The sequence below is a fragment of the Adiantum capillus-veneris genome, chromosome 27, assembly GCF_014529385.1.
Source record: "Adiantum capillus-veneris isolate H3 chromosome 27, ASM1452938v2, whole genome shotgun sequence".
NCBI classification, from domain to species: Eukaryota; Viridiplantae; Streptophyta; class Polypodiopsida; order Polypodiales; family Pteridaceae; genus Adiantum; species Adiantum capillus-veneris.
The window spans coordinates 106,467,760-106,539,848 of NC_140957.1; the positions used below are offsets into that span (position 1 = coordinate 106,467,760).

General features: G+C 45.6%; 5 non-coding genes and 6 pseudogenes across 5 annotated transcripts; all 11 read right to left on the reverse strand.

Moving 5' to 3' along the window:
* Positions 1–16,279: 16,279 nt before the first annotated feature.
* Positions 16,280–19,596, reverse strand: LOC147422508 (25S ribosomal RNA). The gene has a single exon (XR_015186902.1). It is a non-coding gene; the product is annotated as a 25S ribosomal RNA (ribosomal RNA).
* Positions 19,597–19,868: 272 nt separating this feature from the next.
* On the reverse strand, positions 19,869–20,020 carry LOC147422509 (5.8S ribosomal RNA). Its single transcript, XR_015186900.1, has one exon. It is a non-coding gene; the product is annotated as a 5.8S ribosomal RNA (ribosomal RNA).
* A 317-nt stretch (positions 20,021–20,337) lies between these two features.
* On the reverse strand, positions 20,338–22,136 carry LOC147422510 (18S ribosomal RNA; annotated as a pseudogene).
* Positions 22,137–24,571: 2,435 nt separating this feature from the next.
* LOC147422511 (5S ribosomal RNA) lies at positions 24,572–24,690 on the reverse strand (annotated as a pseudogene).
* Positions 24,691–25,049: 359 nt separating this feature from the next.
* Positions 25,050–28,411, reverse strand: LOC147422512 (25S ribosomal RNA). The gene has a single exon (XR_015186901.1). It is a non-coding gene; the product is annotated as a 25S ribosomal RNA (ribosomal RNA).
* Positions 28,412–28,699: 288 nt separating this feature from the next.
* On the reverse strand, positions 28,700–28,834 carry LOC147422513 (5.8S ribosomal RNA; annotated as a pseudogene).
* Positions 28,835–29,164: 330 nt separating this feature from the next.
* Positions 29,165–30,958, reverse strand: LOC147422514 (18S ribosomal RNA; annotated as a pseudogene).
* Positions 30,959–40,088: 9,130 nt separating this feature from the next.
* On the reverse strand, positions 40,089–40,207 carry LOC147422515 (5S ribosomal RNA; annotated as a pseudogene).
* A 384-nt stretch (positions 40,208–40,591) lies between these two features.
* LOC147422516 (25S ribosomal RNA) lies at positions 40,592–43,911 on the reverse strand. Its single transcript, XR_015186903.1, has one exon. It is a non-coding gene; the product is annotated as a 25S ribosomal RNA (ribosomal RNA).
* A 244-nt stretch (positions 43,912–44,155) lies between these two features.
* On the reverse strand, positions 44,156–44,310 carry LOC147422517 (5.8S ribosomal RNA). The gene has a single exon (XR_015186899.1). It is a non-coding gene; the product is annotated as a 5.8S ribosomal RNA (ribosomal RNA).
* A 331-nt stretch (positions 44,311–44,641) lies between these two features.
* LOC147422518 (18S ribosomal RNA) lies at positions 44,642–46,436 on the reverse strand (annotated as a pseudogene).
* Between the last annotated feature and the right edge of the window lie 25,653 nt (positions 46,437–72,089).

The window sequence follows — 72,089 nt, forward strand, 5'->3', positions numbered from 1 at the left end:
TTTTGCCTTAGTCTTTCATTCTTATAGGCCCAAATACCTAGAATTTTCTTCACAATGAGAAGTGCATCCCCTTTTACCATGAGACGTCGAATCTTTTGAGTAGCACACATCTGCAAACCATGGATTAGTATGTAGGCATACTCTGATTCATTGTTGCTCCTGGAACCGGGCAAATTCACATGCTCATTCAAAACAACCTCACCATTTGAATCAAGCAACACAAGCCCTCCCCCTGCTTTTCCTGTAGCCTTCTTAAATGCTCCATGAAAGAACAAGGTAAATGCCTTGGTGGTGGTAAGGGTAGGGTTTTCACTTGAGGCACCTTGATGTCCCTTTCATACACTCTATGGGTGAGAATCCTTGCTAATTGTGCATGTACACTATCTTCTTCTATGAAAGAGTATTGGAACTCTTGCAATTCCATGATCCATTTTGAAATCCTGGGACTTAGTGTCATTTGAGGTGACACCCAAGGAAACAAGTTTTCAGTTGTGATTATGATAAATAATTTTGGCAAGAGGTAGGATCTAAACTTTCTCACTGCAAAGACAAGAGAAAGCATCATAGATTCTGCTTCTGTGTAATTCTTTTCAAGTGCATTCATGACCCGACTAGCAAAGTAGACAGGCCGCATCCTAGTGTTATGAGGATCTTGTTGCAACAATACCGCACCCAATGTCTCTTTACCCACACTTGAGCTAACAAAGAATGTAAACTCCCAACGTGGAGACATGAGCGTCGGTAGTTCTGCCAAAACCATTTTTATACAAGAAAAGTACCCTTGAAGCTCATCAGACCATGCAAACTCTACATGTTGTGTCAACTTTTGGAGGGTTGAAGTAACTCCGATGCCAAGTGAATGAAGCGTGACATGTACTTCACCTTTTGAATAAATGAAATTACCTCCTTAAGACTCTTTGGTGATGGTAGCTCAATGAGAGCTTGTGCCTTTGCTGGATCTACCTCAATGCCTTTGGAAGAAACATTGTGACCAAGCAAGATCACTTCATCCTCACCTATGTGGCACTTGTCGGGATTGAGTTGACCTCCCATATCATATAGCTTCTTCAAGCCTTCTTCTACCTTTTGTAGATGCAATGATTTAGAGCTATAGATGCAAAAATCATCTATGAATACTCTAACAGACTTCCCAAACAATGCTTGAAACACCATATTCATGAATCGTTGAAACGTTGCTGGAGCATTTGTCAAACCAAACGGCATGACTCTAAAAGCAAAACAACCCCAAGGGGTGATGAAGGTTGTTTTTAATTGATCTTTCAATGCAATACCTACTTGAAAGTAACCAGAGTAGCCATCACATATCATGTGCTTTTCTTTACCTGCTACCTCATTAAGAATCTCATCTTGAAATGGGAGGGGAAAGTGATCCCTTTTTGTTGCCTCATTGAGTGGACGATAATCAAAACATACCCTTCACTTACCATTCTTTTTTGGTGTGACCACAACTGGAGATACCCATTCAGAATTCTCTACGGGGTAGATGAACCCTGCTGCTAGAAGCTTCCTTACCTCTTTGAGTAGTGCTTGCTCTTTGATGACTCCTAACCTTCGTAGCTTTTGTGCTTTATGTTTGGCCTCTAGCTTTAGCTCGATCTTATGTTGAATGGCATCCACTCCATGTACATATGTGTAATCTTTAGCAAAAAGCCTAGGAAACTTTCTTAGCACACTTTTGAATTCCTCTCTTTCCTCCCAAGTAAGAGTCTTTGACAACATACCATCTAGCATTTCTTCATCATGCAAACTTTGGTTTTCCTGGGGGCCTACCTCTTTTACACCTTGGCAAGATGTTTCTTCGTTATTTGGCCTAAAACTTACACCCATGACTTCAATGGATGACTCCTCCTCCGTAGTGCTACCACTTCTTTCTTCTTCCGAGGTGTCATCGGTCCAATCATTCCCGCTTTCACTTTGAGAAGATTCCTTGTGGAGATCCTCTTGACGTTGCTCCTTCATATCGAAGACAACCTTCTTGTGATTTTCATTCCTGCAAATCAACCTTCCACTTTCCCAATCCTGCAAAGCTCACATCCTCATTAGCCACAATCTACCTAGGATAAATGGATAGCCATTTCCCCTTGTAGACATAACATAGAAATCAACAGCCTTCTTAATGACGAAAGCTTCCACAGAAACATTCTTACAAACTCCCAAACCCCTAGCCTTGCTATTATTTTCCATTTTCACTTTGATTTCCGGTGTCTCATGAATGTGCATGCCTAGTCTCTGCATAAGGTCCTCTGTCATGATGCCCATCCACTAGACCCTTCCTAACTAGTTTTCCCATGATATAGCAATCTAGCACATGTGTAATATCCTCATTCATTTGGGCATGTGGAATTTTAACAACGGGAAAATTTTGTATTGTCCTTCTCCTAGTGCTAACTGCCTTTGTTAACTCCCTCCTAACTTGTGGGCACAATGCAAGAAATTGAGGCCATGATATGCTTGGACCTTTAACTCTCATGTCCTCCATAAGGTTGTAGGGAGCCATACCATGTCCAAGAGGGAAGTTTTGAAGGTTGATTCGGCACCGGGTCCTCTTGGCTTCCTTGGTTTCTTTTGCTTTCTTACCTCATCCGTGGTCACTTTGTGATGTTACTCCTTCCCTTTCCTTATCTTTTCCCCGCCCACGTTTGATGCCATTTTCTTCAATGTCACCCTCTTTGGATTGTGTGACTTCTACAACATTGACATTTGGGTCAAGCAACGGTGAAACTCCTTCCACCCCTTGTGGAGGTGGTCTTGGTCCATTTGGCCTTTGTAGAAGCCTCAGTTGTTGACCAGCTCCTTCACCTGCATTCATCATTGGGTAATTCAAGTTAGGTCTCCCTGGCTCCCCAAGGGGCCAAGAACAATTATACATCCCATGTCCAGACTCTCCCAATTCCAACATTACAAGACTCTCCTAGGTCGTGGATCTCGCTCTTCAGAGTTCTTTGTTTGTCCCTTTGGACCTATAGGTTGTGCAAGGTGAATTGACAGGCTACTTAAAGATTCATTTAACTTCTCAATCACTTCTGCCGTTACCTCAGGAAGCTCCCTAGATGTTGATGCTTGTGACTTAACTTTGGTTCTAAGACCTTCTATTGATACCTCTCTCCTTAAGCACTTGAGTTTCCTATATTTCTCAGCAGCCCTAGTTTCAACCGCATCAAAGGTAGTAGGTGCACCCGCCTCTACTTTTACCTTAAGGTCAGGAAAGAGTCCGGCTATGAACCTCTCCTCCTTTAGAAATTTTGCACCATCACTAGGGTTAGCAAAATTTCGTATCCATAGAGCCCAAAGACGTAGAAACTCTTGCTAAAGGTTGAACCTACACAAAAACATACACAAGCCTTCCTCCGTGGGGGCACCAAAATTGAGGTGGTCTGGGGTGGGCAACAAGAGAGGCGGCCTCTAAACACCCCTCAAGGCTCCCGTGCTGCTCAATTAGGGCTGGGGCAACCACAAACACAACACAACAACAAACCCACAACCAAACCCAAACAAGATAGGGGCACCACCTAGTTGTAGATGCGAACTAGGACGCACGTGATACCTCATTGTACTCAAACACACAAAGAGAGGGGAATGCAAGATAACCACACACACAAAACACAAACATTCACCACACCAAAGTGAGGTAAAGAGTACAAATCAACTTGAGCAACTCAGTCTTAGCCTTAAAGACTAGATGCACACAACGCTTGGTGAGAAACAGAGAGACAACACCAAACTTGATCTTGTTGCCAATACACCAATTGTCTTAGGGTCATGGGAGCCCTCTCACTGAGCACCCTCTTACAATTGAATTTTTAGGCAAACAATTCAACAAGCCCTCAAACCGCCAAGCATGAAATGGCACCACACACTTCAAAGACAATATACCTTCAACCACCTGATGAGCCAACTTATCAAGTCAATTTGAAGAGAAGAGTCGTAGTTGTTGCATACAATTACACCCAAAACTATAATTCTTATTTATGCACAAGAGTAGGCTACAAGTGTGATGAAGAGTATGGAATCACTCCACTCCTCTAGATGGCATAACTAACTTCAAGCTTCGCCATGCACCTATGTGTAGTGATGGAATAGAGTGCTCAAAATGCACACACTCTACCCAACTAGGCTTGAAGAGTGGTGTGTTATGTGTGGAGAATGGTGTGGTGTACCGTGATCATGTGATGATTTAAAAGGGAGAGAAGGGATCTATTTATAGGTTTTAGAAGCCCCGATTAGGATTAGACCTAATCAAGTTTATTTGAAGAAATAAAAGATTATACATATTTTATGTTTTAAATGAGGGTGGGTCTCTCTTATCCTTTGAGTCACATGGATGTGGGCTCAAGGGAAGAGAATTATTGAGGGTGAAAGGAGAGAGGATTGAGTGAATAATTTGGGAGTGCCTACTCTAATAGATAGTAGAGGGTGTATTTTTACAATAAGGTTAGTGGTAAGTAATAATCACTACCAAATATTTACAAAATCATTCACCAAATGGTGAGATATATGATGAGAAAAGTTAGAGAAGGGATAAGCTTGTAAACAGAGGTTGAAGCTTTAGAGAAGTTGACATTCACCTCTTTACAGCACCGGTAGAAGACGTGGTCAGCATGGCGAAGTTGCGCGTGTCGATGAAGCTATGTCCTCTTTGTTAAGTACGGAGCCTGATTTACCCTTTGTAATTTTCTGTGGTAAAAGCGCACATTTGTAAGGCCCCCATTATGAAGAGAAGCCATCGTGCGTGAAGGAAAATCACTCACCGGAAACCAAAATTTTCACGGAAAAGAATCAGGGGCAACTTTAAAGGCCTCGGGGGCCTCCGTTCCCGAGACTTTTTTTCGCCGGAATATTATGGCCGGCCGGCGGCCGGAAAGTGGTCGGAAAACAACCGGTTGGTTGGCCGGTGGCCGTTAGTCAATGGCCGATGGCCGGTGGTCGGAAGTCAATGGCCGGTGGCCGGTGGCCGAATTCAAAAGCGGACTTATCTTCTCAAGGGTGGCCACACATGGACGGATTGGAGGGTCCGATTTGGACTTATTCGCACAAGGGCGGCTACACATGGCTGTCTCTCATAAGAGAGGGCAGCCCTTTTGGCCTATAAAAGGAGGCCAGTTCTACACACATTTCATAGTGTGAAGTTGATGCAACAAGGTGAGTGTGAGGTGGTGAGAGTGAAGCAAGGCGGGAGCTCCATTAAGGGTATAATCCCTTTGTAAACTACTTCTTGTTTTGAAGTACTAAAGCCATTGAGTGGCTGCTTTCCCGTGGATGTAGCCCACATTGGGTGAACCACGTATATCGTGTGTACTCTCTCTCTCTCTCTCTCTCTCTCTCTCTTTCTCTCTATCTTCTCTATAATCTCGTGTATATAAATCTGTCTCTCTCCATTAAGTAATCTACTCAATTATCTATTTAGCTACGTCTTATTTCCTAACAACTGGTATCAGAGCAAGGTTTACTCGTAGCTAAATTATCTCAAGGAAAGGATTCCTTGAATTGAGTGGGAGTTATGGCGGAGGAAGGGAAGCTCAAGATTGAGAAGTTCAACGGCAAAAACTACCAACATTGGAAGATGCAGATTGAAGACTATCTCTACCAGAAGGACCTCTATTTGCCAGTAGGCGGACTTCCGAAGAAGCTCGCAACAATGGCAGATGAAGCATGGATTGTCCTTGATCGAAAGGCACTGGGAACAATCCAGTTAAGCTTGGCGTCAACGGTGGCCTTCAATGTTTCGGAGATGAAGACCACGGAGGACTTGATGAAGTCACTTGACGACTTCTACGAGAAACCATCGGCATCCAATAAGGTATTTCTTATGAAGCGCTTGTTCAATCTAAAGATGACAGAGAATGGTTCAGTTGCAGAACACCTAAATGACTTTAACACAAACATAAGTCAACTTCGATTAGTGAAAATCAATTTCGATGACGAAGTGCGAGCTCTCCTTATACTATCATCTCTACCGGATAGTTGGGACAGCCTTGTGATGGCTGTAAGTAATTCTATCTCTGGCACAAATACTCTTAAGTTTGATGATGTTGTGGGTGTTCTCCTAAGCGAGGAAATGCGAAGGAGAAGCACAGGAGAATCATCAAGTGCTGCACTATCAGTGGAAACAAGAGGAAGGCTTAAGGAGAGGTTCAAAAACCAAAAGGGTCGTGATCGCTCAAGGCGGAGCAAGTCACGCACAAAGTCAGTTCTTGAATGTTGGAACTGCGACAACAAGGGCCACATCAAGAAGGATTGCTGGTCCAAGAAGAAGAAGGAGACAAAGTCTCAAGACAACAAGCCAACATCGGAGGCCAATGTGGCAAGTAAAGTAGAGCAAGATGCTCTAATTCTCTCATTAGACAATGTGTCTAATTCTTGGATAGTAGATTCCGGGGCTTCATTCCATGTGACACCACACAAGCAACATTTCCAAGACTACACCAAAGGTAATTTTGGGTATGTATACTTGGGAGATGATGAAGCTTGTGAGATTGTCGGCAAAGGTACAGTTTCTGTCAAAACTGCTAACGAAAATGAATAGAAGCTTAAAGATGTTAGGCATGTTCCTTCTCTTCGCAAAAATTTGATCTCTATAGGACAATTGGACGATGAAGGTCACAACATTGCATTCGGAAACAAACGGGGGAAGATCTCAAAGGGATCTTTGGTGGTTGCCAAGGGTGAAAAAGTCGGTACACTTTACTTGTGTACTGTTAACACGCAACCTTCAGCTTGTGCAGCAACTACAAAAGTTGACAGTGCGGTGTGGCACTACCGACTTGGGCATATGAGTGCCAAAGGAATGCAAATCCTTCAAACAAAGAAGCTTCTACCAGGTTTGAAAGAAGTGGACTTAGAGTTCTGTGAAGATTCTGTTTATGGTAAACAAAAGAGGGTAAAATTTCAAAAATCAGAAAATGAAAGAAAAAATTAAAAACTTGAGTTGGTTCATTCTGATGTTTGGGGTCCTGCAAGTACACCATCACTTGGTGGCTCATTGTACTATGTAACATTCATAGACGATGTGACTAGAAAAACATGGGTTTATGTCATGAAGAATAAATCCGATGTATTTTCCGTATTTCAAAGGTGGAAAGCCTTTGTGGAGAATGAAACTGGTACCAAGGTTAAATGCCTCAGATCCGACAATGGAGGCGAATATTGCAGCCAAGCTTTTGAAAGATTTTGTGCTAGCAATGGCATTCGGAGACAAAGGACAACCCCAAGGACACCTCAACAAAATGGGATTTCGGAAAGGATGAACAGGACAATCATGGAACGAGCACGAAGCATGCGGCTACATGCAGGCCTACCGCTTGAGCTTTGGGCGGAAGCTGTAAGTACGTCTGTGTACTTAATCAATCGGTCACCCTCAACGCCATTGGATGGGGGAGTTCCAGAAGAGGCATGGACAGGTAAACCGGTGAATTATGCATTTCTCAAAGTGTTTGGGTGTGAGGCTTTCATGCACATAGATAGAAGCCTAAGATCAAAGTTAGATGCAAAGTCCAAAAAGTGTTTCTTTATTGGCTATGGAGAAGGAGACTTTGGGTATCGCCTATGGAATCCTGAAGATGGTAAAATCTTAAGGAGTAGGGATGTAATTTTTAACGAACAAAATATGTACAAAGATTACTTGGAAAGAAAACAAACAAAAGAAACAGGTGATGAGTACATGGAGCTTGAGGACGGTGAAGACTCAAGGACTGCAAACGGTGACAATGTGCAACAACGTCAACCAAATGAGGAGCCTCAACCTATTCCCCGAAGATCTACAAGAGCAAGTAGACCTCCAGAAAGGTTTGTTCCTTCCTTCAACCATCTCTTGATCTCAGATTCTCCTGTTGTAAAAATGAACTCAATTAGGCTTGTCTTAAGCCTTGTGGCTGCTCATGATCTAAATCTCGAGCAAATGGATGTAAATACGGCATTCCCTCACGGTGACTTAGAGGAGGAAATCTACATGCTTCAACCAAAGGGGTATGAAGTAAAAGGTAAGGAGAAAATGGTTTGCAGATTAAAGAAGAGACTGTATGGTTTAAAGCAAGCATCAAGACAATGGTACTTGAAGTTTGATCGATGGATGTTGGATCATGGATTCACAAGGTGCAACTCGGATCACTGCGTCTACACGGAGAATTTGGGAGATGGGAAATTCATCATCCTAATGTTGTATGTTGATGACATGTTGATTGCAAGTGCTAACATGCAGGACATCAAAGACCTAAAAGAGGAGCTGTCCAAATCTTTCTCAATGAAAGATTTAGGTGCTGCAAAGAGGATACTTGGTATGAAAATATCAAGGGACAGGACGAAGAAGACAATAAAGCTATCTCAAGAAGATTACATCAAGAAGGTACTAGAAAGGTTTGCAATGCAAAATGCAAAACCAGTTTCTACACCTTTGGCTGGTCATTTTAAACTAACGAAGGATATGTGTCCAAAGACACAACAGGAGATAGCCTATATGTCTAAAGTTCCATATGCTGCAGCGGTAGGTTCTCTAATGTATGCTATGGTCTGGACAAGGCCAGACATTGCACATGCAGTGGGAGTTGTGAGTAGGTTCATGGACAACCCAGGTAAAGAGCATTGGCAAGCTGTGAAGTGGATACTTAGGTATCTAAAAGGGACAACAACAAATGCTTTGTATTTTGGAGGAACTGATATTTTTCTAAAAGGGTATGCTAATGCAGATATGGCAGGTGACAAAGATACTCGAAGGAGCACTACTGGCTATGTGTTCACGATTGGAGGCACAACAGTAATCTGGGCTTCAAAGCTGCAGAAAGTGGTTTCACTTTCTACCATAGAAGCAGAGTATGTAGCAATGACGGAGGCAAGCAAAGAAATTCTGTGGCTTCACAGATTCTTAGAAGAGCTTGGATTCAAACAAGACAATTGTGTCTTGTACAGTGATAGCCAAAGCGCTTGCAAAGAACTCAGCCTTTCATTCAAGGACAAAGCACATTGAGGTGAGATATCACTTCATACGCACTCTTTTGAAAGAGGGACAACTAAAGCTAGGAAAGGTGCATACAAGTGAAAATCCTGCAGACATGTTTACAAAGGTGGTCAAGAAGGAGAAGTTGAGCTTTTCCTCATCTTCAATCGGCATTCAAGGATAAGAAGCCAGAATGGAAAGCAGTCACAGGTTTGGTTTGGAGATCAGTCTCCAAGTGGTAGATTGTTAAGTATGGAGCCTGATTTACCCTTTGTAATTTTCTGTGGTAAAAGCACACATTTGTAAGGCCCCCATTATGAAGAGAAGCCATCGTGCGTGAAGGAAAATCACTCACCGGAAACCAAAATTTTCACGGACAAGAATCAGGGGCAACTTTAAAGGCCTCGGGGGCCTCCGCCCCCGAGACTTTTTTTTTCGCCGGAATATTCTTTTTCGCCGGAATATTATGGCCGGACGGCGGCTAGAAAGTGGTTGGAAAACAACCGGTCGGTTGGCCGGTGGCCGGTAGTCAATGGCCGATGGCCGGTGGTCGGAAGTCAATGGCCGGTGGCCGGTGGCTGAATTCAATGGCCGGTGGCCAAATTCAAAAGCGGACTTGTCTTCTCAAGGGCGGCCACACATGGGCGGATTGGAGGGTCCGATTTGGACTTATTCGCACAAGGGCGGCTACACATGGCTGTCTCTCATAAGAGAGGGCAGCCCTTGTGGCCTATAAAAGGAGGCCAGTTCTACACACATTTCATAGTGTGAAGTTGATGCAACAAGGTGAGTGTGAGGTGGTGAGAGTGAAGCAAGGCCGGAGCTCCATTAAGGGTATAATCCCTTTGTAAACTACTTCTTGTTTTGAAGTACTAAAGCCATTGAGTGGATGCTTTCCCGTGGATGTAGCCCACATTGGGTGAACCACGTATATCGTGTGTAATTTCTCTCTCTCTCTCTCTCTCTCTCTCTCTCTCTCTCTACTCTATAATCTCGTGTATATAAATCTGTCTCTCTCCACTAAGTAATTTACTCAATTATCTATTTAGCTACGTTTTATTTCGTAACACTCTTGAAACCTTGGATAATTCTTGATAAAAGCCTTCATTTGCAGAGTTTAACCTTGGATTTTTGCTGATTTTTTGGAGTTCTTTAGAAAGCTGAAGAGGATATGGTAATATGGACATATATGTAGAGAGAAAGGGGAGCGCATAGGGATGTAGAAATGGAGGATGAAGGCTATGGAGCTGTGAGAGAAGTGGCAATGGTGAAGAGGTGAAATAGGACATGGGAGTTGCAGGTTTGGGAGTGGAAAGGAGAGGGAGGAGTGTGTAAGAGTGAATAGGTGTGTGAAAGGGTGAGAGAAAATAGGAAGATTTTTTGGTGTATGAGGTGGCGGTTTTGAAGTCGGCCATAAATTTCATGTAAAATTGCCCTTGACTTCAAAATTTCTGAAAACATTACGAGAAATACTTTAGCTCACGAGCTACATTTTGTCTTTTGGAAGTATCCGCAAATTCGGATCATAAGAAGGTGCCAAAATTCGAGCAAAAAGCTGTCCCTGCAGCACCTAATAAAGCTTGAAGTGGGCCACTATTTGATTCTTTTTCCTTTGTAGTTTTCCAAGTGAGCCCTCCATACATCAACCATGACCTAATATTGCCAAGGAGCTTCACACATGTATGGTATAGGATAAGTATCAAATATGATATATACTTGTGGGATAAAAAGATAGGCTAACTAGTCATGAAAAATGGACACATGGGATGCATGGTGGCAAAAAATATATAAAATGAAGAGAGGAAAATCATGAGGGAAGGGACACTCAATTATTCTCTACTTTGAGTGATTTATGTAATTTATTTGAAGATGAAATCTATTTACTTGTGAATATTTAGCTAAGAGGGATGGAAAAAAATATGACGGAGCCGATAAGGTTATTGGTGAATTTTTACGATGAAGTCACATAAAGGTTTTTCAAAGCTTGTGAGTAGATCTTAAGGGATAGAATGATAATAAAATATGTATAAGGAATGACACGCGATGGAAGCTAGCATACTTCGGGCTGATAACACACACCTAGGAATATATATTTATATAAATACAAAAAAATTGAAAAAAACCCTTTATACTTAGGTCCTTTATTTGATAGAAAATATTTATATATAAAGAGGACCGTAATATTATAAATTTATTTTTTTGTCTCCTAGCCCAATGACTTGCTCAATGATTTAATAAAAAGAATGTGATAAAAACCCTAAACGCACGCACACTATTTACAATGAAAAAGCGAGCCTAGTCAATGTGCTAGGGTGTTTTTTTTGGGATGAAATGGATTCTTAAAAGATTTTATGAGAGTCGAAAAAACGGCTATCACTACGAAGGGTAAGATTCCAATCAGAGCCAAGCAAGGGTTCTCGAATTGTGTTGAACGACCAAATGAGGGCATTCTTGTAGGTGTAGGGGACACTGCCCATCCATTGTTTGATGCCGAATCGAGTTGGAAGATCGAAGAAGGCGACTGCATCTAGATGGGATGATCAACAATGGAAAAGGAAGTGTGGAGGGGCGGACTTGAGCGGTACTGCGAAGAGAAAGAGAGAGGGACAGAGAGGAATGCTTTCTGCAAAGGCCCGGATCAGAACATGGAGCACAACACAGTCATGCTCGCTAGTACAAAGCCGGCCAGGTCGAATGCAGGCCATCATGTCTCTCCCGAGCAGCAAGCATACAGTATTTGCGGAAAGTGGCGAACGCAAAGGGCATGGAGTGGGAATGCACTACTTGAATCGAAGTTGGCTTTGGAACATGTCCCTAGCAGAGGAGGCGCGGGACTTAGGACTCCATGGCAGCCCGTTTGGGGGGACGGCGTTGCTGACGAGGCATCCGAGTTATGCCTTTGAGTTTTGAGTCCAAAAGGAATCTTCCCTTGAAATTAGTTAATGAAAATGAGTTTGGACCCAAATATGTCGAGTATATCCAATAAGCCCGATTATTGTAAACATGAAATTTTAATGCTGCAATGCATTGATTTTCAAATGCATCATATAGATCTCTACTACTACTCGGTCAAGATTGCTAAAACCCATTAATTTCTCGCCAACATTCCCAAGGAATCTCCCCATTCGAAGCCTCGAGCTATTGACACATCTCGTATGTGACTTGCCATACCTGCATTCGCTAGTCTGCAGTGTGTAATCCCTCCCCCCCAAAATCGCACAGTCCTCTAGCCCGTAAATTCCTCCCCCTGTGCATCATCACGCTCGACCTGACCTTTCCATGGGTTCCATTACCTCCTTGTCCACAAAATGGGTGTGTGCCCTGTTGTACAACAGGTGGCTCTCCCACCATCACTTCATTTCTTGCTCCCCATTGCAGTAGCACTTGGGGTACCTCGTGATGATAAGCTGCACCACAGCTATAGCATTCACAATGGAGATAGCCCACACACTCCGTCCTACCCTACCTCTCCTTATCACCATATGCTGATCGTTGGCTACCACCATGACGACCACCTAGCCTCTCTCTAACTATCAACACACATCAATACGTTACCATCTCGCATTTCATGGCTGCTTCACGACTCTTGGACTACTCACCTTGGTATTTTAAGCAAAAGGCAGTATGTGCCTTCACCCAAGGCTCCCTCCCTCTCTCTCTCTCCATTGCCTCGAGACATAACATTTCTCTCGTGCAGGCAATCCATTGAAAGCGAGAGAAGGTATGCATGCACCTCCACCCGAGGCCCTCTCTCTCCCCATTTCATCTCCCTGCACCATTGTGCAACAAAATTGCTCCCCAAGTCTTGCACAGCCTCTGCCCAGGCATCAAAGCCGACCTGCACATGCGCTCCATCACCCTACCGCCATTTGACAACACCCTATCAGCATCAGATCCGCCCTCCATGCAACTGATGTAGACAAACGAGAGAGAGAGAGAGAGAGAGAGAGAGAGCACAAGATCCTACAGGCGAGCATGAGAGAGAGAGGAGAGAGAAAGAGAGCATCAAATATCACGATAAAGTGACCCCCATCCACTTGCCTTGCCGCCCGACCTCGCACTACATTTCCTTCATCTATGCTGGCATCTCAAAATACGCGCAAACTCACGAAGAGAGAGATTTCCTTTTGCTTTTGAATTCTTTACCCTTTTCCTCTTGAACACAAACCAAGCATCCTCCAAGATTCTCTTTAATACTAATGGTTTCAAAAATTGGGCAGGCCTACGTGCCCTCATAATAATAGAGCATTATGACATGAGAAGAAAACTTGCAAAAAGTGTCAGGAATGGCATAACACAAGAGAATTTTACTAAGAATACGAAACATTTTTTGATGATTATTGGAAAGGTGACGGATGTCAAAACCACACCCAAGACGAGGAGGATCAAACAAAAGCTAGAGTCGATGCCGACGTCCAAATTCTTAAAGGATACAATGACCAAAGAAATACATGGTTGGAGAAACAGACTCTAGAGCTTGCGAGTACCATGCTGGCCATGTAATACATATACCAATGCTACCAAGAGAAACACATCTCTTGACAAGTCAAGGAGACATAGCAGACACCCGTGAGAAGATGGACCTACACAATTATTTTGAGCTGCCTCCGTGCTGAATAGACATGCAGAGATCTCATGCTGAAGAAAATAGTAGCCGCTTTGTATTCAAGCAACAAGGGAATTTTGACGAGAAAGAAAAGAAGGTGATTTGTAATTCACGTAGCTCTTTTTCAGTGGATAAATGCAAGAAGCTTAGTGCTAGATACTGTGGGCCTTTTGTAAAGATAATGAGTGCGTATGGCCGCGAGGCCTGAGGCAAAAACGTGTGTCGCCACAGAGAGTCCCCGTTCTCCAAGAGAACAACCTGTCGTCGCCCGAGTGCACACGGCCATCGCGTCCATCTCTATCGTCTTCGTCCCGAAAACATAGGGGGGATTAAGGTCCGAGGGCCTCACGACGACCGGGAGCCGGCTCACCTTCCCATGGACGCGGCTCCACCTCCCCGCAAGGAGCCACGGGGGCGACGCTTCTAGCGTCGTCCATGTCGTCTTGCATGCAACACCCCAAGGTCAAGCCAGGGTGAGGAACAAGGGCCGCACCCGTCCGATCGCTCCCCCGTCTCGCGTCGAGCACTGTCCCGTTGAGGGCAATGCACCTACTCACACACTGGGACGGGACAAAGCCCATCTCCGCCGTCGGCTTCAGGCCGTCGCACGCTTTCCATCTAAGGCACTCGGGTTTGGGACCTTCTGTATCGATACAAGCCGCGCACACATGCTCGCGGCGCCGGGGAGAGACCCGCCGCATACCTTGATCACGCCGTGGCCCAAGCGGGAGCTCACCAGCATCGATGCCCCGGCCCGGGACATGGCCCACCGTCACTCATCCCCTACCGAGCCCAACGGCAACCCCGAGCGCACCGAGTCTCATGAGACCCAAAAATGGCCAAAAGTAGCCAAGCCCATCCGCGGGGGGGGGGAGGGGGGTAGCCTTGGCACTCGTCCAAGGGGGGGGATTGCATCCGACATCACAAGAGGGGTGCGGGGGACTCATCACCTCAGCGCCCTCCGCCCCGTTCCACGTCTCCACCGAGCACCACTACCCTTATAGTTGCACACAATTCTGCGTGCCCCGGCATATGTCCCAAGCCGTGAACCCCCACGATAGGGGGAGGGGAGGGGAGGGGCGCCGTGAGCCCCGCGATGGGGGGAGCCACGAGCCCCACGGTCTTGAGAACGTGAACCCCACGATCCCGGGAGCGCCCCGTGAGCCATGAGCCTCACGACGCGGAGAGGAGGGAGGCCGCGGCAACAAGGGAGTGGATTCCCCTTCAAAGAGAGGCAAGTAGCCCTCCCATGCTCAACGTCCCGCCGTCCAAGCCGCGTTGCCATCGTTCACGACCGACGTCCCGATGCCCACGATCGTCGGTGCATGAGTGAGAGATGCCATCGGCGGAGGCCACGGGTGTAACTAGGGAAGAAGACAGCCACGCACGCCATCGACGCACCTAAGACGGGGACACCTTGGGTGCAAAATTAGGCAGTGAGTCCGTGGGAAGCCCACGGACGCCTCAAGGAAAGCCGATCAAAATGTGCAAACGTGACGGGTCGGGGCCGTGGAGGCAGAGTCCGAAAGACGATGACGACCCGCTGCCTCCGCATCCGTGGCCTCCAAACCCTCACCCACCTTCGCGGTGTCCGAGTGACGATGACGGCCCATCGACGAGAGGCCGCGAGCGCCACAGACATCACGGGGATGTGTCGTCACGGAGGCCATGGGTGCATCGGGAGAAGCCGACAATGACCATGGAGGACCCGAGCACAAATAGAGACGCCATGGAGGTGGGCCGGAGGGGGAGGCGTCCGAGTGACGGCGACCCGTCAACGGGAAGACGCGGGCACGAACAGAGACACCAGGAGGGTCGACGGAGGAGGCGTTCGAGTGACGACGATAGCCCATCAACGGGAGGATGCAGGCGCAAGTAGAGACACCGCGGAGGTGGGTCGACAGGTCAACCACAGGCGCATCAAGGGAGGCCGTCCAAAATGTCCATCCTTGACGGATCGCGGCCGCGAAGGACGGCCGGTCGATGGGAGGCCGTGGACGTAGGTAGAGAGGAGGTGTCGGACGCATCAAGAGAAGCAGATGAAAATTTGCCAACTTGATGGGTCGCAGCCACAAAGGGGTCGCACCCACCACTGACGCCCACCAAGGGCATGTCTAGGCTAAGATGACAAAAAAGTGCACCGTTGAGTGGGGGGGGGGGGGTGGGTCATCCACGATGCTTAGTGGGTGGCACAAATAATGCCATACCACATGCTCCCAACCTATTATCGAGTACGATGGGATTGCTCAAAAGAAAGGGTACAATACTAGGACTTCCCAGGACGTCACCCATCCCACTACTGTTCTGGCCCAAGCACGCTTAACTACGGATTTCTGATGGGATCCGGTGTATTAACATTGTTATGACTGCACCACACACATGAAGAGAAGGCCATGGGTACTTGTACAAGATCCATGGGGAGTGTGCTTAGGGCGCAACAGAGCGAGATAGGCATGGCACATTGCTGAAGGGGCGGGGGATGGGCTAACGCCCCACTGGACGTTTCTAAGCTAAGGCCCATTGAAAACCCCACGATGTAGAGTAGGGAGCTGCACTCAAGTTTACGAGACGCTTGTCCAGTTCTCCATTGTCACACTAGTCTAGGCGCATGCGCGTGTGTGTATATGTGTGTGTCTGTGTGTTGGGGGGGGGGGGGGGGATCACACTCAATTTAGTGTCTAGGCTAACGCCTATTTGCAAACCCCACGATGTGGAGCGGGGAGGGGACAAATGGGTGAGATAGAGGGTTGAATTTCACTGGATCGTAGCAGCAAGGCTACTCTGTCACTTACAATACCCAGCCACATATTTAAGTCATCTGCAAAGGATTTATCTCCCCAATCGTTTGGAATTGCCATTCAGAGCCCCCAAGGCAGCCACTTCCGCCACCCTGGGGGAGGCTCTTGACACACGCTCTCAAGGATGCATAGGAGTCCCTATTATTAGTCGGATAACAACCGGGGAGGTAGAGAGCGTCGCGTCTAGCATGGATTCTGACTTAGAGGCGTTCAGTCATAATCCTACACATGGTAGCTTCGCGCCACTGGCTTTTCAACCAAGCGCAATGACCAATTATGTGAATCAACGGTTCCACTCGTACTAAGTTGAATTAGTATTGCGGCACCGCTCATCAGTAGGGTAAAACTGACCTGTCTCACGACGGTCTAAACCCACCTCACGTTCCCTATTGGTGGGTGAACAATCCAATACTTGGCAAATTGTGCTTCGCAATGATAGGAAGAGCCGATATCAAAGGATCGAAAAGCAACCTCGCGATAAACGCTTGGCTGCCACAAGCCAGTTATCCTTGTGGTAACTTTTTTGACACCTCTAGCTTCAGATTTTGAAAGACTAAAGGATCGATAGGCCATGCTTTCATAGTCTGTATTCGTACTGTAAATCAAAATCAAATGAGCTTTTACCCTTTTTTTCCACACCAGATTTTTGTTCTCGTTGAGCTCATCTTAGAACAGATGTTCCACCCCAGCCAAACTCCCCACCTGACAATGTCTTCCACCTAGATTGGCGCACAAGCGCGCCTTAAGATCAAAATCATGGGTAGAGCCCCACCTCCACCTCACGGAGTAAGTAAAATAAGGTTAAAAGTAGTGGTTTTTCAATTGCACCAAAGGTTTCCACTTATTCTACACCTCTCAAGTCATTTCACAAAGTCGCTAGAGTCAAGCTAAAGAGGGTCTTCTTTCCCTGGTGATTTTTTCCAAGCCCGTTCCCTTGGCTGTGGTTTTGTTAGATAGTAGATAGGGACAATGGGATTCGCGTTCACCCCATCCATGCGCATCGCTAGTTAGATGACGAGGCATTTGGCTACCTTAAGAGAGTCATGGTCACTCCCGCTTCTTACCTGTGCTTGGTTGAATTTCTTCACTTTGACATTCAGCGCACTGGGCAGAAATCACATTGTGTCAACATCCGTGGGGACCATCGCAATGCTTTGTTTTAATTAAAAAATTGGATTCCCCTTGTCCGTACCAGTTCTGAGAGGGCTTTTCACCGCCTGGGGAGGGCCACCGTACGAGGGATGACGTTCTACGATTTGTCAGCCAGTGGGCACGCGGAGGCCTGCGCTCGCTGTTGGGGTAGCTCGAGCAGACCCTCGACAGTCTCCGATGTCGGACTACAGATCCCTAGACCCAGCCTTGAGAGCCAATCATTTTCCTGAAGTTACGAATCCGTTTTTCCGACTTCCCTTACCTACATTGTTCTATCGACGAGAGGCTGTTCACGTTGGAGACCTGATACAGTTATGAGTACGATCGTGCGTAATCGGGATTTGCTCCTCCACATTTTCACAGGACGTTGGGGATGCACCGGACATCGAGACCTGTGGTGCTTTACGAGCCTTTGGACCCTATCTCCGGGTGATCCGATTTTAGGGTGGGCTGGGTGTTAAAAAGAAAAGAGAACTCTTCTCGTGGCCCCTGTCGGCGTCTCCAGATTTGGTCACGTTGCTGTCCATCACCACGTCTCAGTTTGAGAATATTAACCTGATTCCCTTTCAATGAACGGCACGCATTGCACCCTTGACACATGACTGCCCCATCTCTTAGGATCGACTAACCCAGGTCCAATTGATGTTCGCATGGAACCTTTCTCCACTTCAGTCTTCAAAGTTCTTATTTAAATATTTTCTACTACCACCTAGATCTGCACCAAGGGCCATTTCACTCGGTCTCATGCTCGAAGCTGCACCACGACCCCCACGCCCTCCTACTCATTGAGTCCTTGCACTCACCTCGATGGCCGGGTTGATTTGGCAGGTGAGTTGTTACACACTCCTTAGCGGATTTCGACTTCCATGACCACTGTCCTGCGATCTTAATCAATCAAAACCCTTTGTGGGATCTAAGATAGCGCAAAGTTCTACACCGTAACCTGGCTTTTGGTTCATCCCGTAGCATTGTGAGTTCTACTTACCAAAAATGGCCCACTTCGAGCTCGCATTCCGCACTGGGGTTCAGTAGGGCAACCTCGACTGCTTACCTATTTAACGTTTGAGAATAGGTCGAGGGTGTTTCACCCCTGATGCCTCTAATCAGTCACTTTACCTAATAAAACTGCGGGAAACTTTGGAGGGAACCAGCTACTAGGTGGTTCGATTAGTCTTTTGCCCCTATATCCAAGTCTGATGAATGATTTGCACGTCAGTATTGCTATGAGCCTCCACCAGAGTTTCCTCTAGCTTCGCCCTACTCAGACATAGTTCACCATCTTTCGGGTCCCAGTATGTACGCTCCCAATCAAATTTTTCACAAAAGATTATGGTCGGTCCATGGTGCACCCCACAAGGGGGATCCCACCTGTCAGGTTACTTGCACCTCGGTGAGTTTGCCACCCACTAGCTCACTTATATGCTAGACTCCTTGGTCCGTGTTTCAAGACGGGTCGGATGCAAAGCCCAAAACGTCAGCATCTCGAGCTTGCACATGCATAAAGGCCACTAGGAGTGGTGCATGTTCATTCCTCAATCGGTGCGACGGCATAGATGAGCCAACAAAAGCCCGTTCTGATCTTGTCGTGCCAGCCCACGCTGACCAACACCCCGCATCGAGTGGTGGACTAGCTCATGCCGTTCCGCATCCGACTGGGCACACCGAAGGCCTCCATTCGCTTCTTTCCCATCAATTTCAAGCACTTTTTAACTCTCTTTTTAAAGTCCTTCTCATCTTTCCCTCGCGGTACTTGTTCGCTATCGGTCTCTTGTCCGTATTTAGCTTTGGATGGAATCTACCACCCACTTAGGGTTGCATTCCCAAAGAGCCTGACTCGTCGAAGGCGCCTCGTGGAGCGATAGGGTCCAAGCTCAACTGGTCTTTCACACTCTCTGATGCCTCTTTCCAGGGGACTTGGGCTTGGTCCGTCACAGAGTACGTCTCTCCAGACTACAATTCACATGGCAAGGCCGCACGATTTTCAAATTGTTTCCGGTTCGCTCGCCACTGCTAGGGAAATCCTTGTTAGTTTCTTTTCCTCCGCTTAGTGATATGCTTAAACTCAACGGGTAGCCTTGCCTGATCTGAGGTTCGTGCATAAAGAAAGCCCTTTCTCGACACAACCGGCACTGTCACGCCCCGTCCAGAGAAGTCGATCCCCACGGAGGGCGTACGTGCCTCCCAAACATCATTAACCACCCTTGCAGCGGGATCGTCACGTGGTGCCATCGATGCATTTCAACCGACCGCGGCGCCGCTTTTGCCCCCCTAGAAGGTGGGGACGGGATGGGGAGACACGCTCGGACAGCCACATCCGTCGCACCGTCCGTCCTTTCGCCGATGGGGAGGAGGAGGGAGTTCGTGTTGATGCACAAGCAGACATGCTCTTAGACGAGCCGCAGGTGCAAGTTGCATTCAAAGACTTGATGATTCACGAAATTCTGCAATTCACACTACGATCGCATTTCATTACGTTCTTCATCGTTGCAAGAGCCAAGATATCCGTTGCTAAGAGTCGTTTGTTTTATAGTATGTGACGCCGACATAGGGTGCCATCTCAGTCCAGTATAGGTTGTTCTATGTGCGCCCCATCCCCCCCGATGAAGGGGGGGCATAAGGTTTATCGAGCGACCCCGTGCCAAGGACGGGGGATGCCCAGGTGGTAGGGGGCGAGTGGGTGGCATCCCTTATGCGCACCTTGACGTGCAGCCAACAAACGGCCCCGGTCCGATGCCTCGCCCACTCTGTCCTGGCTCCGGCACGAGGGCGAGGCGCCTCCGGGGGTGGCCCCTCGCGTTACAATCACGGTTCACGTGGTTCGGTGGGATGTGTGTAAATTCTCCCTCCGAATGTTCACCTACGGAAACCTTGTTACGACCTCTCCTTCCTCTAAATGATAAGGCTTAATGAACTTCTCACAATGTCAGCGGCGGTGAACCACTAGTATTATCTCGATTCGAAAACTTCATCGAACCATTCAATCAGTAGTAGCAACGGGCGTTGTGTACAAAGGGCAAGGACGTGGTCAACCCGAGCTGATAACTCGGGCTTACTAGGAATTCCTCGTGGAAGATCATTAATTGAAATGATCTCCCCACCACGATGAAATTTTAAAAGTTTACCCGGGCCTGTCAACCCAGGTGGTAAACTTGTTGAATTCATCAGTGTAGCGCGTGTGCGGCCCATAACATCTAAGGGCATCACAGACATGTTATTGGCTCAAACTTCCATGGCCTAGACAGCCCTAGTCCCTCTAAGAAGTTGGCCACAAAGAGGATCCTTCGTGTAACTAGTTAGCAGGCTATGGTCTCGTTCGTTAACGGAATTAACCAGACAAATCACTCCACCAACTAAAAACGACCATGCACCACCACCCACAGAATCAAGAAAGAGCTCTCAATCTCTCAATCATCACTATTTTTGGACCTTGTAAGTTTCCCCTTGTTGAGTCAAATTAAGCCACAGGGTCCACTCCTGGTGGTGCCCTTCCGTCAGTTCCTTTAAGTTTCAGCCTTGCGACCATACTCCCCCCGGAACCCAAAAACTTTGATTTCTCATAAGGTGCTGGCAGAGTCATGAAAGTAACATCCACCAATCCCTAATTCACATCGTTTATGGTTGTTACTAGGATGATATTTAAACATCTTCGAGCCTCAAACTTTCTTTCTTGATTAATGAAAAAATCCTTGGCAAATGCTTTTGCAGTAGTTCGTCTTTCATAAATCCAAGAATTTCACCTATGACAATGAAAAAAGAATACCCCCAACCGTTTGTATTAATCATTTCTCCGGTCCCGAAGACCAACACAATAGGACCAGAGTCCTATCGCGTTATTCCATACTAATGTATTTAGAGCATAAGCTTGCTTTGAGCATTCTATTTTTTTCAAAGTAACATCGCAGAATCTGCGTCCCAGTCAATTAAGGCCAAGAGGACATCCCCGACAGAAAGGACAGAGCAACCATTGCACACCAAAAGAGGCGGACCGCTCACCCCGCCCAAGATCCAACTAGGAGCTTTTTAACTGCAACAACTTAAATATACGCTATTGAAGCTGGAATTACCACGACTACTGGCACCATACTTTCCCTACAATGGAACCTTGTTAAGGGATTTAGATTGTACTCGTTCCAATTACCAGACTTGCAAAAGCCCAATATTGTTATTTATTGTCACTACCTCCTCATGCCAGGATTGGGTAATTTGCGTGCCTGCTGCCTTCCTTGGATGTGGTAGCTGTTTCTCAGGCTCCCTCTCTGAAATCTAACCCTAATTCTCCGTCACCCGTCACCACCATGATAGGCCTCTATCCTACCATCGAAAGTTGATAGGGCAAAAATTTGATTGAAGCATCACCGGTGCAAAGGCCGTGAGACTCGGAAAGTTATCATGATTCACCTCAAAACCAGACAAGTCCGGATCGGCCTTTTATCTAATGAATGCATCCATTCTAGAAGTCGGGAGTTGGTGCATGTATTAGCTCTAGAATTACTACAGTTATCCGATCATCAAAGAAACTATAACTAATTTAACGAGCCATTTGCAGTTTCATAGTAAAAAAGAGTTTATACTTACACATGCATGGCTTAATCTTTGAGACAAGCATATGACTACTGGTAGGATCAGCTATGCAGCTATCCTCAATCACGCGCGCGGCCCGAGCTCGGGCTGCATGTTCTCACTCTTCACCAATCATGGCTGGAATGCAGGCACATGCACGGACGGCCCACACTTGTCGAGGGACCGTCGAACCCCGGGGGTGGGAGGGATATCAGGGGGACTCGAGAGGAGCGAAGGAAGGACACATCGATGGAGTGCATCCACGCGGTTACGTGCGGGTGCAGATTGGCCGGGCGCCGTTCGGGGTGGGCCATTGTGTGGCGCCATGTGCCCAACTGCCATTTGAGGGCGTATGGCCGTGAGGCCCGAGGCAAAAGTGCGCCGCCGCACAGAAACTCCGTCCTCCAAGAGGACCACCCATCGTCGCCATGCGAACGATACCAAGCATGGCCACCGCAAGGAAGCACACGGCTGCCGCGTCCATCTTGTCTCGTCTCTGTCCCAAAAACGTAAGGGGAATCAAGGTCCGAGGGCCTCACAACGACCTGGGGCCGCTCACCTTCCCGCGGACGTAGCTCCACCTCCCCGCAAGGCGCGGCAAGGGTCGCGACTCTTCCGGCGCCGTCCACGTCGTCTTGCATGCAACACCCCGGGGTCGGACCGGGGGCCGTAGCCGCCCGAGTGCTTCCCCGTCTCGCGTCAAGCACCACCATGTTGAGGGCAACGCGCCTACTCACACACCGAGGCGGGGATAGGGCCCATCTCCGTCGAAGGCTTTCGGCCATCGCGAGCTTCCCATCTAAGGCACTCGGGTTCGGGACCTTCTGTACCGATACAAGCCGCACACATGCCTGCAACGGGGAGATACCTGCCGCATACCTTGATCACGCCGTGGCCCAAGTGGGAGCTCACCGGAATCGACACCCTGGCCTGGGGCACGACCCGCCGTCACTCATCGCCTACCAAGCCCAACGCCAACACCGAGCGCGCCGAGACCGATGCGACCCGAAGGTAGCCAAACCGAAGGTAGCCAAGCCCGTTGGCGGGGGGGGGTAGCCTTGGAACTCGTCGGAGGGAGGGGAATGCATCCTCACGTCACTCACCCAAGCTCTTCTGTCCGCCCTGTTACACGTCTCAACCGAGCACCACTACCCTTATAGTTGTGCACAATTCGACGTACCCCGGCATACCTCCCAAGCACCTGGGCAACCCGGATAGAAACCCCAACCGGGGGGGCAAGGGGGACGCCGCCGTGAACCCCACGATGGGGGGAGCCATGAATCCCACGGTCTCGAGAACCGTGAACGTCACTCTCGAGAATCATGAACCCCACGGCCCCGTGAGCCATAAGCCTCATGGCGCGGAGAGGAGGGAGACAGTGGCAACAAGGGAGTGGGTTCCCCTTCAAGGAGAGGCAAGTAGCCCTCCTGTGTTCAATGTTCCCACCGTCCAAGCCACGTTGCCACCATCCACGGATGACGTACCGATGCCACGGCCATCGGTGCATGAGTGAGTGACACTATTGCTGGAGGCCGCGCATGTAACTAAGGAAGAACATGGAAATGTGCACCATCCACGCGCCTAAGATGGGGATGCCTTGGGTGCAAAATTAGTCACGTGGATTTGTAGGAAGCCCACGGATGCCTCAAGGGAAGTTGACCAAAATGTGCAACTTGAGGAGGCGAGGCCACGGAGGTGGTGTTCAAAACACGAGGACGGCCCGTGGCCTCCAACCCCCGACCTACCTCCACGGCGTCCGAGTGACGATGATGGCTCATTGACGAGAGGCCGCGGGCACTAGAGTCATCATGAGGATGTGTCGTCACGGAGGCCACAGATGCAGTGGGAGAAGTTGACGACGACAAAGGAGGACGCGGGCACAAATAGAGACGCCACAGAGGTGGGTTGGCGGAGGAGGTGTTGGAGTGACGGCGACCCCTCGACGGGAGGATGGGGGAATAAATAGAGACGCCATGGTTGCGGGTCCACAGGGGAGGCGTCTGAGTGACAATGAATGCCCATCGAGGGGAGGACGTAGGCGCAAGTAGAGATGCCGCAGATGTGGGTCGGCGGGTCGGCCACGGGGGCATCAAGGGAGGCCGACCAAAATGTCCATCCTTGATGCATCGCAACCATGGAGGATGGCCCATTGACAGGAGGCCGTGGATGTAGGTAGAGAGGAGGCCATGTCGCATTAGGAGAAGCCGACGAAAATGTGCAAACTTGACGGGTCGCAATCGCGGATGTGAGTCGGCGGGGAGACCACGGGTGCAACAAGGGAACAAGGGGAAAATGTGCCAACTTGATGGGTCGCAGCCACGGAGGGGCCGTGCCCACTACCGGTGCCCACTAACGGGAGGTTTAGGCTAAGATGACAAAAAAGTGCACCGTTGATGGGAGGGGGGGGGGGTTGGGGGGGTCATCCACGATGCTTAGTGGGTAACACAAATAATTCCATACCACTTGCTCCCAACCTATTATCCGGTACGATGGGATTGCTCAAAATAAAGGGTGCAGCACCAGGACTTCATGGGAGGTCACCCATTCCAATACTGTTCTGGCCCAAGCACTCTTAACTGCGGAGTTCTGATGGGATCCAGTGTAGTAGTGTTGGTATGACTGCACCAGGTACATGAAGAGAAGGCCATGGATACTTGTGAAAGATCAATGGAGAGTGTGCTTAGGTGCAAGAGAACGAGATAGGCATGGCATATTTCTTAATGGGTGGGGGATGGGCTAACACCTCACCCCAAGATTCTAAGCTAAGGCCCATTGCAAACCCCATGATGTAGAGTAGCGAGCTGCACTCAAGTCTACGAGCCTCTTGGCCAGTTCTCCACCGTCACGACAGTCTAGGCTCGTGCACCCACTGTGTGTTCATGTGTGTGTGTGTGTGTGTGTGTGTATTTGGGGGGGGAGATCGCACTCAATTTAGTGTCTAGGCTAACGCCTATTCGCGAACCCCACGATGTGGAGCGGGGAGGGGAAAAACCAATGCGGTGATGGGCTGAGTCTCAGTGGATTGTAGCAGCAAGGGTACTCTACCACTTACAATACCCCGCCACATATTTAAGTCGTCTACAAAGGATTCATCTCCCCATTGTTTGGAATTTCCATTCAGAGCCCCCAAGGCGACCACTTCCACCACCGTGGGGGAGGTTCTTGACACATGCTCCTAGGGACGCACAGGCGTCCCTATTATTAGTCGGGGAGGAAGAGAGCACCGCGTCTAGCATGGATTCTGAATTAGAGGTGTTCAATCATAATCCTACACATGGTAGCTTCACGCCACTGGCTTTTCAACCAAGCACAATGACCAATTATGTGAATCAACGGTTCCTCTCGTACTAAGTTGAATTACTATTCCAACACCGCTCATTAGTAGGGTAAAACTAACTCATGACGGTCTAAACCCATCTCACGTTCCCTATTGGTGGGTGAACAATCCAACACTTGACAAATTCTGCTTCGCGATGATAGGAAGAGCCGACATCGAAGGATCAAAAAGCAATGTCGCTATCGACGCTTGGCTGCCACAAGCCAGTTATCCCTATGGTAACTTTTTTGACACCTCTAGCTTCAGATTCTGAAAGACTAAAGGATCGATAGGCCATGCTTTCACAGTTTTTATTCGTACTGAAAACCAAAATCAAATGGGCTTTTACCCTTTTGTTCCACACAAGATTTCTGTTCTTGTTGAGCTCATCTGAAGACTATTGTGTTATCTTTTAACAGATGTGTTACCCCAGCCAAAATCCCCACCTGACAATGTCTTTCGCTTGGATCAGCAAGCAAGCACGCCTTAAGGACAGAAGTAGGGGTAGAGCCCCACCTTCACCTCATGGAGTAAGTAAAATAACGTTAAAAGTAGTGGTACTATTTCACTTGCGCCAAAGGATCCCACTTATTCTACACCTCTCAAGTCATTTCAGAAAGTCAAGCTCAACAGGGTCTTCTTTTCCCGCTCATTTTCCAAGCCCATTCCCTTGGCTATGGTTTCGCTAGATAGTAGATAGGGACAGTGGGAATCTGGTTAATCCATTCATGCGCGTCACTAATTAGATGATGAGGCATTTGGCTACCTTAAGAGAGTCATACTTACTTCCGCCATTTACCGGTGCTTGGTTGAATTTCTTCACTTTGACATTCAGTGCCTTGGGTAGAAATCACATTGCGTCAACATCCGTGGGGACCATCGCAATGCTTTGTCTTAATTAAACAGTCGGATTCCCCTTGTCCGTAAGGTTGCTCACCGCCTAGGGAGGGCCACCCCACGGGGGTGACGTTCTACGGCCGTCGGCCGGTGGGCACGCAGAGACCCGTCCTCACCCCTAGGGCTACTCGGCAGACCTTCGATAACCTCTGTTGTCGGACCTCAGATCCCTAGACCCAGTCCTTAGAGCCAATCCTTTTCCTAAAGTTACAAATCCGTTTTGCTGACTTCCCTTACCTACATTGTTCTTTGGACTAGAGGTTGTTCACCTTGGAGACCCGGTGCGTTATGAGAAGGATCATGCGTGTTTGGAATTCGCTCGCTCCTCCAAATTTTCACAGGCCCGCGGGGGTGCCCCTGACACCGCAAGACATGCGATGCTTTACTAGCCCGCTGGACCCTGTTTTCGGGTGATCCGATTTTAGGGTCGGTGGGCTGTTAAAAAGAAAAGAGAACTCTTCCCGAGGCCCCCACCGGCATCTCCGGATTCGATCACGTTTCCCTCCACCGCCACATCCCGGTTTGGGAATATTAACACGATTACCTTTTGATGAACAGCACGAATTGCACCCTTGACATAGGACTGCCCCATCTCTTAGGATCGACTAAGCTATGTCCAATTGTTGTTCACATTGAACCTTTCTCCACTTTGGTCTTCAAAGTTCTCATTTGAATATTTGCTAGTACCACCAAGATCTGCACCGGGGGCCGTTTCACTCAGACTCGCGCCCGGAGATGCGCCACGACCCCCATGTCCTCCTACTCATCGGGGCCTTGCATTGTCCGGATGACCGGGTATAGGTTGCACGCTTCAACGCCATCCATTTTCCGGGCTAGTTGATTTGGCAGGTGAGTTGTTACATAGTCCTTAGTGGATTTTGACTTCCATGACCACCGTCCTGCTGTCTTAATCAATCAACATCCTTTGTGGGATCTAGGTTAGTGCACAGTTTGGCATCGTAACGCGGCTTTCGGTTCATTCTGCATCTCCATTTCTGCTTAGCAAAAATGGCCCACTTGGAGCTTGCATTCCGCACCGTGGTTCAACAGGGCAACCATGGCTGATTACCTATTTAAAGTTTGACAATAGGTCGAGGGTGTTGGATCCTCGATGCCTCTAATCATTTGCTTTACCTGATAAATTGCAAAGAGCTCCAGCTATCCTGAGGGAAACTTTGGAGGGAGCCAGCTACTAGATGGTTCGATTAGTCTTTCACCCCTTTACCCAAGTCTGACGAACGCTTTGCACGTCACCATCGCTACGAGCCTCCACTAGAGTTTCCTCTAGTTTCACCCTGCGTAGGCATAGTTCATCATCTTTTGGGTCCCAGCATGTACGCTCCCACTCAAACCTTTCATAGAAGATCATGGTTGATCGATGGTGCACTCCACGAGGGGGATCCCACCTGTGAGGTTACTTGCATCTCCGTGGGTTTTCCACTCACTGTCTCACGTACATGTTAGACTCCTTGGTCCATGTTTCAAGATGGGTCAGATGGAAAGCCCAGACTGCCAGCGTCTCGAGTACGTAGATGCATAAAGCCCACCATGAGTGGTGCACTTTTTGTTCCTCGATCAATGCAACAACGTTTGCGAGCCAACAAAAACCCGCCCTTGTCCCGCCACGTCAGGCCACGCTAACAAGCACCCCACATCGAGCGGGAGACCAGCTCACGCCGTTTTGCATCCGAGGCACACCGGTGACCTCCATTCGCTTCCCTCCCAGAAATTTCAAGCACTTTTTTACTCTCTTTTCAAAGTCCTTTTGATCTTTCCCTCGTGGTACTTGTTCGCTATTGATGTCTTGCCCATATTTAGCCTTGGATGGAATCTACCACCCACTTAGGGCTGCATTCCCAAACAGCCTGGCTCGTCGACAATGCATCGTGGAGCGACAGGGTCTCACCTTGACGGGGCTCTCACCCTCTCTGACGCCCCTTTCCAGGGGACTTGGGCTCAATCCGTCGCAGAGGACACCTCTCCAAACTACAATTCGCACGGCAAGGTCGCGCAATTTTCAAGTTGGGCTCTTTCGGGTTTTGCTCGCCGCTACTAGGGAAATCCTTATTAGTTTCTTTTCCTCCGCTTAGTAATATGCTTAAACTTAGCGAGTAGCCTTGCCTGATCTATGTCATTGCATAAAGAAAGTCATTTCTCAACACAAGCGGCACTGGTGCGCCCCGTCCATAGAAGCCGATCTCCACGGAGGGCGTACATACCTCCGAGGGAGCATTAACCACCCTTGTGGCAGGATCATCGCGTGATGCCATTGATGCGTTTCAGCCGATCGTGGTGCCGCCCTCACCCCACATCGGCACCCCCGAGAAGGGGGCGACGGGCTAGGGAGATGTGCTGGGATGGCAACGTCCACTGCACCGGCCCTGCTTGGGCCGTAGGGGAGTAGGAGGGGGTGGGCGTGGGGTGCAAGTTGGAAGAGCCGCGGGTGCAAGTTGCATTCAAAGACTTGATGATTATGGAATTCTGCAATTCACACTACGTATCACATTTTGTTGCGTACTTCATCGTTGTAAGAGCCAAAATATTTGTTGCTGAGAGTAGTTTTCTTAATAGTATGTGATGCCCATGTAGGGGGCCATCTCAGTCCAGTATAGGTTGTTCTTTGTGCGACCCATACCCCCCGGTGAAGGGGGGGCATAAGGTTTATCGAGTGGCCTTGTGCCTTTCGGCACGGAGGAGGGGGGATGCCCACGTGAGGGGCGGCATCCCTCCCTTGCACCCCGATGCACGGCGGACGGATGGCACCCGACCCCCGTGCCTCGCCCATTGTCTCTCGGCTCGGACAGGGGGGCAAGGAGGGGGTGATCGTGCCTCCAGGCGCGGCCCCTCGCGTTATAGTCACAGTTCACGTGGTTCGACAGGATGTGTGTCAATGATCCTTGCACAGGTTCACTTACATAAACCTTGTTACAAATTCTCCTTCCTCTAAATAATAAGGCTTAATGAACTTCTCACAACGTCACCAACGGTGAACCGCCAGCGTCGTCGCCATTTGGAAACTTCACTTGACCATTCAATCGTCAGGAGCAATGGATGGTGTGTACAAAAGGCAACGACGTAGTCAACGTGAGCTGATGGATCGCGCTTACTAGGAATTCCTCGTTGGAGATCAATAATTGCAATGATCTATCCCCATTATGATGAAATCTCAAAAGATTACCTGGGCCTATCGGCCCATGTGGTAAACTTGTTGAATTCATCAGTGTAACGTGCGTTTGGCCCAGAACATCTAAGGGCATCACATAACTTTTATTGCCTCAAACTTCCATGGCCTAAACGGCCATAGTTCCTCTAAGAAGTTGGCCACGAAGAGGATCCTTTGTGTAACTAGTTAGCAGGCTGAGGTCTTGTTCTTTGACGAAATTAACCGGACAAATCACTCCACCAACTAAGAACGACCATGCACCACCACCCATAGAATCAAGAAAGAGCTCTCAATCTGTCAATCCTTACTATGTGTGGACCTGTTAAGTTTCCCCATGTTGAGTCAAATTAAGCTACAGGCACCACTCCTGGTGGTGCCCTTCCGTGATTTCCTTTAAGTTTCAACCTCGCGACCATACTCCCCCCGGAACCCAAAAACTTTGATTTCTTATAAGGTGTTGGAAGAGTCATCAAAGTAACATCCCCCTATCCTTAGTTGGCATCGTTTATGGTTGAGACTAGCACGGTGTCAGATCGTCTTACAGTCCCCAACTTTCGTTCTTGATTAATGAAAACATCCTTGGCAAATGCTTTTGTAGTAGTTTATCTTTAATAAATCCAAGAATTCCACCTCTGACAATGAAATACGAATGCCCCCAACTGACCATGCTAATCATTACTTCGGTTCCTGAAGACCAACACAATAGGACCAGAGTCCTATCACGTTATTCCATGATAATGTATTCAGAGCATGGGCTTGCTTTGAGCATTCTAATTTTTTCAAAGTAACATCGCCAAATCCGTGTCCTTGTCAATTAAGGCCACGACCGCGTCCCCGAAAGAAATGGTGGAGCTACCAGCGCACACCAAAAGAGGCGGACTGCTCGCCCCACCCCGATATCCAACTACGAGCTTTTTAATTGCAACAAACTAAATATATGTTATTGGAGCTGGACTTACTGTGGATGCTGGCACGAGACTTTCCCTCCAATGGATCCTTGTTAAGGGATTTACATTGTACTCATTCCAATTAACAGACTTGCAAAAGCCCAATAATGTTATTTATTGTCACTACCTCCCCGTGTTAGGATTGGGTAATTTGCATGCCTGCTGCCTTCCTTGGATGTGGTATCCGTTTCTCAGGCTCCCTCTCCGGAATCAAACCCTAATTCTCCATCACCCGTCACCACCATGGTAGGCCTCTATCCTACCATTGAAAGTTAATAGGGCAGAAATTTGATTGAAGCATCACCAGCGCAAAGGCTGTGAGATTCGGGAAGTTATCATGATTCACCGCAAAACCGGACAAGATCGACCTTTTATCTAATTAATGAGTCCATTCTAGAAGTCGGGAGTTGGTGCATGTATTAGCTCTAGAATTTCTACGATTATCCGAGTAGCACGTACCATCAAAGAAACTTTAACTGATTTAATTAGCCATTCACAGGTTCATAGTACAAAAGAGTTCCTGCATGGTTGTGTGTTCTGACTCTCCACCAATCACGGCTAGGACGTAGGGGCAGGCACGGACAACACACACCCGTCAAGGGGACCATCGAACCTGGGGGGTGGTGGGGATATCAGGGGGACGCGAGAGGAGCCAAGGAAGGACACGTTGATGGACTGCATTCATGCGGCTACGCGCGGGAGCAAATTGGTTAGGCACTGTATGCCCAACCGTTGTTTGAGGGCATATGGCCACGAGGTCCAAGGCAAAAGAGTGTGCTGCCACACAGAGTCCCCGTCCTCCAAGAGGACCACCCGCCGTCGCTCGGGTGAATGGCACCAAGCATGGCCGCCGCAAGGAAGCACACGGCCGTTGCGTCCATCTCGTCTCATCTCTGTCCCAAAAACGTAGGGAGGGTCAAGGTTCAAGGGCCTCACGATGACCGGGGGCCGGTTCACGTTCCCGCGGACGTGACTCCACCTCCCCGCAAGGGGCGGCAAGGGCCATGACTCTTTCGACGCCGTCCATGTCGTCTTGTGTGCAACACCCCGGGGTCGGGGCCGGGGGCCACGATCATTGGACTGCTCCCCCCGTCTTGGACTGAGGACTGCCCCGTCAAGGGCAACGTGCCTACTCACACATTGGGGCGAGATACAGCCCATCTCCGCCGTCGGCTTCTGACTGTCGCCAGATTTCCATCTAAGGCACTCGGGTTCGGGACCTTCCGTATCGACACAAGCCACCCACATGCTTGCGGCGGGGAGAGATCCATCGCCTACCTTGATCACGCAGCGGCCCAAGCAAGAGCTCACCCGCATCGGTGCCTCGGCCCGGAACACGGCCCGCCGTCACTCATTGCCTACCAACCCCAACGGCAACCCGAGCGCGCCGAGACCCGTGAGACCCAAAAACGGCCCGAAAGTAGCCAAGCTCGTCGGCCGGGGGGGTAGCCTTGGAACTCGTCCAAGGGGAGGGCTTGCATCCGACGTCACAAGAAGGTGGGGGGGACTCATCGCCTCACATCACCCGTCCCAAGCTCCACGTCCGCCGTGTTCCACGTCTCAACCGAGCACCACTACCTTTATAGTTCCGTACAATTCAGCGCACCTCGGGATACCTCCCAAGCACCCGGGCAACCTGAATAGAAACCCCAACCGGGGGGGCAAGGGGGGCGCCGTGAACCCCACGATGGGGGGAGGGGAGCGGTGAACCCACGATGGGGGCAGCCACGAACATCACCGTCCGGAGAACCGTGAACCTCATGATCCCGGGAACCATGAACCCCATGGCCCCTTGAGCTTGAGCCATCAGCCTCACGACGGGGAGAGGAGGGAGGCCGTTGCAACAAGGGAGTGGCTTCTCGTTCAAAGAGAGGCAAGTAGCCCTCCTGTGCTCAATGTTCCCGCCATCCCTGTGCTCAATGTTCCTGCCATCCAAGCCGCATTGCCACCATCCACGAACGACGTCCCGACGCCCACAGCCGTCGGCGCATGAGTAAGCGACACCGTCGCTAGAGGCCGTGGGTGTAACTAAGGAAGAAGACGCCAATGTGCTCCATCCATGCTCTTAAGATGGGGACGCCTCGGGTACAAAATTAGGCACGTGGATCCGCGAGAAGCCCACGGATGCCTCAAGGAAAGCCAACCCAAATGTGCAACTTGACGGCGGGTCGAGGCCGCGGAGGCGGCCTTCGAAAGACGATGACAGCCCGCAGCCTCCAACCCCAACCCACCTCCGCGGCGTCCAAGTGTTGATGATAGCTCATAGAAAACAGGCCGCGGGTGCCAGATAGATCATGGGAATGTGTCTTCATGGAGGCGACAGATGCATCGGGAGAAGCCGATCCGGAGAGCGAAAGACGCGAGCACAATAGAGACCCCATTGAGATGGGTTAGCGGGGGAGGCGTCGGAGTGATGACGACCCCACTACGGGAGGACGTGGGCACAAATACAGATTCCACGGAGGCCGATCCATGGGGGAGGCATCTTAATGACAGCGACGGCCCATCGACGGGAGGATACAGGTGCAAGTAGAGATGCCGTGGAGGTGGGTCGGCGGGTCGTCGGCCACGGGCTCACGGGCGCATCAAGGGAGGCCGACCAAAATGTCCATCCTTGATGGATCACGGCCATGGAGAACGGCCCGTGGATGGCGGGATGCCGTGGACGTAGGTAGAGAGGAGGCAACGGTGTCAAGAAGTGCGCAGTGCGACTAGGAAAGCGTCGGGCCTCTGACTGTGAGGATTCGTAGCAAAATCAAGCGAGGCGTAGAGGATTTGAAGCCAAAAACACACTAAAAAAGAACAAAACTCCAGCCATGAAAGCTCCACTTTGAAAAAGAACCAATACTAACTCAAAACTTTTGTGTGTGTGAAGATTAGGTGTAGCCTCGCTCCCAATTGCACAGATGCAGTGCTCATTTGACCTGTTAAAATCCTAAATTTATGCTTTGATTCTTCGTCATGACCATTTCATGGAAGCTCCAGTACTTTATTGGAGAATCCCAAGTACTTATTTGAGGAGGGGAAACCCTAATTGGAGGCCTCACAGCCTCAACCATGTAGTGGAAGCAGCACCGGACTCCACTAGCTCCCAGTATAGGAGTGGTTGTATCTCCTTGCTCATGTGCCCAAATGAGCTCATTCTTGGCTCTAAAAGTTCCCACACAGCATGAGCAATAACTCCACCGTCATTGGTATGGAATTTATAGCTATTTTGAGTATTTTTAAGGCTATTTTTGACAATTTTTATGCCTTTTTAGCCCAAAAATGTCACTTTTTTTCTGTAAAAAGCCCAAACGAGCTGGGAAAAATCCCTAGAGTTGTGGAAAAATCCCATTGGGCGCAAATTTCATGTTGAACCTCACTTTCCCACTTGGTAAGAACTTTGGACACGGCTTTCACGCCAGCGCACGAAACCTGCTATTTTTGGCCGAAATTGCCCGCATTGAACTTTCTAGGCAAAACGAGCGTTCCACTTTGAAACAGTTGACATTTGTACATTCCTAAAGCAAATCAGGCATATATTTATGTGAAAAATCATTCCATGGTGCCACGTATGGGGCCTCGCCTGTCCGGTAAGGTATGTACACGATTACAACCAAGACATTCATTTTCGCATATATCACACTATGTACATTGTAGCATTTGGTCCCACACATCATAAACATTAAGAGTGAGGTAGACACTTTAATTTCACATTATGAACGTGCCATGGCACGACAACGGCCGCATCAAGAGAATCGAACGAGAATGTGCAAACTTGATCAGTCGCGACCGCGGACGTGAATTGGCGGGGAGTGTTAAGTATGGAGCCTGATTTACCCTTGTAATTTTCTGTGGTAAAAGCGCACATTTGTAAGGCCCCCATTATGAGGAGAAGCCATCGTGCGTGAAGGAAAATCACTCACCGGAAACCAAAATTTTCACGGACAAGAATCAGGGGCAACTTTAAAGGCCTCGGGGGCGGAGGCCCCCGAGACTTTTTATTCGCCGGAATATTCCTTTTTCGCCGGAATACTATGGCCGGACGGCGGCCGGAAAGTGGTCGGAAAACAACCGGTCGGTTGGCCGGTGGCGGGTAGTCAATGGCCGATGGCCGGTGGTCGGAAGTCAATGGCCGGTGGCCGGTGGTCGAAAGTCAATGGCCGGTGGCCGGTTGCCGAATTCAATGGCCGGTGGCCGAATTCAAAAGCGGACTTGTCTTCTCAAGGGCGGCCACACATGGGCGGATTGGAGGGTCCGATTTGGACTTATTCGCACAAGGGCGGCTACACATGGCTGTCTCTCATAAGAGAGGGCAGCCCTTTTGGCCTATAAAAGGAGGCCATTTCTACACACATTTCAGAGTGTAAAGTTGATGCAACAAGGTGAGTGTGAGGTGGTGAGAGTGAAGCAAGGCGGGAGCTCCATTAAGGGTATAATCCCTTTGTAAACTACTTCTTGTTTTGAAGTACTAAAGCCATTGAGTGGCTGCTTTCCCGTGGACGTAGCCCACACTGGGTGAACCACGTATATCGTGTGTACTCTCTCTCTCTCTCTACTCTATAATCTCGTGTATATAAATCTGTCTCTCTCCATTAAGTAATCTACTCAATTATCTATTTAGCTACGTCTTATTTCCAAACAACTGGTATCAGAGCAAGGTTTGCTCGTAGCTAAATTATCTCAAGGAAAGGATTCCTTGAATTGAGTGGGAGTTATGGCGGAGGAAGGGAAGCTCAAGATTGAGAAGTTCAACGGCAAAAACTACCAACATTGGAAGATGCAGATTGAAGACTATCTCTACCAGAAGGACCTCTATTTGCCACTAGGCGGTCTTGCGAAGAAGCCCGCAACAATGGCAGATGAAGCATGGATTGTCCTTGATCGAAAGGCACTGGGAACAATCCGGTTAAGCTTGGCGTCGACGGTGGCCTTCAATGTTTCGGAGATGAAGACCACGGAGGACTTGATGAAGTCACTTGACGACTTCTACGAGAAACCATCGGCATCCAATAAGGTATTTCTTATGAAGCGCTTGTTCAATCTAAAGATGGCAGAGAATGGTTCAGTTGCAGAACACCTAAATGACTTTAACACAAACATAAGTCAACTTCGATCAGTGAAAATCAATTTCGATGACGAAGTGCGAGCTCTCCTTATACTATCATCTCTACCAGATAGTTGGGACAGCCTTGTGATGGCTGTAAGTAATTCTATCTCTGGCACAAATACTCTTAAGTTTGATGATGTTGTGGGTGTTCTCCTAAGCGAGGAAATGCGAAGGAGAAGCACAGGAGAATCATCAAGTGCTGCACTATCAGTGGAAACAAGAGGAAGGCTTAAGGAGAGGTTCAAAAACCAAAAGGGTCGTGATCGCTCAAGGCGGAGCAAGTCACGCACAAAGTCAGTTCTTGAATGTTGGAACTGCGGCAAGAAGGGCCACGTCAAGAAGGATTGCTGGTCCAAGAAGAAGAAGGAGACAGAGTCTCAAGAGAACAAGCCAACATCGGAGGCCAATGTGGCAGGTAAAGTAGAGCAAGATGCTCTAATTCTCTCATTAGACAATGTGTCTAATTCCTGGATAGTAGATTCCGGGGCTTCATTCCATGCGACACCACACAAGCAACATTTCCAAGACTACACCAAAGGTAATTTTGGGTATGTATACTTGGGAGATGATGAAGCTTGTGAGATTGTCGGCAAAGGTACAGTTTCTGTCAAAACTGCTAACGGAAATGAATGGAAGCTTAAAGATGTTAGGCATGTTCCTTCTCTTCGCAAAAATTTGATCTCTACAGGACAATTGGACGATGAAGGTCACAACATTGCATTCGGAAACAAACGGTGGAAGATCTCAAAGGGATCTTTGGTGGTTGCCAAGGGTGAAAAAGTCGGTACACTTTACTTGTGTACTGTTAGCACGCAACCTTCAGCTTGTGCAGCGACTACAGAAGTTGACAGTGCGGTGTGGCACTACCGACTTGGGCATATGAGTGCCAAAGGAATGCAAATCCTTCAAACAAAGAAGCTTCTACCAGGTTTGAAAGAAGTGGACTTAGAGTTCTGTGAAGATTGTGTTTATGGTAAACAAAAGAGGGTAAAATTTCAAAAATCAGGAAATGAAAGAAAAAATAAAAAACTTGAGTTGGTTCATTCTGATGTTTGGGGTCCTGCAAGTACACCATCACTTGGTGGCTCATTGTACTATGTAACATTCATAGACGATGCGACTAGAAAAACATGGGTTTATGTCATGAAGAATAAATCCGATGTATTTTCCATATTTCAAAGGTGGAAAGCCTTTGTGGAGAATGAAACAGGTACCAAGGTTAAATGCCTCAGATCCGACAATGGAGGCGAATATTGCAGCCAAGCTTTTGAAAGCTTTTGTGCTATCAATGGCATTTGGAGGCAAAGGACAACCCCAAGGACACCTCAACAAAATGGGATTTCGGAAAGGATGAACAGGACAATCATGGAGCGAGCACGAAGCATGCGGCTACATGCAGGCCTACCGCTTGAGTTTTGGGCGGAAGCTGTAAGTACGTCTGTGTACTTAATCAACCGGTCACCCTCAACAGCATTGGATGGGGGAGTTCCAGAAGAGGCATGGACAGGTAAACCGGTGAATTATGCATTTCTCAAAGTGTTTGGGTGTGAGGCTTTCATGCACATAGATAGAAGCCTAAGATCAAAGCTAGATGCAAAGTCCAAAAAGTGTTTCTTCATTGGCTATGGAGAAGGTGACTTTGGGTATCGCCTATGGAATCCTGAAGATGGTAAAATCTTAAGGAGTAGGGATGTAATTTTTAACGAACAAAATATGTACAAAGATTACTTGGAAAGAAAACAAACAAAAGAAAAAGGTGATGAGTACATGGAGCTTGAGGACGGTGAAGACTCAAGGACTGCAAACGGTGACAATGTGCAACAACGTCAACCAAATGAGGAGACTCAACCTATTCCCCGAAGATCTACAAGAGCAAGTAGACCTCCAGAAAGGTTTGTTCCTTCCTTCAACCATCTCTTGATCTCAGATTCTGGAGAGCCGGAATCATATGAAGAAGCTATGCAACATGAATCCAAAGAAGAATGGACGAAGAGCATGCAAGTGGAGATGGACTCACTACATCGCAACCAAACATGGGAGTTGGTTGAGTTACCTAAAGGTAAGCGGGCACTTCAAAACAAATGGGTGTACAAGTTGAAGGAAGAAGAAGGTGGGAAGAAAAGGTACAAGTCTAGGCTTGTGGTAAAAGGGTTTTCTCAAAAGAAAGGTATTGACTTCAATGAAATATTTTCTCCTGTTGTAAAAATGAACTCAATTAGGCTTGTCTTAAGCCTTGTGGCTGCTCATGATTTAAATCTCGAGCAAATGGATGTAAATACGGCATTCCCTCACGGTGACTTAGAGGAGGAAATCTACATGCTTCAACCAAAGGGGTATGAAGTAAAAGGTAAGGAGAAAATGGTTTGCAGATTAAAGAAGAGCTTGTATGGTTTAAAGCAAGCATCAAGACAATGGTACTTGAAGTTTGATCGATGGATGTTGGATCATGGATTCACAAGATGCAACTCGGATCACTGCGTCTACACGAAGAATTTGGGAGATGGTAAATTCATCATCCTAATGTTGTATGTTGATGACATGTTGATTGCAAGTGCTAACATGCAGGACATCAAAGACCTAAAAGAGGAGTTGTCTAAATCTTTTTCAATGAAAGATTTAGGTGCTGCAAAGAGGATACTTGGTATGAAAATATCAAGGGACAGGACGAAGAAGACAATAAAGCTATCTCAAGAAGATTACATCAAGAAGGTACTAGAAAGGTTTGCAATGCAAAATGCAAAACCAGTTTCTACACCTTTGGCTGGTCATTTTAAACTAACAAAGGATATGTGTCCAAAGACACAAGAGGAGATAGCCTATATGTCTAAAGTTCCATATGCTGCAGCGGTAGGTTCTCTAATGTATGCTATGGTATGGACAAGGCCAGACATTGCACATGCAGTGGGAGTTGTGAGTAGGTTCATGGACAACCCAGGTAAAGAGCATTGGCAAGCTGTGAAGTGGATACTTAGGTATCTAAAAGGGACAACAACAAATGCTTTGTATTTTGGAGGAAATGATATTTTTCTAGAAGGGTATGTTGATGCAGATATGGCAGGTGACAAAGATACTCGAAGGAGCACTACTGGCTATGTGTTCACAGTTGGAGGCACAGCAGTAAGCTGGGCTTCAAAGCTGCAGAAAGTGGTTTCACTTTCTACCACGGAAGCAGAGTATGTAGCAATGACGGAGGCAAGCAAAGAAATTCTGTGGCTTCACAGATTCTTAGAAGAGCTTGGATTCAAACAAGACAATTGTGTCTTGTACAGTGATAGCCAAAGCGCTATCCATCTTGCGAAGAACTCAGCCTTTCATTCAAGGACAAAGCACATTGAGGTGAGATATCACTTCATACGCACTCTTTTGGAAGAGGGACAACTAAAGCTAGGAAAGGTGCATACAAGTGAAAATCCTGCAGACATGTTTACAAAGGTGGTCAACAAGGAGAAGTTGAGCTTCTGCTCATCTTCAATCGGCATTCAAGGATAAGAAGCCAGAATGGAAAGCAGTCACAGGTTTGGTTTGGAGATCAGTCTCCAAGTGGGAGATTGTTAAGTATGGAGCCTGATTTACCCTTGTAATTTTCTGTGGTAAAAGCGCACATTTGTAAGGCCCCCATTATGAGGAGAAGCCATCGTGCGTGAAGGAAAATCACTCACCGGAAACCAAAATTTTCACGGACAAGAATCAGGGGCAACTTTAAAGGCCTCGGGGGCGGAGGCCCCCGAGACTTTTTATTCGCCGGAATATTCCTTTTTCGCCGGAATACTATGGCCGGACGGCGGCCGGAAAGTGGTCGGAAAACAACCGGTCGGTTGGCCGGTGGCGGGTAGTCAATGGCCGATGGCCGGTGGTCGGAAGTCAATGGCCGGTGGCCGGTGGTCGAAAGTCAATGGCCGGTGGCCGGTTGCCGAATTCAATGGCCGGTGGCCGAATTCAAAAGCGGACTTGTCTTCTCAAGGGCGGCCACACATGGGCGGATTGGAGGGTCCGATTTGGACTTATTCGCACAAGGGCGGCTACACATGGCTGTCTCTCATAAGAGAGGGCAGCCCTTTTGGCCTATAAAAGGAGGCCATTTCTACACACATTTCAGAGTGTAAAGTTGATGCAACAAGGTGAGTGTGAGGTGGTGAGAGTGAAGCAAGGCGGGAGCTCCATTAAGGGTATAATCCCTTTGTAAACTACTTCTTGTTTTGAAGTACTAAAGCCATTGAGTGGCTGCTTTCCCGTGGACGTAGCCCACACTGGGTGAACCACGTATATCGTGTGTACTCTCTCTCTCTCTCTACTCTATAATCTCGTGTATATAAATCTGTCTCTCTCCATTAAGTAATCTACTCAATTATCTATTTAGCTACGTCTTATTTCCAAACAGGGAGACCCCGGGTGCAACAAGGGAAAAAGGGGAAAATGTGCCAACTTGATGGGTCGCAGCTACAGAGGGGCCGTGCCCACCAAGGGGAGGTTTACGCTAAGATGACAAAAAAGTGCACCGTCGATGGGAGGGGAGGGGGGGGGTCATCCACGATGCTTAATGGGTGACACAAATAATTTCATACCACATGCTCCCAACCTATTATCCGGTACGATGGGATTGCTCAAAATAAAGGGTGTAGCACCAAGACTTCCCGGGAGGTCACCCATCCCAGTACTGTTCTGGACCAAGCACGGTTAACTGCGGAGTTTTGATGGGATCCGGTGTATTAGCGCTAGTACGATCGCACCACGTACATGAAGAGAAGGCCATGGGTAGTTGTGCAAGATCCATGGGAAGTGTGCTTAGAGCACAAGAGAGAGAGATAGGCATGGCAGATTTCTTAATGGGTAGGAGATGGGCTAAGATTGCACCCCAGGTTCCTACGCTAAGGCCCATTGCGAACCCCATGATGTAGAGTAGGGAGTTTCACTCAAGTTTTCGAGACGCTTGTCCAGTTCTCCGCAGTCACACCAGTCTAGGTGCGTGCGCCCACGTGTATGTATGAGTTTGTGTGTGTATTTGGGGGGGAGATCGCACTCAATTTAGTGTGTGTATTTGGGGGGGGGATCGCACTCAATTTAGTGTCTATACTAATGCCTATTTGCGCACCCCATGATGTGGAGCGAGGAGGGGACATTTTGGTGCGGCGGCGGGATGAATCTCAGTGGATCGTAGCAGCAAGGCTACTCTGTCACTTACAATACCCGGTCACATATTTAAGTCGTTTGCAAAGGATTCATCTCCTCAATCGTTTGGAATTGCCATTCACAGCCTCCAAGGCGGCCACTTCCGCCACCCCAGGGGAGGCTCTCAACACATGCTCTCAGGGACTCACAGGCGCCCCTATTATTAGTCGGGTAACAACCGGGGAGGTAGAGAGCATCGCGTCTAGCATGTATTCTGACTTAGAGGCGTTCAATCCTAATCCTACACATGGTAGCCTTGCGCCACTGGCTTTTCAACCAAGCGCAATGATAAATTATGTGAATCAATGGTTTCTCTCGTACTAAGTTGAATTACTATTGCGACACCGCTCATTAGTAGAGTAAAACTAACTCATGACGGTCTATACCCAACTCGCGTTCCCTATTGGTCAGTGAACAATCCAACACTTGGAAAATTCGGCTTCGCAATGATAGGAAGAGCCGACATCGAAAGCAACATCGCTACGAACGCTTTGCGGCCACAAGCCAGTTATCCCTGTGGTAACTTTTCTGACACATCTAGCTTCAGATTCTGAAAGACTAAAGGATCGATAGGCCATGCTTTCACAGTTTTGTATTCATACTAGAAACCAAAATCAAATGAGATTTTACCCTTTTGTTCCACACGAGATTTTTGTTCTCGTTGACCTTATCTTCGGACACATGTGTTATCTTTTAACAAATGTGTCGCCCCAGCCAAAAGCCCAACTTGACAATGTCTTCCACCTGGATCGGCAAGCAAGCACGCTTTAAGACTCAAAGCAGGGGTAGAGCCCCGCCTCCACCTCATAGAGTAAGTAAAATAACGTTAAAAGTAGTGGTATGTTTCTTGCGCCAAAGGCTCCCACTTATTCTTCACCTCTCAAGTCATTTCACAAAGTCGCGGACGAGAATCGAGCTCAACAGGGTCTTCTTTCCCCCGTTGATTTTCCAAGCCCTTTCCCTTGGCTGTGGGTTCGCTAGATAGTAGATAGGGATAGTGGGAATCTTGTTAATCCATTCATGCGCGTCACTAATTAGATGACAAGGCATTTGGCTACCTTAAGAGAGTCATACTTACTCCCGTCGTTTACCTGCACATGGTTGAATTTCTTCACTTTGACATTCAGAGCCTTTGGCAAAAATCACGTTGAATCAACATCCATGGGGACCATCGCAATGCTTTGTTTTAATTAAACAGTTGGATTCCCCTTCTTTGTACCAGTTCTAAGACGGCGGTTCACCACCTAGGGAGGTCCACCCCACGAGGGGCAACGTTCTACTACTGTAGGTCGATAGGCACGCGGAGGCCCGCCGCCCTCACTGCTAGGGCTACTCGGGCAGACCTTTGACAACCTCTAGTATTAGACCTGAGACCCCTAGACCTAGCCCTCATTGCCAATCCTTTTCTCAAAGTTACGGATCCGTTTTGCTGACTTCCCTTACCTACATTGTTCTATGGACAACAGGTTGTTCACCTTGGAGACCTGATGCGGTTATGAGTACGACTACGACTAGGGCTGATCGGAATTCGCTCCTCCAAATTTTCACGGGCCGCCGGGGGTGCACTGGACACCGCAAGATGTGCGGTGCTTTACCAGCCGCCGTTGGACCCTATCTTCAGGTGATCCGATTTTAGGGTGGGCGGGTTGTTAAAAAGAAAAGAGAACTCTTCCCGATTTTAGGGTGGATGCGCTGTTTGAAAGAAAAGAGAACTCTTCTCGGGGCCCCCACCGACGTCTGCAGATTTGGTCACTTTGCCGTCCACCACCATGTCGCGGTTCAGGAATATTAACACGATTCCCTTTTGATAAACGGCACAAACTGCACCCTTGACACAGGACTGCCCCATCTCTTAGGATCAACTAACCGATGTCCAATTATTGTTGTTCACATGGAACCTTTCTCCATTTCGGTCTTCAAAGTTCTCATTTGAATATTTTTTAGTACCACCAAGATTTGCCTTGGGGTCCGTTTCACTCGGGCTCATGCTCGGAGTTGCGCCATGACTTCCACTCCCTCTTACTCATCGGGGCCTCACACTCACCCATATGGTTGGGTATAGGTCGCATGCTTCAACATCATCCATTTTTGGGGCTAGTTGATTCGGCAGGTGAGTTGTTACACACTCCTTAGAGTATTTTGCCTTCCATGACCACCGTTATGTTGTCTTAATCAATCAACACCCTTTGTGGGATCTAGGTTAGTGCGCAGTTCGGCACCGTCACGCGGCTTTTGGTTCATTCTTAATCGCCAATTTTGTTTACCAAAAATGGCCCAACCCGGAGCTCACATTCTGCACCGGGGTTTGATAGAGCAACGCTAGCCGCTTACCTATTTAAAGTTTGACATTAGGTCGAGGTGTTTCAGTCCCGATGCCTCTAATCATTCACTTTACCTAATAAAATTGTGAAGAGCTCTAGCTATCCTGAGGGAAACTTTGGAGGGAGCCAACTACTAGATGTCTCGATTAGTCTTTCGCCCCTATATCCAAGTCCGACGAACGATTGGCACATCAATATCCCTACGAGCCTCCACCAAAGTTTCCTCTGGCATTGTCCTGCTCAGGAATAGTTCACCATCTTTTGGGTCCCAGCAGGTACACTCCCACTCAAACCTTTCACAGAAGATCATGGTCCATCGATGGTGCACTCCGCAAGGGGGATCCCACCTGCGAGGTTACTTGCATCTCCGTGGGTTTTCCTCCCACCGGCTCAGGTACATGTTAGACTCCTTGGTCCGTGTTTCAAGACGGGTTGGATGGAAAGCCCAGAGTGCCAATGTCTCAAGATCAAGCGGCAGACCAACTCACACCGTTTTGCATCCGAGGCACACTCATGACCTCCATTCGCTTCCCTCCCAGCAATTTCAAGCACTTTTTCACCCTCTTTTCAAAGTCCTTCTCATCTTTCCCTCGTGGTACTTGTTTGCTATTGGTCTCTTGCCCATATGCTTTGGATGGAATCTACCACCCACTCAAGGCTGCATTCCCAAACAACCCGACTCATCGACGGTGCCTCGTGGAGCTACATGGTCTGAGCTTAACGGGGCTCTCAGCCTCTCTAAAGCCCCTTTTTCAAGGGACTTGGGCTCGATCCGTCGCAGAAGACACCTCTCCAAACTACAATTCGCACGGCAAGGCCGCACGATTTTCAAGCTAGGCTCTTTCAGGATTTGCTCGTTGCTACTAGGAATATCCTTGTTAGTTTCTTTTTCTCCGCTTAGTGATATGCTTAAACTTAGTGGGTAGCCTTGCCTGATCTAAGGTTTGTGCATACAGAAAGCCCTTTCTCAACACAAGCGGCACCGACACGCCCCGTTCGTCGCAGAAGCTGATCTCCACGGAAGACGTACGTCCCTCTGGGGGAGCATTAACCACCCTTGCGGCGGGATCATCAAGCACTAGAGAAGGTAGCGACGGGCTAGGGAGACGCGTTGGGACGGCCACGTCCGCCGCACCGGCACTTCTTGTGCCACAGGGGAAGAGGAGGGAGGGTTGGCGTGGGGGTCGTGTGGACGCTCAGGCACACATGCCCGTGGACAAAAAGTCGCGGGTGCAAGTTGCATTCAAAGGCTGGATGATTAAGGAATTTTGCAATTCACACTACGTATCGCATTTCGTTACGTTCTTCATTGTTGCAAGAGCCAAGATATCCATTTCTGAGAGTCGTTTTCTTTATAATATGTGACGCCCCCGTAGGGGGCCATCGCAGTCCAATATAGGTTGTTCTGTGTGTGACGCATGCCCCCCAATGAAGGGGGGGCATAAGGGTTATCGAGCGGCCTAGTGCCTTTCGGCATGGGGGAAGGGAGATGCCCACGTGGCAGGCGGCATCCCTCCCTCGCACCCTGATGGGCGGCCGACGGATGTCCCCGGCCCGCCGGGCGCCTCGCCCACTGTCTCCCGGCTCCAACAGGGGGGCAAGGCGGGGGCGCCCGCGCCTCCGAGCGTGGCCCTCACATTACAGTCACGGTTCACGTGGTTCGGTGGGATGTGTATCAATGATCCTTCTGTAGGCTCACCTATGGAAACCTTGTTACAACTTCTACTTCCTCTAAATGATAAGGCTTAATGAACTTCTCACAACGTCACCAACGGCAAACTTCCAACTTCGTCGTGATCCAAAAACTTCACCGAACCATTCAATCGGCAGGAGCGATGGGCAGTGTGTACAAAGAGAAAGGATGTTGTCAACGCGAGCTGATGGCTTGCGCTTACTAGGAATTCCTCGTTGAAGATCAATAATTGCAACGATCTATCCCCATCACGATGAAATTTCAAAAGATTACGCGGGCCTGTGAGCCCATGTGGTAAACTTGTTGAATTAATCAGTGTAACGCGCATGCAGTCCAGAACATCTAAGGGCATCACAAACCTATTATTGCCTCAAACATCCATGGCCTAGACGGCCATAGTCCCTCTAAGAAGTTGTCCATGAAGAGGATCCTTCGTGTAACTAGTTAGGAGGCTGGGGTCTCATTCGTTAATAGAATTAACCATACAAATCACTCCACCAACTAAGAATGGCCATGCACCACCACCCATAGAATCAAGAAAGAGCTCTCAATCTGTCAATCCTTACTATGTATGGACTTCGTAAGTTTCCCCCTGTTGAGTCAAATTAAGCCGCAGGCTCCACTCCTGGTGGTGCCCTTTTGTCAATTCCTTTTAGTTTCAGCCTTGCGACCATACTCCCTCTGGAACCCAAAAACTTTGATCTATCATAAGGTGTTGGCAGAGTCATCAAAGTAACATCCGCCTATCCCTAGTCGGCATCCTTTATGGTTGAGACTAGGACGGTATTCGATCCTCTTTGACTCCCCACCTTTCTTTCTTGATTAATGAAAACATCCTTGGCAAATGCTTTCGCAGTAGTTCATCTTTCACAAATCCAAGAATTTCACCTGTGAAAATGAAATACCAATGCCCCCATCTGTCACTATTAATCATTACTTCGGTCCCGAAGACCAACACAATAGGACCAGAGTCCTATCGCGTTATTCCATGCTAATGTATTCAGAGCATAGGCTTGCTTTGAGCACTCAAATATTTTCAAAGTAACATCACCAAATCCGCGTCCCAGTCAATTAAGGCCAGGAGCACGTCCCCGACAGAAAGGGTAGAACGACCAGTGCACTCCAAAAGAGGCGGATCGCTCACCCCGCCCCGAGATCCAACTTCAAGCTTTTTAACTGCAACAACTTAAATATACACTATTGGAGCAGAAATTACCACGGCTGTTGGCACCAGACTTGCCCTCCAATGGATCTTAGTTAAGGGATTTAGATTGTACTCATTCCAATTACTAGACATGAAAAAGCCCAGTATTGTTATTTATCGTCACTACATCCTCTTGTCAGGGTTGGGTAATTTGCGCACCTGCTATCTTTCTTGGTTTTGGTAGCCGTTTCTCACGCTCCCTCTTCGGAATCAAACCCTAATTCTCCGTCACCCATCACCACCATGGTAGGCCTCTATCTTACCATCCAAAGTTGATAGGGTAGAAATTTGAATGAAGCATCGCCAGCACAAAAGGCCACGCGATTCACCGCAAAATCGGACAAGCCCACATACGCCTTTTATCTAATAAATGCGTCCCTTCTAGAAGTTGGGATTTGGTGCAAGTATTAGCTCTAGAATTTTTACGGTTATCTGAGTAGCACGTACCATCAAAGAAACTATAACTAATTTAATGAGCCATTTGCAGTTTCACAGTACAAAAGAGTTTTTACTTACACATGCATGGCTTATTCTTTGAGACAAGCATATGACTACTGGGAGGATCAACCAGGTAGCTATCCTCGGTCACACGCACGGCCTGAGTTCGGGCCGCGTGTTTTGACTTTCCACCAATCATGGCTGGGATGCAGGGGCAGGCGTGGATGGCCCACGCCCATCGAGGGACCGTTGGAGCCGGGGTGTGTGGGGGATATCAGGGGGACGTGAGAGGAGCCAAGGAAGGACACGTTGATCAAGTGCAGCCACACAACTACTCGTGGGTGCCGAACGGGTAGGCATCGTCGGGGTGGGCCATTGTGCGGCGCCGCGTGCCCTTGAGGGTGTATGGTTGCAAGGCCCAAGGCAAAAGCGTGCACCGCCGCAGAGAGTCCCCATCCTCCAAGAGGACCACCCACCGTCGCGTGGGCGAATGGCACCATGCATGGCCTCCACAAGGACGCACACGGCTGTCTTGTCCATCCACACACACACACCCACACAGTTTTGAGTTTTAAACTTGTCTAGTAGATGTTTGGAATCCCTGTCAATGAATAAGAAGACGAAACTATGATAATGTTTGAGTGTGGTAGATTGGTTATCCGAGCTCTCACTTAGATACCATGTCTTAAGTTCAATACTTTTCAGATAGAGCTTTGAGATCCCTTGATGTGTTCCTATGACATTAAAATCTCTTTTCCTTCTCTCTCTCTCTCTGCATTGTGGGATGCATGGAAGCGTCGAGAGCTCAGATGTCCTGAAGCTCTTTAAGATAAAGTATCGAAGTAGTGTCACCCATCAAATTTGAGGGCTTGAGTTTTTTTATGGCCTTCACAAGGAAAAGTAGAGTCACTCTTTAAATGACACATGGATGCCTCCAGGGCTCCTCTCTCTCTCTCTCTCTCTCTCTCTCTCTCTCTCTCTCTCACACACACACACACACACACACACACACACATTGATGCCCCATGTGAGAGTGTGACATATTTTCAACAGGTGTGTCCCTCCTCTCTTGGCATAGCATATCCTTGGGGTGGTGGGTGTACTAGGCATCGAACTTTTCTATGCCCGTTATGCCTTTCCATTTTGGATCTATTTGAGATTCCCAATAGTTGCAATAACACTAAAATTGTAATTCTTGGTTAAATTCCAAACTTCGTTGAGAAAAATCGGCAAAAGTTTGCAAGTATTAGTGTAATTACCATCAATTCTTCAATTTTTATCCAAAATCCAAAATAATTTGATTTTTCTCTTTTTTATTTTTAAATTTCTTCCCTTAGAATTTTTTTTGCAAGCTCTCTTTGAGATCCCTCTCTCTCTCTCTCTCTCAACACACTCACATTCTTCCACATAGGTGTAGGTAGTGCCAACTTGACCTTGAAACCATCTAACTATGGCCCTTTGTGCAAAGCTACAACGTGCAATGTGCACATCCTTAAGGTGCCAAGTGTAAGGTTTTAACTCAACATTATGTGATGCATGAAAGCCCCAAATTTTGGCATTTTTTGAACCTCTAGTGTTGAATTGAGTCATCCTTCACATTTAAGGATTGGGTGTGCATTTGTGTAGAAAGAAAAAGAGAGTTTCTCATAACCTTGAAAATGCAAAGTAGAGCCCTGCTTTCAAAAACAAAAGTATATACTAGTAAAACAGTGCCGTCGAAGGCATGTCCCCTCTTACCCTCTTACGACGTGGGGCTGAGGATCTTGACTTTGCTGACAAGTGCAGCCTACAAGTGCTCCGTGTCTCCATCAATGCATTGCTTTGATCACATATCCATTAGCCCCCTACCTGACTCTGGCGCCACAGACATTGTGTGCCAATTCCATTCCCCACCCTCATCTCTAGTGTTGGCCAACTATCATAGCATCTCTTGCCCACCCTCTCAAACGCACCTATATTGCCTCCACGACCTCCTTGCCCGAGTTTTGCTCTACACCTGCACCCTTTGCTAGTTTAGAAAACATTCGCGTTCTCGTATGCTCTAGATTTTCCACTTTTTGTACGTGCCACATCTGTAGCTCGCAATAGCTACCACCCTGCCCCCGCCTTCCTTTGATCACATGCTTCCCATTGTACTGACTTACCATTACTTGCTAAGAATGGCTTCAAGTTGTTGCAACCGTGCTGCAAAATCATGTGCTAGCAGCACATTAGATAATGGGGATGGAATTGTAGAATCTGTGGTAGTTTGGGAGGGGAAAGTACCCAATAGTTAACTGTATGTAGCAAGGCCGTGTGGAAGGAAGCACAATGCATTCAAGCTATGGCCATACAGGGGCAAGGAAGATCGGATAGCATGGGAATAGTGGATAAGAGGGGAATTGTGGTGTCAAACTTATCTTTAGAGGCCATGTTTTCAGTTTGAGATCGAATTCAAATTCTCCCAATGATAATGGCATGGTTGTGGTGCTGCTCTAAATTCTCGTGGGCTCTTATTCTCCCAACAACACTAGAGTGGACCATCACAAAACATGAAGGCATTGGTGTTGTTGTAAATTCTTCTGTACACCCAACGACCCCTTTTTATTGTCTGTAGCCTTCTCCTCACAGCTCTATCTCTCTATGTGTAGGCCTTTTTTTCTCTCACCAAGCGCGTTGAGTGCATGGCACACTATTGGAACTCGTCGGAGTGAAGAGGCAATAACATGTGTTTGGGGGAGGGAGCCAAAATATTATAGATATTTCACCCCAAAATAGAGCCCCTCATGTCTTGTAGGATGTGCGATAACTTTGAAGGTTGAAGCAAGAGGGAGAAATTGAGCAGGCTCGTATCGATTTAAAGACACGCCGAGTCTGCCCTCAAGATTTGGAGAGTTGGGGACCATTGGAGTGCTGGCACAAAGTCACCAACTCACTAAGATCCCCCCGGCCTCTTAACTTTAGTGTGCATGCAGTGCTCTTAGTTGGAAGCTTCAAAGGCTCTATTTTGCAAATCTGAGCCAAACACCATGTCGTATTGATTTGATATCTGATTAGAAGAGGAGATGGCCACTCGTAATGCTTTTCTTTGATCTGGATAGCAGAATCCCTCTCTCTCTCTCTCTCTCTCTCAAGCGTCACTGTCCTCTATCATGGCTAGACCATAGAGGATTCTCTCTCTCTCTCTCTCTCTCTCTCTCAAGCGTCACTGTCCTCTATCATGGGTAGACCATAGAGGATTCTCTCTCTCTCTCTCTCTCTCTCTCTCTCTCTCTCTCTCAAAGACAATGACTTCACCTTGGCCCTTGTAATGAGAAATTTCTTCCTCTAGTTCAACAAAGGGTTGATCTTTATCCATATCCGAGCGAGCATAGAAGTTACAACAGGACACACAACAAGTTGACATGCCGCATGTTTCAAGAAGAATGGATGACTCATAGATGTATAATCGAATTTAAAATGATGCAAAAGAATTGGATCACTATGGAAAGTCACTTCTACATATGTATAATAGTATGGGAATGCTCATTTCAAATGGTGTATCTTTATGGCAAAGCACCAATGACTTTACATGTAGAAAGCACAATGGTGATAGTGTGATCGACTATATGTTGTTTTTGGAAGCCACTCTAGAATGCATACAAAGCTTTACACTTGGTGAATGGAATCCAAAATTGGACCATAGGATGCTATGTATTGACCTCAAGTGTGGTAAAAGACCCAAGCATGTAGCGTCCAATCATGATGTGAGTCATTTGTACCTACATCTAGACTTCAAACGAGCACTTATATATGCTAATATGGTGGACCAAATGTTAAGCATGACAGAGCATCAAGAGAGCCCAACATTAGAATGCAAGTGGAAAGTTTTCAAAGAAGTAATTTGCTCTTTTGCGAGGGAATTCTTTTTGGTGAAACACATGTCTTGCAAAAGATCTAAGAAGGGTAGCACGAAGAAGAAATGGTTCCACATGGAATGTAGTCAAGCCTAAAAACACATGCTAAGGTTGGATGCAGGCAAAGACAAAGAAGGTTACTTGAAATGTTTACACACATCCAAAGCACTTGTTCAAAAAAAGAGGAGAAGGTGGGAAGTCAAAAGACAACTTCTTTTAGTGGAAGAGAAAGCACATACATGTGGCAAGTTTTGGCAAAATTTAAAAGGCAAGCGTGTTGAGAGCTTTGGTGACTTAACTCTTGAGGATATGTATACGCATTGCAAGAACCTCTATGAGCAACCCAATGTTGATAAGATGGAGTGTTGTAGTTCCCTTTCATTTATGCCTCCGTTCTTTACCATGTAAGATGGATGTTACACCCTTGAGAAACTTGATACTCGCAAGGAAGGGGACCTTCAAGGTGTCAAGGCTGAAATGATTAAATGGACAAGCAAGAAAACACGATATGTTTAACCTTGCACTTTAGCATGGCATGCCTCATGATTGGAGTGAAAATTGGATCAAACCTTTCCACAAAGGAGGAGATGTAAACAATGTGAACAACTATCGCACTATATTGGTTGGTTTTTTGATGGCAAAGATATTTGGATGTATCATGGAGATGAGGATAAGTGAATGGGATGAAAAGAATGGAAAACGTGTGCTAGGCCAAGCACGTTTTGAAAGCATCATAGTACTATTGATCACCTTGTTGTTAGCGGCTGGACACACCCAACGGAGGATGATTGCCCGAAGGGATATTAATTTTTCTTTGTAATTATTCCTTAATTGAGAAGAAACAGTTATTTCACCTTTGTAAATAGTGGGGCTTGCAGAAGCTTCGAGATTGTATCCCATTTTTGACATTTAGACTCAGTGAATGGTTAAATTGCAACATTAGGGTTTGAGATTATAAGGTATTTTTACCACTTTTGACCTTAATGCAAAGGACCCTTTTGTCATTTTTATAAGTTTTTGTCTATGTGAGTTGAGTGTACTCTGTGTGTACGAGAGAGTGAGAGTTTTATCTTGATGCTACGTGCGCACCGGTGGTCTGAATCGAGTGCGAAAGTGCAGCGTGTTTCCCCCGAAGACAGATACACGTCAACACCTACATTGTAGGTGTACGGCCCGGCTTCGCGAGATCGACCACGAACTATATGTGGTGATTTGGTGAGCATACATTGTCTGTTTTTTCATTTCAGCATATTCACGCATTTGCATTGAGTAGAGCTACACATTAGGCACTTTAGTTTTTGGAAACAACGAGCTGCAAATTTCGATCAGACATCCTACGTGATTTTGCACCGGTGTTTAGGGTTGGGGTTTTGGTTCATGGACCTTAGGGAGAGCAACCTATTGATGTTAATAGGGTTTCCTTCAAGTTTCGTGGCATTTCAAGAACGTTTGATGGGTATTGGACTCTTGAAAGCGTTGTAGGAAATCTCCTCTTATGTACTCTTGAAGGTTGTAGCTTAGAAACTGGGTAAAGACCTCTGTAGGAAGTAGTCAAGAGTCGGTTGAGACACCCTATGCTTGCTTCCACGCGCCTGCGGGTCGAGCTTCGTCCTTAGCTGAAAAATCTTGTTAGGTGAGTTCTCACTGTGCTGACATCCGTCGCGGCGTATCCACCAACATTGGCGCCGCTGCCGGGGACAAAAGCCCTAGGTAGGTGATCGAGACTAGTCCTTGAGGATAGGGATTCTCTGGCTTACCAGAGTCTTGTTTTACATTTAGATAGGATCAGAGGGTGGGGATTCTATAGGTCTTAGTAGGAGTCTAGGGAGCGAGTGTCTAGCCTAGATCCTTCGACTTAGGTAGACTTAGGTAGTTTTAGGTATTGGTTAAGTTGTGGTGTGGAGAGGAGGAGTTGGAGTGGTAGAGGTGGTGAAAGGATAGCTTGAGAGTCCGGAGAGTCTAGGAAGCAACCGAGATACCAAAATCACCATCTCACATGATGAGTAGGAGTAGGGTAAGTAGGACATCATGATTTATGATCTGGAGCACTTCATGCATGTTATATTTCCTGTTAGGCTCATCAATGAGCTGTAAAAGACGGAAAAGATTGTTTAGAAGCTGAATTGAAGTTCAAAAGTTTCTGTGAGTATTTCTGAGAGAGCTGCAGAGCATAGGGAGTACTTTTGTCAGAAAAAAGTTAAATTTTAAGCCAATAGACATGCTACACGTAGGATATCTACAGAGTGTTTTGGTGAGAATTTTGAGAATCTGAGTTGACCAGTGTGTTTAGAAGGTTGGTTTTACCCTATTTTCACGTGGAAAGTGGAAGTTTGACCATATCTTGACAGGATAAGGCCAACAGAAAGAAAATTGCCAGACATCCTACCCAAATTGTGCCAGGTCATTATTTTAAGACCAAAACCATAGGATGGCTTAATGAGCATGATCTACATGATTTATTGAGTGCATGAGAAAGGTTTCATCTCAATCGGGTGACAGAATTCGGTTTTTGGCAGACTTTAGCATTTTTGACTGAACAAGGCTAGGATAGCTAAAATTGGGGTCTTTTGAAATCCAAACTAAAAACTAAGCATAGCATTGGGTTGTTGACATCAAGAGGAAGCTCTGGCTCAAGTTTGGGGTCAAACAGATCACTTACACATCCTACGTGTAGGATGTGTTCATAGTGATTTAGCACTCCAAATCCAATTGTGAGCATACCAGAGTAATCAACACCTTAAGAGGAGTTTCTGGTTTGCATTTGAAGCAATTTTGAGCAGCTAGGCATGCTACATGTAGGATATCTACTGCATGATATTGAAGTCAACATCTGACATTAGGCATAGCAGGGTGTTGCATAGTCTTAGGCAAGCCTCCTGGTCAATTTTGGTCCAAATTGGAGTTGATTTGACCAGTTAAACCTACATCAGTCTGCTGGAACAGATTTCTAATCAGTTCGCCAGCTTAAAGGTGTCCAAATCAAAAAGTAAGAGCAGCTGTGGAATTTGCACATGAAGGGGAATCTATAGTGCAAATTGCAGCCAAAACAGACCAGGTAGACATGCTACGCGTAGGATGTCTACAGGGGCTTATTGAAGTCAAAATCTGACTGTGGACAGAGAGTGATGTTCCAATTGACTTAAGAGTTTCCGAACTTCTTTCAGAAGTGAAATTGGACCTTGTTTGACCTTTTGACGGAGCAAAGACGGAATTAAGACTTTCCTTCTAAACTGACAAACATTCGAGTGAAGTACAGTTCCAGATTATCAGACCTAATCAAGAACATCTAAAGTGTATAAAGTACAGTAGTGGTTGAGGTTAACCCTCCAATTATACCAATCATTACTAAGACTAGCTCTAGCGGTTAAATGCTTTGATTCGATTACCGAAGTTGAACACTTGTGTACAGGTTTATTCAGCGACAAGGCAAGAAGTTGTGCGGAAACTGATCCTTTTCCAAGTGAGTGGTTGGATTTGTGATAAATTTCATTGCTAAGTTTGATGAATTTAAGATCAAGAAGACACATTCTTAGAGACCAAGAAGTGGCAGGTGACCAAGGTAGCTTAGTGTCCACTGAGGAGAGTGTAACTCAGGCAAGGCTAGATCCATTAGCACCGATCATTGAGGAGGGTAGTGATACTTACACTTCATCAGATAAGTCCTTCTTCATGATGGGTAGTCAATAGTCAGGAGGTTTCTCCGTTGAAGGAACAATGCTAGGAGGAATTACCTCCCAAAACCCTTTGATTGATGCCAAGTTCACTATATTCTTCTTAGAAGGAACAAACTCTAGGGGAGCCCTAGTTTATTCTGACTATCGGGGAGTCAAGCGTATTTGTATAGAAGAAAGACCTGCTCAGAGACTGGAGATAATTCGAGTCTATGATGATGGAGATAGATTCCGAGACGAAAAGGGGAACCACTATCTGATAGTTAGTAACCCTGAGGATTACAACATATATGGAGATAATGTGGAAAAAGGAAAAATGGTCTCAAAGGCTCAAGAGCCACCTCCTAAAATTGATCGACCTGGAGCTCTTTTTATGTATGATAAAAAAAAAACCAGGGTCACTACCTATAATGAGAATGTGGGAATTTACAAGCATGAGAGCGAGGGAGTAGTCTCTTATTTTTGATGCAAAGAACCCTACCCAAATGAATTAAGCAAAGACAAGGTTCTTTACTTATTCTCTTATGAAATTGCTATGGGGAAGGATATCATTTTTGTTGACAGGTACGGGCGAGAATACAAACGAATTCTCTCAGAGGAGGTAGAAAAGGCAACAGTTCCAGAAACATCAACATATGTCCCCGAAAAAGTGCCAAGGTCCACCTATACCCCTAGCAAGTCGACAAATCCATTTTCAGAAGAGTACGATGCAACATCTTATTCTAACCGACAACAGACATTCAACTACCAGAACCAACAAGCAACCCAACCATCATTGCAGGAATGTCTTCGACAAAGTGCAACATTGAAACAAGACCGAAATAGAGATGGTTATCTAGCCACATGAGGGATAAGAGATTTACAAGAACCACCACTCTATTCACAGTATCAAGGCGAGAGTAATCCACAAACTCAAGTGTCGACAGAGCCTGGAAGACAACCCATAGAACGAGTTCAAAGAGATGAACTGCCTCTTGCAAGAACCATCAGAAATTATGGCTTAGAGGAACCCTCCCACTACCGAAGGCCAGAGGAGGTATATTGAGTAGGACGAAGAGAACCAATGATGAGATTTGTAGACCATCGTAGAATTAGACCTTCTCAGGTGCAAAAATTGGTAAACAAGAAATACACGGAAAACAGAGATCCTAGGGATCATGTAGCAGCCTTTGTGCGTGTAATTAGAGCTGAAGAGGTGTTAGACTTCCCTACCCAATTTGCAGGGTTTGGAATTGGAATATGAGGTGGAAGTACATGACCACCAACAGCTGCACAGGCAGCAGGAGAGGCAAGATACAGCTTGGATGAACTAACATTGTTGTTCATAGCCAATGGAGGCATGAGCGGGTAGAGGCATGCGTACCAACAAAGAGGAGATCAAGGAGCACCTCAACAGCCTAAGGGACCTTGCTACAAGTGTGGTGGAGATCATTGGCTAAGAGACTATCCTCATGATGAAATCATTAGAGTCAACACGTATTGCACCAAGTGTGGAATTACTCACTTGATTCCTGATTGCCCTAAGAACCCGAGAAAAGGAGCAAAAACTACTTTGAACATGCTGGAAGTAGTGCCTTCCAGTGGAGGGTCAGAAAATGAGACAGTAATACCTATTTAGGCAATGATACGAGCACAAGCTCAATGAATGACAAACGAACCCATAATTGAAGAGCCAAAAACCAATGCCCCAAGTGCACAAATGAAAAATCAGAGAAGCACTTGGAAAGCTAGAAAGGCGGGTATGAAAGCCTTGAGAGAACGAGAGCAAACGGCTCTATCCGAGGAGTTAAAACACACGAAGGATAGATTAGAGCGGTTAGAGGATCGAACTAGTTTAAGCTCACACACTGAGGCAATAATAGGGCCCAAGGAAATAGTAGAACCCAAAAGTGTAGGATCAGGAGGATTAGTGCTTGTAGAAAAAGTGAATGTTCAGTTAAACGCACTTTTAAAAACATACGAAGCCAGACTCAAAAACAACCAAACCCAAGAGCAAAGATGGATGACTTATCCATATGCAAAAATAGAAAAATAGAGGTTGGAAATGTGTCAAAAGATGATTGAAACAGCCCAATCCTTGATAGAAAATACGCTTGGCAAACGTCCAAGTTGGCACGAGATACGAACTCCAACCCCTATCAAACCAACTCTAGAGAAACAAGTAAACACAAAGGAGAGACTCAAGACTACCTCTGAGTCTACGAGAGAACCTATCATAGTGCCAAATAACAGTGTAGATGACCTGTGGAAGCAAATCCGGGAAGCAAAAAAAGGTAATAGGGTTAGCCACCAAATAAATAGCACAAGAAAGGAGGAAAATGAGATCTTACCTCCTATTGAAGAATTTGAGGCAAGATCACAAATGAACTTTGATATGCATTCACAAGGGGGAGACCAGGGTTCAATTAGTTCAAGGCACATCCAACTAGACTCGCTAAAAACTCTACCCTCTTACCTAGGGGAGTATGAAGCTAAGTCTGAGGTGAGAGCAATCCCATCTCAAAGACTTTCTTCCAACAGAATGATGGATTCACAAGGATTGATTGAGTTATTGTCCACCCCTGTGGCATGCACAATCACATTAGCCGAACTCCTGAGGTTACAACCAAACATGTGGACCACTGTAGGACATTGCGTAGAATAATTTGGAGTAAAAGACCCTACCTCAAAGCTTCAAGAAAGGATCAGAGAATTGGACAATCCTCAACTAAACACTAGGCCAGTACCTTTAGACAAGGTTGGAGAATATTGCGAGGGAGAAGATGGAAATACCACACTACCAGTAGAGTTCCAAGGAGTAGTTTCCAAAGCTATTCTTGACAGTGGAGCGGGAGTCGCTATCGCCACCAAAGAAATCTGGAAAAAATTGGAAAAATCGAATTTGAGAGCTACCATAATGAAAATGCAACTGCCAGATGGGTTCATGGAAAAGCCTCTAGGAATTTTAGAAAAAGTAATTGTCACCTCTTGCCGCAATCGAGTATGAGCATACATTTGCAATAGTTGATTTCGACAAAAAGAACAATTACGAGATCATCTTGGGAAGACCATTCATGAGACAATTAAAGATGGTTCAGGATTGGGGTTACGACCACATATATCTCAGACACGGGGAGACTACAACCAAAATATACCTAAAAGACCATAGTTACAAGGATGTGAACCAGACACTAGTGGAACAATTTGATTCAGCTACATTGGCAGGGTCTGAACTCCCAGCATGGTTAGGGCAGAAAAAAGAGCTATGGATGTGCTGAGCTTCACATTGTGGGAGCTTTAAAAGGGAGGAATGCATCTTAGAAAGAGCTATTGAGGACAAGGATTACATTATGGAACCTTTTTCCGAAGATGCCTTAGAACCTCTAGAATGGGAACACATACTAGCAACATTGGATGTTTGTACCATTACGGATAGCCCAACGACAAAATTTTACGATAAGGATGGCTATGATGTGGTACCCTATTATATGGTAAGCCTTATACCAGCAGAAGATGAGAATGTAGACTCACCAGAACAAGAAGAGTTTTATGACTCCTCTGAGCATCTGGAGTTAAATAACGATGCAGATAACGAGTGTTCAGACAGCTCAAGCGATCATGGGGAGAAACTATGAGTATCAAGTTTTATAATTTTGCAAATCAACACCCTAAACTCTAGGAACGCTATAGAAAAAAAAGAGAAAAAAACAAAATTAGAGAGAACCTGATGCCTAGGATAAAAGATAAAACTCACTATCTAATGCTTGTCAAGGCAGAAAATTGTGTAAAAGACCAAATATCATGAAGATTCTCAAGAGTTCAAAGGGAAAGGACGCATTAGTAAATAAAACAAACACGGAAGACTAAAACTGAAACAAAATCAAGAAAATCTCAACAATCAAAACAGGAAAAGACAAAAGATCCAAAATGGACCAAAATGGAACGTAGAAAGAAATATCAAGAACTAAAACGGTCGTTACGAGAGGTATGGACTACTGAGGGAGAAAGTGATGGTAAGGAGGATTCAGAAAAAGGAAACATGAATGTACCATCCCACTATCGAAAATTCACCATTCAAGACAGAAAAATCCTAATGACATCACCTATAAGGGAAAGAATAAACCAGGAACCTTATGATGGGCCGAAAAATGCAAAACGGATAGACCTCGCTGCACTAAGTGAAGAGCCTCAGCCTGTCTATATAGCAACTGATTTAGAGCCTGAAAAAGAAGAAAGTCTAACACTGTTATGGAATTGATATTTATCCATTTATTGTAGCTGACAGGTGGCAAAAGCATTACCAGATAATGGATTATGCAGAAGGATATTATATTTTATTTATATTTGATTATTCAAGTGCTCTTTATGAGCTTTGGCCATTTATGACCGGCCGGCTAGTTTGTACTCATTTTTTACCATTCAAGAAATCTATAAAGTAAATACGTGCAAGAGGGAAATGGTCACTCTTGCACCGGGGGAGATTGCACCCAGTGTCTGTGTATTCTTCTCCCCTCTCCTCTCTTCTCTCTCAACGTGCTGGTGTAGCACTCCACTCTAGGAGGTGCGCTTGCACGCGCTCTCATGCCCTCTCCCACTCTCTATCTCTCTCTGTTTGTGTTGTGCTTGATTATGGATTTGCACGAGTCGACAAGTATTTTGCAGGGCATCCAGGCTTCGGACTATAGCAGTGGTATCAGAGATATGGCTACGCTTCAATCAACCTCACATGGAGAAGACTACAGACGCAAAGATAAGTGTATTCTACACATCGCTATCATTTATGATTAGGTCGATTAATTGTGATTAATTAGTAACATGCAACATTCTACGCATGCAAAGCTAAGTAACACTTTGAAGCTTAATTAGCAAGTTTATGAGTTAATTTTGTTGGATTTGAACAAAAATACAAAAAAAATTGATTAATCACCTTGAGTGACGTTTGCGCATCTATTAACCCCAATGGGATTTGAACCCATATCTCCGTGTACAATACAAGAGCACGACCATTTGTGCTATGGAGTTTCAAGCATAGAAATTGAGAAGCTTAGACATGAGGAGATGATGAAGAGAAATATGGGGCAGAAGGGGACAATGTGTGCTACAACGAGATTCGTCAACAACTCCAAGATACAACACAGCTACCTCCTCATCGTACACTTGCTCATTCTTGCCACCTTTGCTCATCCCATGCAGGCTGAACAAACTATTGCAAACACAGTCTGCATAAACCTAGATCCCTTCCGGCTCCATGGATGCAAAGTGGTAGATAACCCAGTCTAGGTAGATCTTGTTCTCTACGTGCTACATGAGGCTTTCCCACTTTTCCTTGCTTCTTTCCCTTTGCCTATTACAATAGCCTGCATCGTAGTAAGCTAATAAAAAGGTGATGCAGTAGAAAATGCCATCGCTCAATAGCATGGGTGGCCCAAATTTTTTTGTCTATGGTTTAGGGTCGACATGAATGATTCCCACCAACCCTATGTTGCATGCAAAGGTGACCACCCAAGGACGTCGAGAATGCAGGTCCCTATGGGTCTTCCACCACCCACAATAGAAATTTTTGTTAGGTAGCCCACCTTGCAATTACCTGCCTAGGATAACTCTCAACCACCCCGGCCCCTTTTTGAGCTCCAGTTCCTGGTGGCTGATCTTGCTAAACCACACAAGACAACCTCCGCAGTAGCCGTCGATGGTGAGTTTCCACTGAATGCGACATTTGTCTGCCTACAATTTTTGCCAGCTGCACCCATGCACCAACCTCATCCTCCCATTAAACTGCAGTGCACTGACCCTACGGGTCTGCAAAAGCCAAATCGCACCAACCTCACGCTCTCACCCAACCAACTCATTGCCTAGCATGCATGCACTGCGCGATGCAGTGCAGCCTTCCCTGCCAATCGATGGCACCACTAACCACCACAAACGCAAATCTCCATTTTTCTCTCTATACCACATAGCAATGGTGACCAACATATTGCGCCACAGAAAGCCGGCCCTTCTTATCACTTGACTGAACTAGCACTAGAGGTCAAGGGAGTCGTGTAGTCAGCATATTTCTCCTCGTTGGCCACTGCAGATAGATGATGCATCCTCCGCTCTGGGCATGTATTCTTCCTTTCCATGGCAAACAACCAACCCTCTTTGCAGGCACCAGTAAATCCCTCTCTCCCTTGCTGCCAGTCTTCCAAGTGTTTCTTTCTCTCCTCACCCACCGGCAACAGTCTCTCTTTCTCTCTCCCTCTCTCTATCACACGTATACACATGGCAGCAAGGCTGCTACTTGCAATGTTCATATACAGACACGAAGAGGAATTGGTAGTGTGTTGATGCACCATCGCTGCAAGAAAAAAAAAGAGTGCTTTACCGCCTTACCGTACGGACTCATGAGTCCTTTGTTGCTGCACGAAAGTAGCAAGCTTTTATTGGCTACAATGCTCTACAAATTTTTGAAAGATGTAGCTGGCATGGACCAAATTGTGTTAAGAGATCCTCAAGGGGCTTCTGTTGTCATATACCTATATGGAGGATAGGTGACCTCTTGGAAGAATGTGCATGTGACGAGTTACTTTTCATGAGCAGCGTAGCAATTTTTTTTAAATCACCCAAAGCTATCAGAGGTGGCATACCTATATGTTTTATCGAGCAACCTTGGCTCCTTGGAAGCACATGGTTTCGCAAGAAAATAGGTTTTGGACCATTGATCTTAACCCTCCCCTACCTCCTGTTAATGGGATAACAAATTATGTTGATCTTCTTTTAAAGCCGTAGGAGCTTGTTATGAAGATATGTACTCATAGTTTTGAGTTTCGGTTGCGTGTAGCTTTAGGAGTTTCCAATCTCTCACTGTCTCAGTATGATCATCATATTTGAAGCCATCCTAGGCTCTTCACGTTGCCAAGGGAAGGTTGATCTCAATTTGGACTGCTCTCTTCTATGTTGGAGAAGAAGCCACTTTATGAAGATTTGATCTTTGATTATTGCATGATGAAAGTGAGAATAAGAAGGGTGGAGTGGTTAAAGACAACAATAGTGGGTGGTGGTGCTGGTGACCAAAAACACAAACGATGAGTACAAGGGTGAAGATAGGGTTGAAAGCTTTAGAATACTCATCCCTAGCTGCAGTTCAGATGCAACACTTGTTTTCAACCTATCCAGGGAGCATTACCTTAAGATATCATTACTACCATTGATTTTTCCACTCTCAAGTTGTTATCATGTATGAGTTCCTTCGTGATCGAACACTAATCATAAGTCTTTGTACACTTTTATTGTCTTGTGCCTTTGTATAAGTTATAACCCTAGGCTACAAGCTCTCCATTGACCTACTCATTCCTGAGGATTGGCCTTACCCAAGTCACAAGGTGCTACAATGTATCAAGCTCTAGTGTAATTTTTAGTTTTATTTTTCCACGGCATCAGGCTCATCTACCTATTAACCATCATCGATACCGTCTATTTTATTTTTTAAAAATTTATCTAAAAATTAACAAAACAAAGAAACAAAGAGAGATAAAGATTATGTTGAACCTCCCAGGGGCAGCTGCCATTGTTATTCTAGTTTGAAAAAAAATTTGCTCATTGTTTCTCTACCTTTCCATTGTTTTCATATACCCTAACACGATCATATTCGTCATCTTTGAACAAGCAAACATTATAGATGTTTTATAATGGTGATGCATAAACTTTCATCTTTTGATTGTGTCTTTATCTCTCTCTCTTTGGTGGGTTTTGCTACAGACTACATCAGTATCGTAGCCCAGGACACTTAACAAGAGGCTCTTTTAATTAAGAAGAGTGATACTTCTAATGCAAACAATCATATTCAAAGCCTGATTTTGTATACAAATTTCTGTAATTTCTCCTTCATGCTACGCTACAATATATGACACCCATCTGTGCGAATTGAACTTTATGAAACCAACATATTTAGGAAACTTTCCTTCATTTTAGACTATTTAAATAGACTATTCTTATATTTTTCTCTTTGCTAATTACATCCAAAGTGGTTTAACATCTGTACTTTGGTTTGTTATATTTTGAATGAAATTAATCAAATGATGAATTTTTCTCCTAGCCTTTATTTTCAAGAACTTGTTTAACATTTGAGGATTTGGATACTAGTCACTTCTTCAAACCTCCTCCTCGTACGTAATTTATCATTGTTCTCCATGGAATTTTAATTCTCCTAATGAATCCATTCATATCTATATCTAGGGTTATCATATTTCTTAAGATCTTATCAATTATGCAACATATCTCATCTACCTATACTCTCTTAATACACTATTACGATAATACTCACTTTCTCTACTTCCTTGGAAGCTTATCTTTTTTGTTGGTGCATATATTTAAGGACACAAAGTCAAGCAGTTTGCAATAGAGATAATATCTTTGGAACATTTGAAAGAGAAAACATCTTTTTCTTCTTTGCATTTTCTTAAGGCATATGAAATTACCATCCCTAAAGTTCTGGCTTGTGCTTGCATTGCATGTAATTTTTATTGAGACGATTTTGCATTAAGCTATGCAACTACTCATATGAGCTGCAGTGCTTTGACTCCGTGAACAACAATTTGTAAATACTCTGCTATACTCCAATGTGGTGGGACACAGGTAGAAATTGTTTTGTCTTTTTTTATGTCTAGCCTAGTCCATTGGTCACCAACACACAGATTCGCCGATTTAGGCAGTGTGTAAATACTCATCTTGGTGCAGATCCGCCAATTTAGGCAGCACATTGATAAAATTCAGATTTATTATTTTTAAACAATATCCAATGCAGATCCGTCGATTTAGGCAGCATTAGTGCAGATTTTCCTATTTAGGTAGCATGATTTATTGGTGTAGACTCGCCGGATGAGGCAACACCAATCACAAAATCATGCTGTAGTGGCTGGCCACCACTGTAACTGGTATGATTTTGTTACCCGGGTACATAATGAAAGTGATTTGGATTTGGACTTATATTGTGGAATTGGAATTGGATTGGGATTTGGTATTTGGTGATTATTACAGTAGTGTTTATGTGATGAGACTTGACATTATGAGATTGATGATGAGTGTGACCAATGATATCTTGATTCATCAGGGTATGAAATATACTGCTTATTCTAGTGGTATGGGACACTAGAATAGGTAGTATGTGGATGACGGAAGGCATAAGAAATGTTGTCTAGTTTTATGGATTTTTTACTATTTGATACACATTTCTAATCATTGTTTTTTATAAGTATTGTTTGCAGATTTTTATCTTCGCAACTAAGGACAGTTACTTTCGAATGGAGAGGTATGTTATGGAATTGATATTTATCCATTTATTGCAGCTGACAGGTGGCAAAAGCATTAGCAGATAATGGATTATGCAGAAGGATATTGTATTTTATGTATATTTGATTATTCAAGTGCTCTTTATGAGATTTGGCCATTTATGACCGGCCGGCCAGTTTTTACTCATTTTTTACCATTCAAGAAATCTATAGAGTAAATACGTGCAAGAGAGAAATGGTCACTCTTGCACGGGGGGAGATTGCACCCAGTGTTTGTGTATTCTTCTCCCCTCTCCTCTCTTCTCTCTCACCGTGCTGGCGTAGCACTCCACTCTAGGAGGTGCGATTGCACGCACTCTCTTGCCCTCTCCCACTCTGTATCTCTCTCTGTTTGTGTTGTGCTCGATTATGGATTTGCACGAGTCGACAAGTACGTAGATTTATTCGTTTATGTCTTGTTATGTGCTATTTTGAGTATTTTGCGGGGCAGCCAGGCTTCCGACTGTATCAAACACAACTTCTCAAGAAGTATAAAGATGTGTTTGCATGGTCCTACACAGACCTCAAAGGAGTTGATCCATCAACATGCCAACATACAATTCCTTTGAAATTAGATGCAAAACCTAGGAAACAGCTCCCTTACACATATAATGACACATTTGCTAAACGAATCAAAGAGGAGATTGACAAGCTGATGGATGTTGAATTCATCTATGAAATCGAGCATACAGATTGGGTGTCACCCATTGTGGTTGTCCCCAAAAAGAACGGAAAGCTGCGTGTGTGTGCGAACCTCAAAAAAGTGAACGCAGCCATAATAAGGGATAAATATCCCTTTCCGATCACAGAACATGTGCTTGAGAGGGTGGCTGGGAAACGGGCTTATTCCTTTCTAGATGGGTTTTCAGTGTATAACCAATTGGAAATTGCAATAGAGGATCAACACAAAACAGCATTTGCCATAGAGTGGCGAATATACACGTATAGAGTTATGCCTTTTGGCCTGACCAATGCCCCAGCTACCTTCCAAAGGTAATGACTCATGAGTTCAAAGAATACTTGAGAATATTCTTAGAAATATATATGGATGATCTCTGTGTCCACTCTCTTCTACGAGAAGAACATATTAACCATTTACAAAAGGTATTTGAGAAGTGCAGAACATATCGAATCTGTCTCAACCCAGAAAAGTGCACTTTTTTGGTTAGGCAAGGCCAAATATCAGGAAATATTGTCTCGAGAAATGGCATAACCACTGACCTAGACAAAATTAGAGTCATAGTAGACTTGCCTAGGCCTACTAATGCCAAACAATTACAATCCTTCATGGGACACTGCGGATATTATCAAAGATCCATATATATGTATGCGGTCATTGCACAACCACTATATCACTTATTAGTCAGTTTTGACTGGACTAATGAGTGTGAAACTTCATTCCAAAAGCTTAAGGAAAACTTGGTATCAGCACATGTACTTAAAGCACCAGATTGGGAAAAGATATTCCATGTTCACATTGATGCATCTGCATATGCAATTGGGAGTATTCTGGCTCAACCTAGAGAAGGAACAATGGATTTCCCAGTTTGTTATGCGAGTCGACAGCTAAATAGTGCAGAAAAGAACTACACCACCACTAAAAGAGAGGGATTAGGAATGATTTATGCTGTAAAGAAATTTTGGCATAACTTTCTTGCAAACAAATTTGTGTTCTTTACAGATCATCAAGCTCTTTTGTGTCTAGTAAATAAACCATGCAATACTGGAAGAATTGTACGCTTGTTTATTATATTGCTAGGGTTTTACTTCCCAGTGGTAGTAAAAAAGGGTAAAAATCATCTACAGGTGGATCATCTTTCAAGGCTGCAAAACAGGGAAGCTCTTGAAGGAGTAGACGATGATATACCTGATGCTTATCTTTTCAATACTTAAATGATACACAAATGGTCTCAGGAAATTGTTAGCATTCTTTCCTTTGGAGGCAGATTTGATAACAAGGAAGATAGATCCAAACAACATAAATTTCGACAAACAAAAAACTTTCAGTTGATTGTAGGACGACTGTATCATCTAGGCTCGAACCAAATTCTACAAATATGTATAAATCTAGAGGAATTCAAGTGTTATCTTGAAGAAGCACACATCCATGATTGTGCATTTCATTGTTCAAAAATGAAAACACACCAAAGATTGAAACACTTGGGAGTTTATTGGCCAACTATGTATGCTGACACACATGCTTATGTTAACGATTGTACTATATGTAGTGCCAAATGACCGGTGGATCACGCGAAATTGTTTCAGGTAAACATTGCACCTGCATGGAGTCAATATATCATTGATTTCTTAACAACAAGGGCATTTCCTGAAAACATAACAAAAGCGCAAAAAAGGGCTATAGAGTTGGAGGCTCGAGACTTTAATTTAATTGGAAATCAACTCTACAAGAGAGGAAAGGACAATCAACTTAGAATATGTGCAAGTGAAAGTGAATACCTGCTGATTCTAGAACACGCACATGGAGGAATAAGTGGAGGCCATTTTTCAGGCGATAAGACAACAAAAATTGTCTTAACCGCAGGAATATGGTGGCCTACATTGCACGTGGATGCTAAGGAGTTTGTAAAGCGTTGTGACGCATGTCAGCGCACTAAGGTGCCGATAAAGAGAGATGAGATACCACTACGGCCAATGATGGGATCATGGACATTTGCAAAATGGGGAATTGATTTTGTGGGACCTATTTCACCCCCTGCATATCGTACCCATACACAATATATCATTGTGGCTATGGACTATCTCACAAAATGGACGGAAGCCAAAGAAACACAAAAAGCAGACGCAAGAACCACTACACAATTTTTGTTTGAGAATGTCTTTGTACAATACGGATTACCAATAGAAATTGTCAGTGATCGAGGAACACATTTTCTTAATGAAGTCATTGAATATCTGCTAGAGGAATTCATGGTCATACATAGAAAATCTGCTCCATATCATCCACAAGCAAAATGGACAAGCTGAGGCCACAAATAAAACACTATGCACTATTTTGACTAAAATTGTATCAGAGTCACAAACGGATTGGGATCAACAATTACACTCAAAACTATGGGCATATAGGGTAGCTTACAAAACATCAATCGGAACAACACCATACAACATGTTGTTTGGTCTAAAGGCTATATTACCCATAGAATTTTTAGTTCCAACTCTACGAGTAGCGAAACGCTTAGAATAGACAGCGCATGAGCTCTCTTCAAGAATAGATGATCTTGAAAAGCTAGATGAACTTCGACTAAGAGCTGTAGCTTCAATCTGTGCTAAAACGACAAGACAAAAAGAGTTTTTTGACAAGCATGTGCATATAAAAGAGTTCAAAATAGGTGATTATGTACTTGTTTATACTTTGAAGCAACATGCCAAAAAACTTAAAAAGCGAGGGATGGGACCCTTTTTGATTCTTGAATTATCACAAAGTGGAGCTGTCAAACTTGCTACATTGGTAGGAGAAGAAATGCCAAATTGGATTAGTGGGTGTCGGCTAAAAAAGTATCATTTACCACTAACACAGGATATGCTTCAACAAATCCATCAAGAAAAACAATGGATGAAGGAGAAACATAGGGTACGAGAAGAAGCACAAGCAAAAGAAAAAGAACGCATTGAAAAAAGAAGGCTTCTACGCCAACAACCAAAAAGTGGATCACCGTTGCGAATAAATTCTATTCAATTAACAAATTTTGGTGAAGACACAGTGGAACCAATAATTGCAGTCAAAGTGGGTAGCAATCAAGTTGAATCGACGGCATTGCTTGATTCTGGAGCTCAAGCAAATATGATCTCTTACAAATTATATAAACAGCCCAAGTCCGAAGATCAACTACATCCTACTCAATAAGTGCTGGAAAGTAGTACATCACATTTGCTAGGAATATTGGGCTGAACAATATTGCATGTACAAATACATCAATATGTGTACCCCCACAAGTTTTATGTGGTTGAGGGAGAGAGCACACTACACCCCATGTTGTTGGGACAACCTTGGCAGAAAGAGTATAATGCGCAGATATATTGGAATTCAGATACAGTAAAAATTCAGCATGCACAAGAACAATAGGTGGTAGCCTTTGCTCAGCAAACCCGAAAGAATCAGATGACAACACCACCATCACTGGATAAAAAACAAAGAGGATGGGTGCCAATAAATCACAACACGACACCCATGGAGAACAACCAAGAAGCTGCCAACCATGTTCACTACAAAAATAAGACAACACAAACAACAGTGAATAGATCAAGGTTAGCAACATGCGAGAAACAAGTATGGGTAGGGAAGGGTAGAGATGACCTGGCATACAAACCACAATACAACACCAGAAGTCAACAAAAGAACACAGTTAAACCAACAACCACGGGAATAAAAAAGATATGGATCCCAAAGAGAATGCTCAGTAACAACTTAAATGCAACTTGCATTTGGATCCCAAAACCAAAGCAACAGGAACTCCCTTCAGTACAAGCAACACCAGCAGGCAGACACACAATACATATGAAATTGGCAAACCGATCTACGTGGGTGCCGATCAACAGAAAAACAATGACGACCATGGACGCGGTGTCGAGAAATTTGCGGTCTTGCCAAGAAAGCACCGGGCTTATGGCTGTGAGATTTTGTGAGATAACTCAACAAAAACTATATGAAGGAGTTAAGCCATAGATGCCATGAAGACTAGGGTTTGGAAAGAAGTGCAATCAAAGAAGACTCACTCTTTCTCTCTTGCATTCACACGCACAAAGAAAGAACGCAAAAGAGAATGTCAAAACAATATGAAGATGAAAACATCAAGGCTATGGTCATATCGTATCATGGGTAATATGAAAGGGTTAATGGATGAGTTAATGGCATTCAATCTTGACTGACCAAATAGGCTACGAATTGTTCTTTGGAATTGTAGTTTTGTGCTTACCATAATATATATATTTTGTCTAGTGATTGGGATTAATTGTGTGTATAACTCCTCTTGGTTCATAGCAAGATAACTACGCTTACATCAAAAGAAAAATTATAGTCTATGAGAGGTAGTATGATGGGATCCGGTGATAGAAGTATTTGATTGAGCCTTTCAGGGCCGAAGAGAAACACTATACGTTGTTGAAAGTGTATTTTACTGCTAATCCATACGTTAATTCTAATAGATCGTACAGAGTGAAAGCGATAGAAATGATCATCATGTGGGTTATTCATCTAGGATAGTATGTGAGAAATGTAGATATGAGAGAAGTGAAGAGATGAGAAGTTTCCCTCCCAAGCCCTATTCTTGCCCGTAGGCAATAAGGATACTGCGGGGAGAGATGTACCTGTAGCAAAGAGAACCTAGAGAGGATGAATTACTAAGAATGAGAGAGATAGGTTTGCTTTAGGAGATGAGATTAGATACATATATATATGTTGGATTAGAGATGAAAAGAAAACAACAACAAATCAAGAAAACATCAATGTAGAACACATCTTACTTGACAAACCCCTTGGCACCATTATTGATGGAGAGAGAAGAAGAGTGGATAATTCCACTTTTATTGATACACCAAGTGCAAGACCTTCTTTGATTAGAGTTGATCTTCCAAGGTTAGCTTGTTGCAAGAATGGCTAGTCTCCCTTTAGGAGAAAGTGTAGGCTTGGGCTTATGTTAATGGCTAAGTACAATTAGGCATTACTACTCACTCCCTCAAGAATTCCTCTCATCAATGGCTTGAATGCTTGAGTTCCTTCCAAGGAAGAAGAGGTCCCCTTTTATAGGTGAAGGGAACCCACAAGGGTTTACACAAGAAGAGAGGAGCCAGTGTGAACAGGAATTGGAAAAGTTGGAAATGAGCTGTCCCTGCATGATGTGGGCAGACTGGGGTCCAGTATTTTGATCATATCTCCTCAACCGTAGCTCCAAATAAAAAAACAAAAATATGGGCAAAAACTTCAGCTCATTAGCTACGATTTTCATTTTAAAATCATTCTCCAATTCGGATTGGAACCTTGTGTAAAAAATTCATCAAAATAGGGTCCATTCATGGCAGCAAAAGTCTTCATGTGGTCTCCTTAGCCTTGACTTTCATTTAATTCCAAAGGACACCTCATGCCATATGAAAGCATGACATTGCTCCTTGACAAAGTTTTGTAACCATGCTTGCAATAATGCATTAAAATAAGTGTATCTTTGAAATCATGCCACCTAGTGTTCCACTAGGATTTGATTCTCTCCTAGTAGCTATTTAAAAAGAAATATAAGAAAAGTATTAAAAAATACATAGAATATATATATATTGGAGTTTACCCTAGATATAGGATATAGCTAGGGTGTGAGATGATAATGAAATAGTAGAAATAAAGAATCAATGCTTTTTGCCCCAAGTTAAAGAGGCGGAGCTATTGACACTTTTCCCATAGTATTTTTTGATGGTAAAGTAAGAATACATTACCCTTGAGATAAATAATAAGATGAGATAGAAAGCTTATTTTTATACTTACATATGCATATGTACATTATAGTAAATATAATTATGTATCTAAAAAGTTACAAGATAACTCTTGTAGCATGTGTTCCCACTATGTACATGTCACAGCACGACAGCGGAAATAAACCTACAAAAGCCTCCAAAACAAAGCTACAAATGGCAAGCAAAAGAGAAAAAGACAATTCTCTCCACGAAAACAACCACGGCCATATCGACAGTAGCGGCAAAAGGAGACGATCAAACAGAGAGCTGTAGAGTTACAAATTTTACTTGCAAAGAAAATCACCCAACCAAATCAACAACAAACAGGAAACCTCGACGTTGAATGCCAATAAGCTTCTTGCTTATTCCCTCCTCTCGCATAACATTAATTTTTCCATGCATTGACTGAGTATGCATCAAATACGGCACATTCCAAGGCTGCGCATTAGCACAATTTTTAACCCATGCATTGCACATACTCCGAGGCGATACCTTGTCGTCCAGGAGGACTTCGGCTAGAAGGGGGGAGGCATTCTCAATGCGGACCCAATGAAGGTGAAAAGAGCAAAAAAGGGCATGTTTTTACACTATTTTGAAGGGTTTTCGGTTGATTGCAATTTTTTTTGGACTAAGATAAGTACATATGTCCTTATACTGCATGAATCTACAAGTATATGGGGCCAAACGCCAAATTAGGTCCCTAGGTGTGTGTATATATATAAAAATAGGCATTTTTCGGACAAAATATTGGTAAACGGAGAAATCCGGCCATAAAAATTACATGCGAGTATATATAGTGTTTTGTAGTGATGTTTTTGAGTTATTATGATTTGTGGAAATTTTTTGGGTTTAATTTGCTATTTTCTTATTAATATTACTAATTATCGGTAGAAAAACTTCAAAAATACAGAAAGTAGGTGAAATACGATCGTAATGAAAAACAAAAAATATGGGGATAATCAGTGACTATAGGACAACCTATGGTACAATGGGGGTGCAATTATGTGAATGGAGCAGAAGGTGTGTTTTGGTTAGATTTTGACCAAAACGTCAAATTTCTCGAAAACTGGGCAAACGGAGTCCAAATCACGAACTTTCAAGCCTAAACCGCATTTCGCAAGATGTTGGGAGCACGTGTCCAATTTCATAGAAAGAGGTTCAGAGACCCCCATTATAAGATTTTTTCACTTCTCTTAGAGCTCATTTCTACTATTTCCTTCTTGAGAGAGAGCTCTTGCCACCTAGAGCGAACCGGACTTCCAGCTGCTTCTATGATGCGCACGACCACCCAACAGGGTCCAGATATGAGAGGTAGGCTCACCACTTTGATCGTGTATGCTTGATGTTTTGTTGCAAAAACTAATGTAGGGTTCACACGGGAAACGGACGGTAGAGACCTAAAGGTAGAAGTGGCCAGCTAACGGTTAGCCCAAAAGCAGTAAATCTTCATGGGGGTTTACTCTAGCATAGGAGACCACTCTTGAATGCACAAAGGCGGCAAGAAACCATTGGAAAAAACCCTAAATTCTAGAGCCCTGCAAGAGGCCACCAAGTGGTAAATCGGTGGAAAGTCACCCAAATGCTACCAAAACTCATGGATAGGATCATCTCGACATGTTCTACAAGGCTATATAGCCCACATGGCCATAAGGCAACCCGAAGCGAGACTAAACTTCAGAAACGGCATCAGACACACAAAGCGTCAACAGGCTCTCACGGCCAAACATATGTCCATTTGCCACCAATCATGAGCGGCTTCCTAGACCATCAACAACCAAGTCCTATGGTGGTAGACCACCACAAGTCATCAACGACCTGTGAACGCAACCACGGGCACTTCCAGAGTGACAAACTGCCAAACGAAGCTCCGGTGAAGCCAAAGCCAACAAAAACCATATGGCAAGGATCCCCAAGGAACCATGAATCTATGGAGACTAACATCAAGAAATTTCATCGCCAAAAAGTACTCCAAGAGTGGAAAAAATGACTCAAAGGCTATGAAAGCCAAACAGGGAGTTTTTATCTGACTTTTTGGATTTTTTATTGAAATAGAGCTTAAAGGGGACTCAGGGGGGCTCAGGACATGTACTACTACCATTTCTCATAAAAACTTCGTCAGGAGACATCCTATGCGTAGGATGTCTCAAGGCCATGTTTGGGCACCAAACTCAACATCTCACCTCATACACAACTTCTACATAGCTTATACATGCTAGCCATCAAGTTTTATCACATTTGGACAAGAGTTGACCTCATATGCATCAAAAAATGGAAAGTCAGAGCATAGAGGCAATAATGGGTCATAGACCTACCAAAACTAGTCCAAATCACATGAAACTTGCACAAAATACTCATTAGCACATTGCTAAGCTAACTGTGGGGTCAGATATGAAAAATAATGAAATAAACATCCTACTTGTAGGATGTCTAAATGACCTATTTGACCTCCAGCAGGTGTTTTTGAGTTTGAGATATCTTTATTACATCTTCACAAGCTCATATATCA